At 44.1% G+C, this 72,089-nt stretch overlaps 1 protein-coding gene across 1 annotated transcript; it reads left to right on the top strand.

Moving 5' to 3' along the window:
* The first annotated feature begins 35,052 nt into the window (after positions 1-35,052).
* ZNF469 (zinc finger protein 469) lies at positions 35,053-66,691 on the top strand. Its single transcript, XM_020989186.2, has 2 exons — positions 35,053-35,121; positions 52,073-66,691. The coding sequence occupies exon 2, from the start codon at positions 52,288-52,290 to the stop codon at positions 65,164-65,166; it is 12,879 nt and encodes a 4,292-aa protein (XP_020844845.2). The 5' UTR covers positions 35,053-35,121; positions 52,073-52,287; the 3' UTR covers positions 65,167-66,691.
* Positions 66,692-72,089: the final 5,398 nt, after the last annotated feature.

The raw sequence follows: 72,089 nt of genomic DNA, 5'->3' as shown, positions 1-72,089 counted from the left end.
ATCAATTTTTAAACTGTGACTATTTGCAAGGTACTACACTAGGCACAGAGAGGACAGCCCTTCTTCTCATGAGGCTTCCTATCTGGCAGGAGGAAATGGATGTTGGGGGGGGGGCGGTGAGGAGGAAAAGTACATGTATAACTATACTACTAAGAAAAACAGGGTAAGTGCAAGGGAGAGGACCACAAAATAGCTATTGCGGTAATTTAGGGAAGAGGTGATTAGGGCTTGTGCTAGGGTGAAGGCAGCAGAAATGGAAGGGACCAGACAGAGATACTTAGGGCTCAGCAGCTACTTACCCAGTCTTAATGAGAATCTCTCAACTGCCTCCTTCATGGGATGGGGGTTATGAGAATCAAGGAAGATGGTGGACAGAAGGTACTTTCTAGTTAGAAAGCACTATTCAAATACAGACTATTACTGGCATATGTTAGTTTATATAGATTCACATGTGACTTACGTAGTTTAGTATAATCAAATGGTGCTGTGATCTCTTTGATTCCAGAGTTCCCTTCAGTCCATCCATGCCTACCCAACCTGGATTTCTTTGGGGTTTTTTGTTGTCATTTTGTCATTTGGTTGTGTCTGACTCTACATGACCATGGGGTTTTCTTGGCAAGGATATTGGAATGGTCCCCATTTAATAGATGAGGAACTGAAACATAGAGGGATTAAGTGACTTGCTCAGGGTCACACAACTGGTAAGTGTCTGAGGCCAGATTTGAACTCAGATCTTCCTGACTCTGGCTGTCTACTCTTAGCCATGCTCTCCCGGCAGTTTAGCACATGGCGTCCACCCCACATATGGCAGGCTTCTCTCATATTTTCCCAACATCTTGCAAACACCATTGGAGTATTCTGGCTAGCCGCTTCTTATCCTTCACTGTTGCTCTGGGATTGTCTTCTCTTTGGGTCCTTCCTTCACTCCTGCTTTTCTTCGGAGCTCCTCATTGGCTATATGGTGCAGCCTGGTCAGGCCCGCCAGGCTCCTTGCTCTTGGCCTCTGAGTAGTGCCCATCTTTAAGTCAGCCTAGTTTTAGGTCAGTGTGTATATTATTATATTAATAATATTCATATTTTCATCAGATCAGATGAGATAATATACAAAAGGCACTTTGTAAAACTTCAAGCACTGTATAAATATTTACCATTATTATTCATCATCATCATCATCATCATCATCATTATCATTATTATTATTATTATTATTATTATTATTATTGAGAAGGGAAGATCAGTAGAAAGTCTAACCCTCCCAGGGAAACTTCCAGAAGTAGCCCTAAACTCTTCTATGTTAGAATGGAAGAGGGTGATAGATTTAGAGGCAAAGGGAACTTAGAGGTCCGCTAGCCCAATGCATTTATTTTACAGCTGAAGAAACTGAGCCTTAGAGAGTCAAGTCTTGCGATGAGAAACTCAGCTGTCCTGGGCCAGCCTTATTACAGGAGGGACCCTGTGCCTCAGAGATAGATCACCAGGCACTGCCCTACCCCCAAGGGAGGCCATTTAAAGACCCTCAGAGGATGGACCATTCTCAGACTCCTATGGCCAGCCTTCCTTTGCAGGGATGGAGTGCTGTGGGAAGGAACTCCCCATCCCATAAAATCTTAAAGAGACACAAGGGAGTTGCAGGATTGTGGAGGAAAGGTCTGGCCCTCTTAGCACTCACTAAGGGGAAGGGAGGAGGAGGGAATCCTTCAGCGGTAGTCTTGATTCTTGTGATTAGAGTTGCTGTTCTTCCAGCCACCCAGTAAGAAAAGAGAGAAAATCTCTCGGCCCTAGGAAGCCACCATTGCTACCCTCCTGCCAGTCATGTCCCAGGGTCTCTGGGACCAGAAAGATTCTCCCCGTCTCTGAACACTGCTGGGTCACCAGCCTAAATGTGATGTCAAGGCTGGTTCGCCGCCATGCACGTCCTGATCCTGACGTCACAGTTACAGGACTAGAGAGGACTTTCAAGATTACCTAAAGAAAAAAAATCTCACTTTATAGACCAGGATGCCAAGTGATACCAAGAGCTTCAGTCACACAGCAACACAGTGGCAAAGACAGAATGAGAACCTGGATATCCTGCCCTCAGTCTCTTTCCACCATACCCCACTGCCCCCACAATCTCTTGTCCCCCAAACAATTTGAAAGGTTTATTTCTTTGCTTTTTGTTTTGTCCTGTTTTGAAATAGAGCTGAGTGGCACAGGCAGCCCTCTCCCATTCTTCCTTCTTCATGGGCATGTGGCTTTTGGCAGCCCGGGAGCCCGGGCCCTCAACAGGAGGGTCGATCAAGAATCCAGTGGCTTGACAGACACACAGGGTGAGCTGGAGGAAGCCAATCTAATAAATAACATCTTTAAGAAAGGAATGCATTGAGTAAATAGACAGTAAATTAAGAGGCCAGACAGGAGCACTGTTTAAAAAAAAAAAAGAAAAAGCAACCCTCTCTGACTGCATGCTGTGAAATCCAGCAGCCTTCCTTATTTTCCAGCAATGACGTCATTTCTGATTTTTTTTCCAAAAAGAATCTTTAAATGTCTGAATCCCAGCTGTAGTTCACTGAGAGTAGAGGGTGTCTGGGAGTAGCCCGAGGCTGTCCTTTCTGTCTGTCCAAGGCCATCGAGAGCAATGTGTTGATGGGGGACAGAAGTTCTGGGTGACCTTGGCATTAATCCTGAGGCTGCTACTCATTGATTGGGTGAGCTGAGGTGGGGCTTTTGGCTTCTCTAGTTCTAGGTTCCCTACCCTTGAAAATGACAGGGTTCGCTTGACTCATCTCAGCTTGGACATCGAGTCCTGTGCACTCATTTGGCAAATGACATAGCTGAATCCCAGAAAGGCTGGAGTGATTTGCTGAGGGTCACACTGCTAATAAGTATTTTAGGTGGGATTCAACCGGAAGACTTTCTTATTCCACCGTACCATGCTGCCTGTGTCCTGGAGGCAGCTTTAACCAGAGCCAGTTGTTAAATTTCCAGTGTGAGCATACAAACCTTGGAAAACAGCAAATGCTGCAAATCAGGGGCTGGATTTACTGTTTTCTTGATTGTCTAGACTTAAGAAAGTGATGGAGAAAATATTAATAATGCTGATTAACCTTAAAAGTATGTTGTGCATTCTTTTCTCCCCCAGAAAGCCAGTTGTTAAACATTTATCAGCATTCTGCTGCCAGGGAATGTTCTGTTCTCTTTCTATCCCCCAGCACTTAATTTAGTGACTAGCACAAAATAAGTATTTAATAAAGGCTTGTTGAATGATTATTGGACATTAGATGGTTCTATTAGAAGAGGAAGAGCGATTTAGGCTTTTTTCCTGGTCTGATAGGTAGTAATGAATGTGCCATTCCCTGTCTGGTTGGATTAGATAACCCCCTGTGATCTCGTAGCTGGCGGACTCTGTGTGGATCTGGGTTCCAAATCCAACTCTGCTATTTACTACCTGGTGATCTTGGACAAGTCCTCTGCATCTCAGTTACTACCTCTGTAATACAAGGAGGGGGAAGGAGGAGAAATAGACTAAGAACAGCATATAGCAAGCCAGGAAGACCCAAGTTCAAGTCCTGCCGTTGATTTGAACCAGTCATGTGACCCTGGGCAAGGGGCATTCCTCAGCGCCTCAGTCAATTCTGTGACGGAAAACTCCTCAGAGAATTTCCTAGACCAATTATCAGATCACAGGTTTTATCCCTATCCTACAGATTAAACCATCTATCAGATTTCTCCTTGCTCCAGATTCTATGACTAAGGTGCTGATTCTCTAAGTGTCTTAAGCATAGCTCTGAAAGATTATGAAGTCATGTGTAGTGTGGAAAGTAACCAGAGGAGGGTAGACACAGGCAGGCTGAGGATTCTCCTTGCCTCTTTCTCCAACCAATTGTTGTCTTCCCTCCCAGGTGGACAGAACACCGAGTGATGGATTCACTGTGGCAGGTGAACCCTGGGCTGTAACCACCCGAAGCAGAGTGCTCTTTGGAGAAAGAGGGAGTGGGGAGTGGAAGCCCTTGTGACCTCCCTTAGGGCGGGGTGACCTTATGGCCCTGATGCAGGGGCAGGGAAGAATTAGATTCTGAACATTCTCCCAAAAAGCCCAAGCCACATTCTAGGCAGCCAAAAGACAGGCCAGAATGAGTCCTTGTGGACTCCTAAATCTGGCATTTACAGGCAAAGACATCTTCAGGAATGCTTTTAAAACAGGAATGTGGACGACAAGGAAGCTATGCACAACCACACACCGACAGCCTTCTCAAACCCTGGGCCTCTAAACTCAGCTATTTCAGGGGTTATCTCCAAAGGCTATTTCTCCGGAAACTGCTGGGGCCCCACACTGGCTCGTTCTAGTCCAAGTAGATGGAAGGGTACCAGATGTCAAGAGCCAGAGGGCATCTGCAGCCTCCAGGATCAGTTGAAGCCTGAGTATCTGTCTTATCAACTTTCACTAGCCCTCAAAAGAATGAAATCTAGTTTCCCATAATGCTGAGTAATTTGGTAAAGTTTGTCTTCCATGCCTTAACCTCCCCTTTCCAATCTCTTCCCCTGCCTCCCATGGTTGTAAACTCAGGACAGTAATTCCTGTATTTCCTACTTCACAAGATAGTTATGAGTGAGACACAAATGAAATAATATATGTAAAGCACTTTACAAACCAAAATACTATAAAAGGTCAGGAAATTTAATTCAGTTCAACAGGCTTTTTAGGTGCCATGTGCTGTGCTAGAAGCTACATAGGATATAGGATATAAAACCAAAAATGAAATAATGCCTGTCTTCAAAGGACTTGCATTTTACTGGGGGGTAGAGGCACAGTTTACACCTAAGTAAATATATACATATATATGTATATATATGTATGCATGTATATACATACACATACACATACATATACACACATATATACACATATATTATACACATATGATGATTGGGGGTGGGAAGAATGTTGGTTATCAGAAAAGATGTTTTAATGGAAATAGCACTTGAGTTAAGTTTTGGAGAAAGCAAGGGTCTCTAGAAGGCAGAAGTGAGCAGGGAATGCATTCCAAACAATGAGAGGACCACTGGTCCCCTAACCACTGGTTAGGCTTAGAGGCTGGAAATGGAGATGGAATATTATGCATATGGTATAGTGCAAGGTTTGGTAAATTATGGTTCCTGGATCTGTTATACAGCAGACCAGTTTGAATGGAACAGAGTGTATACACAGGGAGGTAATATAAACTAAAACTAGAAAAGTAGATGCAGGCCAAATTGTAAGGGCTTTAAATGACAGGTTGAAGATTGTATGGTTTTTATTATAGGGACAATAGAGATCCATTGAAGATTTTTTGGGAGGAGAGGGTGACATGATCAGGTCCATGTTTTAAGAATATTGCCTTGGCACCCTATCAAGGATGGATTATTGTTATGGTGCCTTCCTTTCCTCATTCAGGCATCCAGATTCTCTATCCATGGTCCTAAGATCCTAGAACACACCTTTAGGTCATCTAGTCTCTAAGGCAAATGAAGAAATGAGGAAGTTGATACCCAGAGAAGTTAAATAACTTGCCCAAGGTCACACCAGTAAGTAGCATTGGTTTCCTGACCCTAATTCCTGAGCTCTTTCCGCTACAGCATGAGTCTTCAAAACCTCCTCTCAGGAAACAATCCAGTTTCAGTCATTTCACTTATATCTGAGCCCGAGAAACCTGGGCAGGCATCCCATAGTCTAGATGTACCTGGGCACTGTCCATCCCTGCAAACCTATGAGAAATAAACTATGGTATAAATAGGAGCCCTGTACTTGGTATCAGGAGCCCTAGATTTTAGGCTTGGCTTTGCCACTCACTAGCTATGTGACATCAGACAAACAACTTGGCCCCTCTGCCCTCAACTTCCTCCCCTATAACTTGATTGGATTAGATTAACTGGGAGTCATGGAATCTAGGTTCAATCCGCAGCTCTCTCCTATAGCATCTGTGTGACCTTGGGCAGGTCATTTAATGAATCTCCCTGTGCCTCATTTTTCTCATATGTCAAATAAGGGGGCTGGAATAGATGGCCTCTGTATTACTTTTCAATTCTAGATCATGATCATTGGTAATCTATGACTCCATGGTCTCAAAGGTTAGTGAAATCTTATGTTTCAAACCAAACTGGTTGGGTTGCCTAAATAATCCCCACTATGGTATTCCCCAAAAAACCGTTAGTACAATGAAAAGAGCTCAGACTGAAAATTCAGGAGACCTGGGTAATGGTCCCAATAGGCACTAACTAGCTCTGTGCTCTCAGGCATGCCCCCTGTAGATGGAAGCTTCATTCCCCTCTCTGCACCTTGGTTTTCTTCTCTTTATAATGTCTACATCATCTTTCCAGATCAGTTGCTGTGTTCATATTCCAGGTCAATTCACATTCTAGGATTCCTCAATGAAATTTGGTCCTCAAAGACATCCTTTTCTACATGCCACCTGGGATCACACTAGCCAGCCAAGCTTGGAATACGTAGGTGGGGGGGGGGAGAAAAGCATCAGCCAGTGGTAATGACCAGTCAGTCCCCTATGGTAAATTCCATCTCTTCTCTGGGAAGGAAGGAAGGAAGGAAGGAAGGAAGGAAGGAAGGAAGGAAGGAAGGAAGGAAGGAAGGAAGGAAGGAAGGAAGGAAGGAAGGAAGGAAGGAAGGAAGGAAAGGAAGGAAGGAAGGAAGAGAAGGAAGGAAGGAAGGAAGGAAGGAAGGAAGGAAGGAAGGAAGGAAGGAAGGAAGGAAAGGAAGGAAGAAGGAAGGAAGAAGGAAGGAAGGAAGGAAGGAAGGAAGGAAGAGAAGAAGGAAGGAAGAAGAAGGAAGGAAGGAAGGAAGGAAGGAAGGAAGGAAGAAGGAAGGAAGGAAGGAAGGAAAGGAAAGAAGGAAGGAAGGAAGAGAAGGAAGGAAGGAAGGAAGGAAGGAAGGAAGGAAGGAAGGAAGGAGGGGGAAGGAAGGAAGAGAAGGAAGGAGGAAGGGAGGGAGAAAGAGAGAAAGCAAAGAATATGGTAACTAAGGAAGAAGAGAGGGAGGGATAAGAGAAAAGGAAAGAAAAAAGAAAGGAAAGGAGAAAAGAAAAGAAGAAAAATGTTTTGAACCTTCATATAGGCAGGCAGTGCTACTCCAGAGGATGCATAGAGGATTCAGGCAGCTTTGGCACCCTCTTCAGGAAGTCTGTGTGATGGCAACCAAATTTCCGAGCTGTGGGAGAGACGTGAGGAGAAAATGGGTACCTATCTGAGGAAGAAATACCGCTCAAGCCAAAGAACTGCAGACCTGGAGCCCTAAAACCCTTTTCTTCAGCAATAATGTGGTGTCTTCTTTAGTTCTCTCCTTAAGGTTTGCCAAACACTTTTTATCCAAGTCACAACCCTGTGAGGTAGGCAGGACTGGTGTTATTTACCCCATTTTACAGATGAGGATACTGAGCATCTGAGAGGTTAAGTGGTATCATCACACAGATACTAAGTATTGGAAGTGGGATTTGTACTTGGTCCGGGACACCTTCCACCATACCACCAGGACCACACTAAAAACCAGCAGGGTAGAGCAGGAGGCTTTAGATTTGGAATTAATGTGGCATAGTGGACAGGGAGCTGGACTTGAAGTGAAGAAGGCCTGGGCTTAAATTCTGCCTTGGATATTGGCTGTAAGATCCTGAGCAAGTCATGAGCCTCAGTATTCCTCATCTGTAAAATGAACGGATTAGTTGGGCTAAATAGCCAATAAGCTTCCGTTCTAGTGCTAAATTTCTGCTCCTATGCCTTGAATTTGAATATTAACTCCACCATGTACCAACTATGTTGACATTGGCTAAATCACATCCAAAGCTTTCTCAGCCAAGGGTCAGTCCTACTCACATTGCCTATAGTGATGAATTATTGTGAGAAAAGCTTTTTTGTAAAACTCCACTCCAATTTATGCTACTATTATTTTGTTATTTGTTGCAAAATAGAGAAAATAATATTTGTTGGATCTGCTGAGTTGAGGGGTTGTGTTAAATGGTCCCTAAGAACTTCCTTCTACCTCAAAAATACAATCTATAGGGAAAGAAAGGGAAGACCCTTTCTTTCAAGTTCTGTATTCCTATGACTCCACATGTAAAGTGCATGTTCTAGGCTGTAATCTAGGTTTGCTTATGACCATGAAGTACACAGGGGTACAACCTGTGGGCATACCCCTCCTGCAATTGCTTTAATAATTCAGATGTCAACAGATGCTCAGCAGAATAATGAGGAAGGTACGAATATGAATACATCCTTCACTAGGGTGGTAGAGTACAAGAAACACTGGACTTAGGGATAAAGTCTGGTTCTACTACATATTACATATGTGACCTTGGACATGTTATTTCCTCTCTTAGGGTCTCAGTTTCCTCTTCTGTAAAATGAGGGGGTTGGACTAGATCTAAGGTCCCTTCTAACTTTAAATCTATGACCCAGCAATCTGACTGTTCTATTTGGTCTTTTCTTTTTAATCCTCTTTTCCTTAAGAGATGAAATTATAATCACTTTTAATTGAAAAGGGAGCCCTGATAATATTCTGAAATGGATTTTGGCAAGAGAATAATTAACAGAGCAATTAATCCCCAGAGGAGAGACTCATTAATCTTGTCTTTCAGGAGACAGCTCATTTAAAAACACACACACACACACACACACACACACACACACACACACACACAATTATGAGGAAAGTTGGGAGCTTAAAAACAGCTAATCAAGCCAGAATGTCCACTTGTAGGCTTTGAATGACCTTATCCATGATTCCTGGCTCTGCCAGTACCTCACTTGGTGACCTTGGGTAAATCACTCTTCTTCTCTGATGCTTGGGTTCCTCCTGCATAAAATGCAAGATTCCTGGTGTTTTAAGGCAGGAATGTACCTTAGACATCCTCTAGTCCCACCCCCTCCATCTCCAGAGGAGGAGAGTGAAACCTTAAGCAGGGAATTATTTGTCCATCTGGGGAAGGAATACCACCCAAGCCAGTGCCATACAGTAGCTCATGAATAGAAGAGTTGGATTTTGGACCCAACTTTTCTGAGCCCAAAGCCACTGCTTTTTCCATTCCTGCCAAGCCTAGCACACTAGGGTCATTAGGTGAACTCCCAAGGCCACTCCAGCTCTGACATCCTATGATCCTGTGGACACTGTGTCTGGGAGCCTCCAAAAGAAAGGCCTATATCTTTGATAACCCATCCTCCCCCCCAAACCTCACCCATCTGGGACACTTGGAGGAGTCTCTTGCCAAGGTATTTGCAACCTCCCAGGGCAGAGGAATCTGTGCATGGAAAAAGGCACAACAGAGCCATTGTCCCCTCCCACCGGAGTCCAAGTGGAGCTGAGCCCTGCTGTCTGCACTCCCCAGTGCTGAAAGGAAGCTCTCACCATGGGGAAGGAGGGAGGAGCCGTCAAAAAGGACACTAGGAGCCAAGAGCCAGGTTGATCAGGACGTGGTCCCGAAGGGGAGGCTTAAGGACAATCTCTGCTCATCCTGCTTCTCTCTCAAGCACAGTTGCCAACTTGGAGCTCCTTTGTCTTGCTGGCAACTCACCACAAGGTTGACTCGGCATCTTAGAAGCAAACACAGGTTTGGAAAATATTTGTTATTTTCCTAACTGCCTCTTAAACTTCAGTGACATTCTCATCACTTGGGCAGTCTCCCATTGAAGTCACACCCAAAGCCAACCCTACATAGTCTCCAAAATCAGATGGGATCTGGCGCCTTCAGGCTGGTATGGCTGGAGACAGCCCTGTCACCTCATGGATGAGGAAACTGAGGCCTAAAACCCTGCAACTGATTATCATTAGATAATTATCATTAGAACTAGGGCTTGAACCCATCTCCCTACTTTCAGGAGTCCAGTACATTGCTTCTCTGTACTAAGAAATCTCAGGTAGAGTCCCTTGCCCAGAGAAGTTGAGACAGAAACCTAGAAGCTGAGAGCTGGAAAGAATCTTTGAGGTTATCTACCAAACTCCCAACCCATTTAGATAACTTGCCCTAGGTCATAGAAAACAAGACTTTCTCAGGGCTAGTGACTGGGTTGAAAGAACCCTGAACTGGGACCCTAGGATTCAGAGTCAGGACACCTGCACGTAGATGATGTTAAACAGCCAGGCAGAAACAGAAATAGTGTCAACCATTTCCAAATATCTGAGTAACCAGCTCTTCCTTCCCTCTGGATGTTCACCACCATGGCGCCCTGGCCAAAAGCGGTCACGTTCCTAGACCTAGCTGCACCTGTACATCAGAAAGGTCTGGTGGATCATACCCACCATATGCTGAGTGAGCCTAGGCAAGTAACCCTCCTTGCTCCCCCTTCCAATCCCCCTAAAAGCAAAAGATGACATTACCTCTGAGATTTGATCTGCTGCTATAATGCTTTCCACGTGAGAAATTCCTTCCTTTTCTATTCTCCAATGATCTCCAGTCTGACTTCAATGTACACTTCTAGTCCAGTATCCAATGTCGTGCGCTGTATATTTCATCCCAGTGGGGCCATTCATCACTCCTGGAATATATTCTATGCTTTTCCTGTTCCTAGCATGGAGGGTATTGCCTCTCTTTTCATCTACTCTGCCTGTTGAAATTCTATCTATCCTTCAAGGCCCAATGTAAATACTGCCACCTCTTCCATGAAGCCTTCCCTGATCCTCTTTGCCCAGTGATCTCTTCTTCCTCTGTTGACTCTTGCAGTGTTTTATTTATACCATCTTTATTCATCTATTATAGTCTATTTTGTGTTATAGTTATTAGTATGCATATCCCACTTCCCCTACTAGACTGTAAACTCTCAGAGGGCAAGGACACTGTCTTGTTGATCTTTGTATTTCTCCCAGCACCTAGAAGAGAGTCCTAAGTAATAAAAACTTCTCGAATGGATTATAATATGAATGAATGAATGATTTAGGGCACTCAGTGAAATAGCAAATTGGGAAAACTAAGGGATCAGATTCTCTCAAGCCAGTAGTTACTACAGAAGGTTGGGCACAGAATCACACAGAATTTCAAAGTTTGGAAGGGATCCCAGCAGCCATTTAGTCCAACATATATCTGAAAAAATGGTCAACAAGTGGTCACCTAGCTTTTGCTTGGAGACCTCCAATGAGAGGGGAGGCCCCATACCCTCCTGCAGTAGATATGAGTCAAGGTAGATAATCGAAACATTCAACAGCACCCAGGGACCCCTCACAATAGCAGTATTGTACAGTGAATATGGCAGTCATGAGGAAGGCCAGGGGATGGCAGAATTAGAGCTGCTTCTTTGGCCAAAATGGTAGCTGGCCAATTTGGAGCAAAATTCTTTGATGGCTAAAGAATGCTTTGATTTGTGGTATTTCCTTACACCATTAAAAGGGTGTACACATGTGCGTGAATACATGCCCTGACCAAAGCAGAGGAGACAGCATGCCCTATGCCTCACTGTTTACATAGGCAATGCTCTGGGAATTGGCTGCACACTCACTTTCTCTCTCTACACCAGGTATATGTAATTATGCCTAAGGGGTCCTGTCTAGAGCAACTCAGCAATGTCAAGCCCTGGCAGCTGGAACGGAGTGAGCTCCATGGAAAACCAACAGGTCTATGTTGATTGCTACAAGAAAGTTAGAAAGCTTTTGGGAGGAAGTGTCAAAAACTAGAACTTTTTGTCTGATGCTGAGTGAAGTGAGTAGAACCAGAAGAATGTTCTACACAATAACAGCCACGTTGTACAATGACTAATATTGATAGACTTAACTCTTCTCAGCAATATAAGGATATAAGACATCTCCAAAGGCCTCATGATGGAAAATGCTATCTACATCCAAAGAACTATGGACTTGGAATGCAGATCAAAGTGTACTATCTGCTACTATTTTTTCTTCTGTTGTGTTTTGTTTCCTCTTTCCAGTGGTTCCTCCTATTGGTTCTAATTCTTCCTTACAACATCACTAATGTGAAAATATGTTTAATGGGAATGTATATGTATAGCCTATATCAGATTGTGCACCATCTTGGGAAAGAAGGTGGAGAGGGAGGGGGAGAAAAATTTTTAAACTCAAAAGCTTATGGAAGTGATGGTTGATAAATCAAAATAAATTAATTTTAAAAAGCTAGAACTTTTCATGGAAACACAGTCTCCTGAGATAGAGTGGGGCAGGGATATACCAAGAAGCAATGGAGTGGGCTTCCCTTGGGCAGATGGGACATGTTTTCCTGAAATAACATATCTGGCAACTTCCCCCCATGAGCTATTGATGGAGTCTCTGGGAAGCCAGATTGGCAGAGAAGAAATGGGGTCCACCATCTGACTACTGAATTCAACCAGAAGCTCTGTAGCCTGCAACAGAGTGGTTTTCCAAGGGATGGGAACCCTGGTAACTCTGGGGCTTGCCATGCTTCAGGATTCCCGCCCCTCACCTAAAAGAAAGAAAAGAGAATGTTTAATGGACAGAAGGAAAAAGTCTAATGCTTTCACAGAAATGCCAAAAAATGGGAAAGGTCAAAAATTAATTCAAAGTGTCTTGAACAATTAGCCACATCCTCAGCTTCCAACTGGCCTGAGATCCATAGAATGCCAAAATTGCTTAGAGTTGATAGAGACTTTATAGACTAGGCATTCCAACAAGCTCGTTTTACAGAGCTTTTGGCTCCTCCTGGCCATTACCTGACTAAGACCTAAAGGAGAAAAATGACTTGCCCAAGGTCCCAAAGCTAGTTAAGAGTGAGGCTGAGGGGCAGCTAAGTGGCACAATGGATAGAGCACTGGCCCTGGATTCAGGAGGACCTGAGTTCTGGGCAAGTCACTTAATCCCACTGCCTAGCCAAAAAAAAAAAAAAAGAGTGAGGCTGAGAAAAGGACCCAGATCTTTCAGCTCAGCTCAGCTCAGTGGTGTTTCTGCTATACTACATGGCAAGAGAAATTTAGAGGAACTCTTAAGTGGATGGGGCTAAAAGGACACTAACCTGGGAGATGAAGGGGGAGAAGACCTGACTGCCACACACCGGCAGTAAGATACCTTGGGAAAGTCACTTCCTTTCTCTGTACCTCAATTTCATCATCTGTAAAATGAAGAGGTATTGGACTCAATGATCCCTTTCAGTTGAGATCCCTCTGAGCCTATGATCAAATGATGTTGGAGATTTCTTCTAGCTCCTAGGAAACCTAGTGACCCACAGAAAAGCAAGAGGACTCCAAACCAGCAGAGCAGAGGATGGGAAGAGGTTGAGAGTGGGGATGCTACCTAGTTTTCATAGCTCAGTGCTTAAGAGACTAGCATTAGGACAAGGAGGGCAAAGGAGAGTTGGAGGGAATTTTTTACAAATGGAATCAAAGCATGAGCCAGAAATTATTATTTTTTTATAAAAGAAAAAGAAATTTAGTGACAGACACTTAGAAATGAAGATACAAGCAATGAGGCAGGGAAATTTACCAGCATAGCAACAGAATAGCAGAATAGAAACCTTGTGTGTTTTCCCCACTCATTGAAGACTCGAATCTGCGAAGTTCTGAATTGAATGACCAGGAAACTTACATTTATGGGAAATCACTATTTTCCCCAAATACTGAACACACTGTCCTAGAGGTCCAGTTGGAGTGTCCTTCCTAGAGGCAGGGGGCTAGAACAGGTGACCGTTTAAGATCTAGACTATTTTTTGACATGCAGCTGGGAAATAAGATATAGAGGCAATGGGATGTAGAAATGTATCCTGCCCTACAGGAAAATTGAAGGGGAAAAGGATAAGAGAAAGGGGGGAGATAGAAGGGAGGGCCGATTAAGGGAAGGGGTATTCAGAATGCACACCATCTTGGGGTGAGGGAGGGATGAGATGGGGAAAAAATTTGGAACTCAAAATCTTGTGGAAGTGAATGTTGAAATCTAAAAATAAATTGATTAATAAAATCTGAAAAACAAAAGTAAAGTGCAAAAAAAATAAATATCTAGACTATTCCTTGAGAGAAGATAACCACACAGAACACAGGAAGTCCTTCCCCTGCCCCTCTTTCCCTTGGGATTAGTTTGAGCACGCCTAAACTGAGCAAACCCCACCTATAACTTGGCTGATGGAATTCTCCAGGTACCAATTTTCAATGTCCTGTCTGGAGCTTTCCTTTCTGTGAGTGTTTGGGCAGCGGCTTATTTCCATTGTGCCCTTTGTGAGACGGTGACCCTGACTCGCCCCATGACTTGGTTGTGAGCTGGCTTGGGTGGCCGTTTTCTCAGTCAGTGTCCCAAGGCACCCTCTCTGTATGGACTGCATCAGCTCTTTCTATTCTGCCCTCCTGTTTCCCCCAAGTATGTGAGGGATAATAACAAAATGAGACTGTTTATGAGAAAGAGGAAGAACATATTTATTCCCATAAGAATAGCAATGCCCTCAACTGCCCAGCATTATCAGAGAATGGACCAATTCATTCTGTTTAAGTGAACTTCCAAGGTAACTGCATTAGCACCAAGCATCCTAGTTCTAACTATTTTAGAAGGAAATCTCTCTTAAATGTATTGTATGCTTTCCTGCCTTCTTAGGGGATATTGAACCTATTTAACCTTTTTATTACATAGGGTCATCATGAACATCCGTTCCTATAATGTTCATACACAAGGGCTGATGAGCTAGTATGGGACTGTCTGGCCCTACACTAAATACCTGCAGACTGCTATTTGAGGTTTCATGTCTGCCTTTTCTAGTTTTTTTCTCTCTTGTCAGGCTGTCACATATCTGCTATCATTGTGCTTGTTTGTAACAGCCCTTTTCCTCATGTAGGTTTTGCTATTTCTTTTCTTTTTTTTTTCTTTTGGAAATAGTATTTTATTTTTTCCAATTACATGTAAAGACAGTTTTTTCAACAATCATTTTTTATAAAATTTTGAATTCCAAATTTTTTTCTCCTTCCCACTTTCCAATCCTTTCCTTCCTAAGATGACAAGCAATCTGATATAGGTTATACATATGCAATCATGTAAACATATTTTCACACTAGTCATGTTGTGAAAGAAGAAACAGAACAAAAGGGAAGTGCTACCAAAAAAAAGTGCAAATAGTATGCTTTGATCTGCATTCAAACTCCATAGTTCTTTCTGTGGATGTGGATAGTATTTTCCATCATCAATCTTTTGGAATTGTCTTGGATCATTGTATTGCTCAGAAGAGGTAAGTCAATCATAGTTAATCATCACTCAGTGTTGCTGTTACTGTGTACAATGTTCTCCTGGTTCTGCTCACTTCACTCAGCATCAGTTCATGTAAGTCTTTCCAGATTTTTCTAAAATCTACATGCTCATCATTTCTAATAGCACAATAGTATTCCACTACATTTATATACCACAACTTGTTCAGTCATTATGTGGATTTATTTTATATCCTGGCAACTTTGCTATAGTTATTAATTATTTCAAGTAGCTTTTTAGTTGATTCTCTAGGATTCTTTTCTTTTTAAATATAAATTTATTTATTTTTTAGTTTTCAACATTTACTTCCACAAGATTTTGAGTTCCAAATTTTCACCTCATCTCACCCTTCCCCCCACCCCAAGATGGCATGCATTCTGAATATCCCTTCCCCTAGTCTGCCCTCTCTTCTATCTCTCCACCCCTTCTCTTGTCTCCTTCCCCTTCTATTTTCTTTTAGGGCGGGATAGACTTATGTACCCCATTTCCTATGTTTCTTATTTCACAGTTGCATATGAAAAAAATTTTTTGAACATATGTTTTTAAAACTTTGGGTTCCAAATTTTCTCCCTTCCTCCTTCCCCACCCACCCTCACTGAAAAGGCAAGCAACTCAATATAGGTTATATATGTGCAGTTATGCAAAACACTTCCATAGTAGACATGTTGTGAAAAACTAACTCTATTTCCCTTAATCCTACCCCCCACCACCCCTCCCCAATTTATTCTATTCTTTCTTTTGACCTTGTCCCTCCTCAGAAGTATTTGCTTCTGATTACCCCCTTTCCCAATCTGTCCTCCTCTCTATTATCCCCCGCTCTCTTGTCCCCTTTTCCCCCCTATTTTCCTGTAGGGTAAGACAGATTTCCATACCCAATTGAATGTGTATGTTATTCCCTCAGTAAGCTGAATCCTATGAGAATAAGATTCACTCATTCCCTCTCATCTTCACCCATTTCCCCCTCCACTATAAGAGCCTTTTCTTTTCTGTTTTTTTTTTGTGAGATAATTTACCCCATTCTACCTCTCCCTTTCTTCTTCTCCTAGTATAATCCTCTCTTATCCCTTCATTTTATTCTCCAGATATGACCCCTTCATCTTCAACTCATCCTGTGCCATCTATCTATCTATCTATCTATCTATCTATCTATCTATCTACATATAATTTTTTTTCCCTCTAACTACCGTAATACTGACAAAGGTCTCATGAGTTATAAATATCATCTTTCCATGCAGGAATGTAAACAGTTCAACCTTAATAAGTCTCTTATGATTTCCCTTTCCTGTTTACCTCTTCATGTTCCACTTGAGTCCTGTATTTGAAAGTCAAATTTTCTATTCAGCTCTGGTCTTTTCATCAAGAATACTTGAAAGTCCTCTATTTCACTGAATGACCATTTTTCCCCCTGAAGGATTATACTCATTTTTCTTCTCTCATTGCTAAAGCTAACATTTCTAGTGCAATATTAAATAATAGTGGTGATAACGGACATCTTTGTTTCACCCCAATCTCATTGGGAAGGCTTCTAACTTATGCCCATTACAGATAATGCTTGCTGATGGTGTTAGATGGATACTACTTATCATTTTAAGGAAAGCTCCGTTTACTCCTATGCTCTCTAGTGTTTTTATAGGAATGGGTGTACTGTATTTTGTCAAAAGCTTTTTCTATTGAGATAATCATATGATTTCTGTTGGTTTAGTTATTGATATGGTCAATTATGCTAATAGTTTTCCTAATATTGAACCAGCCCTGTATAAATCCCACCTGGTCATAATGTATTATCCTGGTGATAAATTGCTATAATGTCTTTGCTAATATTTTATTTAAAGTTTTTACATCTATATTTACTAGGGAAATTGGTCTATAATTTTCTTTCTCTGTTTTGGCTCTTCCTGATTTAGGTATCAGCACCATATCTGTGTCACAAAATGAATTTGGTAGGACTCCTTCACCTATTTTTACAAATAGTTTATATAGTATTGGGGTGAATTTGAATTGTTCTTTATTTTTTTTTCCTTTTTAGGCAATTGGGGTTAAGTGACTTGGCCAGGGTCACATAGCTAGTAAGTGTCAAGTGTTTGGTCTCAGGCCAGATTTGAACTCAGGTCTTCCTGACTTCAGGGCCGGTGCTCTACCCACTGTGCCACCTAGCTGCCCCTGATTAATTGTTCTTTAAATGTTTGGTAGAATTCACTTGTAAATCCATCTGGCCCTGGAGATGTTTTCTTAGGGAATTCATTGATGGCTTGTTCAATTCCTTTTTCTAAAATGCAGTTATTTAAGTATTTTATTTCCTCTTCTCTGTTAATCAGGGCAATTTAAATTTTTTGTAAATATTCATCCATTTTACTTAGATTGTTAGATTTATTGGCACATAGTTGGACAAAATAGCTCCTCTTCATTAGGGTGAATTCACTCTTTTCATTCTTGATGCTGGTAATTTGGCTTTCTTCTTTCTTTTTTTTAAATCAAATTAACCAAAGTTTTATGTATTTTATTGTGTTTTTTTTTCATAAAACCAGCTCTTAGTTTTATATATTAGTTCAATAGGTTTTTTTTACTTTCAATTTTATTAATCTCTCCTTTTGATTTTCAGAATTTCTAATTTGGTGTTTAATTAGTGGGGTTTAATTTGTTCTTTTTCTAGCTTTTTTAATTGCATACTCAATTCATTGATCTGTTTTTTCTTTATTTTATTTACATAAGCATTTAGAGATATAAAATTTCCCCAAAGTACTGCTTTGGCTGCATCCCATAAATTTTGGTATGTTGTCTCATTATTGTCATTCTCCTTGATATAATTATTGATTGTTTCTATGATTTGTTGTTTCACACATTCATTCTTTAGGATTAGATTATTTAATTTCCAATTAATTGTTAATGTATCTTTCCGTGGCCTTTTATTACGTGTAATTTTTATTGCATCAGGATCTGAAAAGGATGCATTTAATATTGCTACCTTTCTGTATTTGAATGTGAGGTTTTTATGCCCTAATACATGGCCAATTTTTGTGTAGGTGCCGTATACTGCTGAGAAAAAGGTATATTCCTTTCTATTCCCATTCAATTTTCTCCAGAGGTCTACCATAACTAACTTTTCTAAAATTCTATTCACCTCCCTAACTTCTTTATTGTTTATTTTGTGGTTAGATTTAATCTAGTTCTGAGAGGAGGAGGCTGAGGTCCCCACTAGTAGAGTTTTCTGTCTCTCTCTTCCTGTAACTCAGTTAATTTCTCCAAGATTTTGGATGCCATGCCCATGTGGTGCATATATGTTTAGGATAGATATTACTTTATTGTCTATGGTACCTTTTAGCAAGATGTAGTTTCCTTCCTTGTCTGTTTTAATTGGATCTATTTTTGCTTTTGCTTTGTCTGAGATCAGGATTGCTACCCCTGCTTTTTTATTTTTTAAGTCCAGCTGAATCATAATATATTCTACTCCAGCCTCTTCCCTTTACTGTATGTGTGTCTCTCTGCTTCAAATGTGTTTCTTGTAAACAACATATTGTAGGATTCTGGTTTTTTAATTCACTCTGCCATCCACTTCCATTTTATGGAAGAGTTTATCCCATTCACATTCAGTTATTATGATTACTGTGTATTTCTCTCTATCATATTTTCCCCATTTATACTTTCTCTGTCCTTTCACCTTGTACCTCCTGTGTTTTGCTTCTGACCACCACCTCCCTCAATCTGTCTTCCCTTCTATCACCCCTCCCTTTTCTTTTCTTCCCCCCCCACTTCCCTGTAGGATAAGATAGATTTCTTTACCCAAATAAGTGTGTATGTTATTCCCTCTTTGAGCCAAATCCAATGAGACTAAGGTTGAAACAATGCTTACCCCCTCCTTTCTTTCCCTCTACTGTAATAGTCTTTCATGAATCTTCATGTGACATAATTTACCCCATTCTGCCTCCCCCTTTCATCTTCTCCCAGTACAATCCTTTTTCACCCCTTAACAATTTTTATCATCTCATCAAAATCAACTTATACCCACACTCTATGTCTAAGTATTCTCCTTCTAACTACCCTAATAGAGATACAGTTCTTAAGATTTACATATTTCATTTTCCCATGTAGGGATGTAAACAGTTTAACCTTATAGAATACCATGGGGTTTTTTTTCTTTCCTGTTTACCTTTTTATGCTTCACTTGAGTCTTGTATTTGAAGATTAAATTTTCTGATCGGCTCTGGTCTTTTCACCAGGAAAGTTTGAAAGTTCCCTATTTCATTGAATATCCATCTTTTATCCTGGAAGATTATGCTCAATTTCACTGGGTAATTGATTCTTGGTTGTAATCCAAGTTCCCACATTCCAAGCCCCCAGTCTTTTAATGTGGAAACTGCTAAGTCCTATGCAATTCTGACTGTGGCTCCTTGATATTTGAATTGTTTCTTTCCGGCAGCATGTAGTATTTTCTCCTTGACCTAATAGTTCTGGAATTTGACTATGATATTCCTTAGAGTTTTCATTTTGGATTTTCTTTCAGGAGGTAATCAGTGGACTCTTTCAATGACTATTTTACCTTCTGGTTCTAGGATATCAGGGCAGTTTTCCTTGACAATTTCTTGAAAGATGCTGCCCAGGCTCTTTTTTATTTTTAACCATGGCTTCAGGTAGTTCAATAATTCTTAAATTATCTCTCCTGGATCTATTTTCCATATCAATTGTTTTTCCAATGAGGTATTTTACATTTTCTTCTATTTTTTCATTTTTTTAAAATTTTGTTTGGCTGATTCTTGATGTGTCTTAGAGTCATTAGCTTCTACTTGCCTAATTCTAATTTGTAAAGAATAATTTTCTTTAGTTTTTCTAACTCCTTTTCCATTTGACCAATTCTACTTTTAAAGGAGTTGTTTTTTTCAGTCACTTTTTTTCTTTCTTTTCCAAGCTGTTGACTCTTTTCTCATAATTTTCCCAAATGCTTTTCATTTCTTCTTCTGCTTCTCTTACTTGATTTTTAAAAATCCTTTTCAAGCTCTTCCAAGAGGACTTTTTGGGCTTGAGACCAATTCATATTCCCCTTTGAGGCTTCACACATAGAAATTATTGTCCTCTCCTGAGTTTGTGTTAGGATCTTCCCTGTTGCCATAGTAGCTTTCTATGGTCAGGGCTCTTTTTTGGGTTTTGTTCATTTTTTTAAAGTTGAACTCTGCTCTTAGAGTACAGGGGGCACTGTCCCGAGCTGACTTTCTGTTCTGGAGCCTTGGTGACTGGTGGCTTGCCCACTGTGCTAGAATAGCCCAGCCTAGTCAAGTTTATTGTGCCCTGGGTTCCACGGCTGGCAATTTACCTGCTGCATTGGGGCTGGAGGCCTCACTGCTGGCCTGCTGAGCCAGAACCATAGGGCCTCAAATAGTGACCTGTACTGGGGCTAGGAGACTCCCGCTGGCTTTCCCAGACACCACCTACACTGGACTGTGCTCCCCTTTTAACCCAAGTGAGACAAACCTTTCCTGAAGTCCTCCTAAGTTATCTCAGGCTAGAAAATTTTTTCACTGTGTCTTTTTGTGGATTCTGTCACTCCAGAATTCTTTTAGAGGCTTGATTTTAGTGTTGTTTCTGAGGGAAACTGGGGAGAGCTCAGGAAATTCCTGACTTCCTTCCACCATCTAAGCTCTACCCCTCCCCACCTCCCAGTTTTGCTGTTTCTAATCTTCTTTGGGAGGGAAATTCAGATCTCTGAGCTTGGTGCAACTATACATTGTAATAGATAACTGACATCAATATAGTGCTATAATATTAATAATAACTAGTGCTTTACAAATATTATCTCATTTAATCCTCACAATCACCCCGGGAGGCAGGTACTATATCCCCACTTTACAGATGAGGAAACTAAGGCAGACAGAGGTTAAATGACTTGTCCGGGATCACATAGCTAATAAGTGTATGAGGCTGGATTTGAACTCAGGTCTCCCTAACTCCAGGTCCAATTCAGAAGACACCTGTATTCTAAGTCCACCTTACTAGACCTATAAGGTATGTTACTCCACCTATCTAAGCCTAAATGGTAATAATAATAAGCACTTTACATGAGTATTTGAGAGTGTCAGATAAGGCAATTCATTCTTTAAACAGACACTTGTTAAGCACCTTCTGGGTATCAGGTTCCACAAGAGGCTCTGAGGATTCAGAAGCAAAAAGGAAACAGTCCTTCCCTTAAGGAGATTACATTCTGCTAAGCTCTATAAAATTGTCAGCTAGTATTGAATGACTTGCCTGGCTCATACAGCTAGTCAGAGGCAGATTTCAAACCTAGGATTCTCTTGACAGCAGGTTCAACCAATAATCTTTCCACTATGCCATAGTCTGAATGATAACTTAAAAAAAACTTTGTTGAGTACCTGAGGAGCTCTCCAATGACCTTTAACTCTAGGATAACTCTACTTGCCGCTGCTTCAGAGACTGGTTTTGCCCCTTTCCGATTCAAAGCTGTGTTTCAGATAGGTGAGGCTGTCAGATAGCAGAGTTCCAGACAATCAGTCTGCCAGTCAATCAGTCAACAATTGTTTAAGCACTTCCTATATGCCAGGCACTGTGCTGAGTACTAGGGATAAAGTCCCTGCCTTCATGGACCTTACATTCTAATGGGGGAGACAGCATACAAATAACTAGGTTTATACAAGATGCTGTTGTTTGCTGCTCAGTCATTTAAATCATGTCCACCTCCCAATGACCCCAGTTGAGATTTTCTTGGCAATGATACTGGAGTGGTTTGCCATTTCCTTCTCCAGCTCATTTGACAGATGAGAAAACTGAGGCAAACAGGGTGAAGTGACTTGCCCAGGGTCACACAGCTAGTATGTGTCTGAGGCTGGATTTAAAATCAGATCCTCCATCTGGGCCGGTGATCTATCCACTGCATCCCCTACCTTCCCTATACATGATAGATAGAGTAAATGGAAATGGGGGAGTAAAGGAAAGAGACCTCAAAAGGCTTTTGGCAGAAGGCAAGATTTGAACTAAAGAAAGCCAGGGAAGCCAGGAGGTAGAGGTGAGGGGGTAGAGCGTCATAGAGATGAAAAACAGCCAGAGAAAAATGCCAGAGATGGGAAACATAATGTCACGTGAGAGGATCAGCAGCTAGGCAGGTCATTTGAGCTGGAGCATGGTGTACGTAAAGGAGAGTAAAGTGCAGAGACTGGGCAGTCAGAGGAGGCCAGGTTCTACAGGGCTTTTGATGCCAAATGCAGCAGTTTACGGTTGATCATAGAGGTAATAGTGAGCCAGTAGAGCTTATCAAGTAAAACAGTGACAGGGTCATATTTGTACTTTAGGAAAATTACTTTGGCCTCTGAGTGGGGGATGGATTGGAGTAGGGAGATACTTGAGGCAGGGAGACCAGTTAGAGCTCTTTGTTGCACTAGTCCAGGCTAGAGGTGAGGAGGAAAGCTAGGTGAGTAGAGAGAAAGGGATGTATAAGAGGTGCCGTGAAGGTAGAAACAAGAAGACCTGACAACAAATTGTGTGTATGGAATGAATGCAAGTGAGGGGGATCATTTAGTAACTTTGAAGAGAACAGTTTTAGTTGAATGTTGAGGTCAGAAGCCAAACTACAGAGTGTTTAGCAGTGAGAGGAGATGAAATAGAGACACTGATCGTAGATGGTTTTCTCAAGGAGTTTAGCCATGAAAGGGAAAAGAGATGCCTACAAGATGATAACTAGCAGGAATGGTGGAATAAAGTGAGGGTTTTTTAAGGATGGGAGAAACTGTAGGCAGCAAGAAAGGAGCCAATAGACAGGGAAAAGGTTGAAGAAAGAATGTGGGGATGATAATATTAGGGGCAATGTCCTGGAGTGGATAGAATGGAATGGGAACCCTTGTGCATGTAGAGGGGCTGCCTTGGCAAGTCAATGAGAAGCACCACATCTTCATATGAGAAGGAGTGAAGGGGATAGGGGGAGATGTCTGAGAGATACGAGATGAAGGAGAGGAGAGACAAAGGAGATGTATACCTACATTGTTTTAATTATTATTTTATTATTTTGATATATAAATAGATTATTTCATTATATATTATTTAATCATAATACTATTCTTTTATTAAAATATTGTTTTTTGTCATTATACCTATCTGGACGTAGAACAGGACACTAGGAGGAAGGATACTAATTGGGATTTCTTTGCAAGCTGTCAGATGAGTTTTGGGTCTGCCACCTGGCCCTGACTATGAATATGAGGTCCTTACTGTTCCCTCCCTTCCACTCAGGCCCCTCCCTGTTATTTTCTAAGACATTACTTTCATCTGAGAGGCTTGCTTGACCCAACCCCACCCCCCACCTACCCTCTTTTTCTCCCTCCCTCCCTCCCTGCCTCTGCTGGGTCCTTTATCTTCCTTCTGTTAAATGATCTCAAATATGCGATTTGATAAAGACAAACACCTCACAGCTGAGTCCCTCCTAATGCCAGACTCCACTTTTTCCCAAAGTAATTTAGATTAATGCAGTTGATAATTTGGGTTGTATTCTTAAATGTACCCTCCTGGCAGGATCTCAGATATAATTTTACCTCAGAAGATTTATCTGAGCACTTAGGTAACAGATAGTTTCTTAGCAAACGACAGCATTTGAAAGCAGAATGAAAGGTTAATATTTCTTAAATAATCATCAAAATGAGTCTTCCTAGAGCCCCTCTGGTACCACAGCTACTAAGCCATCAGCTTGTTTCTCTCATGATTCTTCACATTTTTAGGGGATTCTGAGTATGTGTGAATTCCCCCCCCCTTTAAATACTGGTGTGATGGCACTGGGGGCAGCAGAACCATTAGGAACAGAAGAGTCACCCTAAACTTTGCTGCCAGGATGGAGCACCCTAGTAACACAGATGGACATTGGAGTTTTGGCTGCCCTAGTCTCTAGATCTATAAACATGATCTGGGGCCTGAAATCAGAAGTATGAGCCCAGTTTATATTGGGCACAGGGGAAGGGAGTATGCTTTGAAGTTTCCTATGACATAGCACAGGTATTATCCCCATTTTACAAAGGAGCACACTGAGGTTCTGAGAGGTCATAAGATCCTCAATTTAGAGGTAGAAAGGACCTCAGAAATCATCTAGTCCAACTTTTTCATTTTAAAAATAAGGAAACTGTGGGGCAGCTAGGAGGCTCAGTGGATAGAGCTCTGGCCTTGGAGTCAGGAGGACCAGAGTGCAAATCCAGCCTCAGATATCTGACACTTAACTAGCTGTGTGACCCTAGCCAAGTCACTTAACCCCAATTGCCTCACCCCCCCCAAAAAAAATGAGGAAACTGAGACCAGAGAGTTTACCTGACTGGAGGTACCATGTAGTGGATAAAGTTCTGGCCTTGGAGTCAGGAAGCACAGAGTTTGAATTCTGCCTCAGACACTTACCAGTTATGTGGCCCTAGACAAGTCACTTATTCCTCTCAGTCTATTTTCCTCATCTGCAAAACAGGAACAACAATGCCATCTACTCTACTGGGTTATTATGAGGATCAAATGAGATAAGACTTATAAAGTACTTTAAAACTTGAAAGGTCTATACAAATGTTAACCAAGAGTTGCTATTGTTGCTGTTGTTATTTTATTATTATTAGGGCAGCTAGGTGGCACAATGGATAGAACACTGGGCCTGGAGTTAGGAAGACTCTTCTTCCTGAGTTCAAAGCCGGCCTCAGACTCTCACTAGCTGTGTGACCCTGGGCAAGTCACTTCACCCTGTTTGCCTCAGTTTCCTCATCCGTCAAATGAGCTGGAGAAGGAAATGGCAAACCCCTCCAGTATCTCTGCCAAGAAAACCCCAAATGGGGTCACAGAGAGTTGGACATGACTGAAAAACAACTGAACCGATTATTATTATTATTGCTTAAGGTCACAGAGATAATAAATAGCATAGATATAGTTTAACTCCACATCCTCTGCCTCCAGAACCAGGACTCTTAGGACCTGGGCTAGAGCAATGGGCAGTGCTCAGTCAATCAGTTGATAAGTATTTATCAGGAACTTACTATATGCCAAGCACTGGGGGAATACAAAGGCGAAATCAAAAGAGTACCTGCCCTCCAGGAGTTCCCATTCTAATTAGAGAGCCAACATGAACATATAGACATGTGTGAAACACCCCATGGGTGGGATGCCCCCATGCTGGGCAGGCAGCTGGAGCTCAGGCATTTGTTTACAGAACAGCTATATTCATCCTTCTCCCCTTAGCTTGCAGGGTGAGCTCTGCCCAAAGGTTGCCATCAGAGCCACAACCATCAGGTGCTCAGTGCCAACTCAGTGGGGAGAGAAGATTGGGTATTCAAAACCCTCCACAATTTGGCTGCAGCCTATCTGCCCAGGTTAATGACACAGCCCTCCCCCTCAAGCACTAGCAGCTTCAGCCAAACCAGCCTGCTTTCTGCTGCTGCTGCCCGTCCACAGCAGTCCATCTCCAGCCTGCCCTCCTTTTGGGCTATCCTCTATCACTGGCTGGCTCTCTCCTCATTTCCGTCTCTCAGAAATTCTCACTCTCTTTACGGCTCAGCTCAAGTATCTTTCCTGTTCTCTCCATTTCTTGGTACCCTTCCAATAACTTTGATTTACATATATATCCTGTATTTTCTTCTAGGTGAACAGGTTGTATCCACCCAATAGAATGTAAGCCTTTGGAGGGCAGGAGGTGCTCCATTTTTTGTCTTTTATTCCCAGCACTAGGTACATAATAATGCTTAATAGTGCAGCACTTATCATACTGCCTGGCACATAGTAGGCATGTAATAAATGTTTATTGGTTGACTGATTGATTGTAGAGGTGGGAAATGGCCTAAGGAGTCAGTGAGATTCCCCAGTAGGCGTCCGTCACGAAAGCAACAGTGTCAACACTGGAGCACTGGTTACCAGACCTTTTTTTGTCAGTGATACAGTATTATTCTTTGCAGCAAAGAACTGAGCCATGCTGTGAGAGAGTCAAGAAATTTGCTATTGCAAGTGTAAATTCTGTACGATTCTGCTTGAGCCACACTAATATGCAGAAGCACACACTTGGAGAACCACTGGATGGGCTGATTGCATTAATATTTTCACCTAGGGCTAGGTTGTATGTGACAAGAGCAGGGAGAGGGGGAAAGGTAGGGTTTGGGAATGTGGCAAGACAATTCAGCCACAGTAGCTAGGGATATGAACATTTTCCTCAAGAGTGCATCGGTGTGCCCTCACCTAGGGGGCATCAGTCAGAGGAGTTGTGGTGTCTGTATCACCAGGATGAGTATGTATATCCCTATACGCAGGAACCCACAGTTATGTCCCTAAGGGGAGAGGTGGCTTTGATGAAATCTGTGCCTAGTATCAGTGGAGGCTACCTTCCAAAAAAATATTATCTGAAGTACTCCCCTGTCCTCTGGGTGTACCTGGTCCTATAGTTCTGGACCTGGCAGAGAACATGAGATCCTAACAGTCAGAGGTCAAAGAATCATGCATGTCTTAGAAGCCTCTGAACCCCAGAAGTCAAAAGTTAAGGGAGACATCAGTCAGAGATTATGGGACTCTTGCAACAAAAAGTGACAAAACCGTTGCAGTCAGACGTCATTGGACCCTGACATTCAGTTCCTTCAACCCAGGGTCACCTACTGAGGCACCCTACCCAGGACCATCCAATTTAGCTATTGCTAGCACCTTCCTTCCCTCTCCCTCATCTTAATTCCAGGACCTTCCCCCTGTCTCTGTCATCCAAATTTTGTTGGGAGTCACTTGCCTCATTCAATTTATTGATTGACTTGTTAAGCACTTATTATGTGCCAAGCACTGTGGTAGCCACGGGGGCACAAAGACAAAAGTGAAACAGTCTCAAAGATTAATATAAACTCCCTCAAGGTGTTTACATTCTTTTAGAAGAAACAGCATATAAACAGATCCACAATTTACAAAGGTAGTTGGAGGGTGGGGAGGGGAAAGGCACAAATCCCCCAAATCCTCTGGCTTTCTGACAGTAAAGGCTGAATTACATGAATGTGTTAGATAACTAAGGTCTCACCACTCCCATGGAAAAGATGCTTTAACCTAAGTAAGACATCCTGCCTCCAGAAAGTCCATAAAGAATAACCCTAATGATAAAAATGGCAGGCTAAGATAGGGAGATATTTCTGAGTTGGGGAGCCTTTGGGACACCCCTCAAATATAGGCAGCTTGGTATAATGAAAAGAGCATTGGATTGGGAGTACAAAGACATGGATTCTAGTCTGAATGTTGACATTATCTTACTACATGACTTTGGACAAGTCTGGGCCTCAGTTTCCTCTCCTATAAAAAGAAGAAATTAGACTAGATGATTGCTTCTGGCTCTAAAGTTATATAATTCTATGGAATCCTATTGAATAAGCCATGAGTTGCACCTAGCATCTTTCCTCCACTCCCTTAGAAATCACATCACCTCCTATCAGTGCCCTGAGTTCCAGTCCCTGTTATTTCCCACTTAGAATGGCCCTACTGTGATCAGCTTGATGTGCCTTATATGCTCACTATAGGCTTCCTATGTCAGGATTCTAGTACTCTGTATCCTAGCTGATTTAAGAAGTACAAGACACTCAAAACAAGACTTGTGCTGTGTGCAGCCTTATGGGCTCAAGCCAGCCAGGAAGGAAGAGTTTCCTAACAATGATGCTTGTAGGACCCCTGTCTCTGGAAATTTTGAGTACAGGATTGGTTCTTATCTGTCTGGGAGGGTTTGCAACAATGCATCCTGGATATGATGGGGAGGAGAGGGGAACTAAAAGACTTCTCAGGGACCCTCTGTTGACCCATGTCTCTAATAATTAACAAAGCAAGCTGGCATGAGCGTGAACCACGAGGCGATTTCTTCAAGCCAGCTGGCCCCTGGATGGGTGAAGACACCAGTTCCCCAAGCCAGCATTTTTCAGCTCAGCCATTTTAGATATGTCTTTGCAGTGTGGGCTTTTTTTTCCTTGAAACGTCCAATAATCGACTATAGCAAGCCACTGCTTGCCTGCCAGATTTCAATCTCTTCCCAAATGATACAGTCCTCTCAGCATGGAAATATCTATCACATTCTGCTCATCTCCCTTTAAGAACAGCCTGGCAGATTGTAGAATTGCAGGGCTGGAGGGGACTCAGAGAGGTCATCTCATCCATCCTTCTTGCAGGACCACTCAAACATCCCAAACAGATAAGAAAGTGTGTTAAGGTTTAAGGCATTCCCCTCCCCACCAGACAGCAGTGCAGTCTGCAAGCCTCTCATGTCAGTGTAGAACCCTGTTACATGGTAAGCAGAGGAAGCTCTGAGGCCAAGGAAGGAGGAGGCAGATCTGTGGTGGAGGGCAGGTCTGTGTCTCAGAGAGGAATCTTTATGTCGGATGATCCACAGGGTCAAGAGGACCCAAGTTCAAATCCCGCCTCAGATGCTTACTAGCTGTGTGACCCTGAGCAAATCTCTTAACTCTGTTTGCCTCACTTTCCTCATCTGTAAAATGAGCTGGAGAAGAAAATGGCAAAACACTCCAGTTTCTAACCAATAAAACCCTAAATAAGGTCACAAAGAGTTGAACATGACTGAAACAATTCGACAACATGGGTCACTTAAGATTCAGAATTGTCATTAGCCTAGTGAGGGGGGTTGACCCATCTCAAATGTCACCCACCTCTTGATCTTCCCACTCAGAAATCTTTCCTTCCTCAGAACTTCCCCAAGGACTCAATTTAGTCTTCTCTCAAGGATTCTATTATAGAGGCAGGCAGGTGGCATATGCAATAGTGGGCGGCACTTAGAGTGAGAAAGAACTGAGTTCAAATCCTCCCCCAGATGCTTCCTTTAGTTGTGTGGCCCTGAGCAAGTATTTAACCCCAGTTCCTTCATCTAAAAAATTGGGAATAACAATAGCATCTTCTTCATATAATTATGATGAGCATCAAATGAAATAATATGTGTTTCTGTCCACTGGGCCACCTCGCTGACCTAAGGTGACATAGCTATTGTAGTAAGGAGCAGGGCTAGAATTGACCCTAGTGCTCTTGGGGGCAAGATTTCAAATACAGTGGTGCTCTTTTGGGTAGGATTTCAAAAGGCAAAGATGAGTGGAGAGGGTTCAAGGAAAAGCATCTCAAGTTTAGGAAATGTTGAGAAAAGATTTGGAGGAGGGAAGCTATGAATGCATCCAGAAATGCATGGTCTGCTTTGGCTGGGACATGGGGTATACGAAGGGATGCCCAAGGTATGTTGAGGCAGAGTGTGGAGCCTATGTTAAGAGCCAGCCTAAGGAATGTGGAATTTTACAGGCAATGGGGAGTCATCAAAGGCTTTTGAGGTGAGGAAATGAGATGATGCATATGGTGTCTTTGAAAGACTAATCCAACAGAATGGATCAGAGAAGGGGCTTGCTCAAAGCAGGAAAACCAGTTAGGAGATTTCTACAATAGCATAGTTGTAAGATTGTCAGCAATGGGAATAGAAATGAGGGGCAAGATTTAGTAACATTAACAATTCAACATTCATAAGCTATGAGCAAGGCCCTTATCTAAAATGCTCTAGCGCCTCCTTGTGGCCTAGGCTCTCAAAGACAATGTCAACAGAGCTCAGGTTCTGATTCATGCCACCATGATGGAAATGATCCAAGTTGGGCCCAGACCATGTGTGTGTGTCATCTGAGGACAGTGCAGAGAGATTTATCACCAGAGAATTGGCTAACATAACAATTCATGAACACTCATCTAGTAAGTCATCTACATACATGGGGAGAGTGGCTAGACTGAGGAAATTGCAAACGTTTGAAATGTTAGTCCTGTGTTTGGCCACAGGAATTAAAAGATGAAAAACAAACAAATAGAAATTCTGCTCTCAGAGAGATAACAATAATTATTATTAGCCAATCCATCCTTCACGCAGCCATCACAAAATGCAAGTCTGACCATGTCACCCCCTACTCAGTAAGCTCCAGTAGCTCCCTATTACATTCAGGAGCAAATAGAAACTTCTGTGTTTGGCATCTGAAGTTCATAACTGAGTACTTTCTACCTTTCCAGTCTTCTCATGCTTTATGCCTTTCCATATACTCTATGGTTCAGAGAGACTGACCTTCTAGCTACTCCTCCCCGAGAACACACCATCTCCTGACTCTGTGTTTTTTCACTGACTGCCCCGATGCCTGGAATTCTCTCCCTCTTCACCTCCACCTCCCAGATTCTCTGGCTTTTGTCAAGACTCAACTCAGAATCCACCTTCTGCAAAAGGGCTTTTTCAGTCTCCCTTCCCCCTCCTCACATAGGTATGTACACATGTATGTATGTATGTATATATATACACAAACATGAACACATCATATATTTATATACATGTATACATATGTATATATACATATGCATATATATATTCTTAGATGTGTCTAGTTGTTTGCATATTGTCTCCCTTACTAGAACGTGAGATCCTTGAAGTCAAGGACTAGTTTTTACCTTTTTTTGCATATCCTCAGTGTTGAGCACAGTGACTGGCATATAATAAGTGCTTAATAAATGCTTATTGACTGCCTGACTAGGATCCAAAGGTCACATTGAACCCATAGATGAAGAAGGTATCTACAAATGCTTTGGTCTTCTCCAGCCATGACACTTCATACATAAGGATATCAGGGGGAAGACTGTAGCTGAATATGTTGAGAGTTATTGGCATCCTGAAATAAAAGCTGAATGGGAAGAACATATATAAAGCAATTAACACAAATGCAACACTAGTCTTAATGTACAACCCTAGAGCTGTAAAACTGACTATAGCAGATTTGAAAAGTATCCTAATAAAAACCCAAACAATATTGACAAATCACAAAGCGCATCTTGTTTTGACAGCTATTCTAGAAAGGTGAATGCGTCCTCACCAAAAGAAGGAAGAGAATGGAAAGGTATCTTTAGCACACATGATAAACTAGTCAAAAACCTACATAAATGATTTTGGAACAAGCAGACATCACTTCACCAAGCAATGGAACAAGCTGATGATAGATATGTACCATTTGACTTGTTGAATATAACCAAAAGTGCTTTACCTCCAGACGGAGCCAATGAAATAGGTAAGATCCAGGACTGGAATCCAAAGGCCCTTGGTGGGTAACAGCTGCATGAACTCAGCTAAATGCGTTGACAACTAAAGTGTCAAACAAATGCCGCGTGTTGCAGATTTGTTTGTGGAAATGGAGGCGGAATTATAGCAGTTCAGCATTAGGCAATTACCACCAGAAATTACAGAAGGGTTATCGTTCTAGACTTCTTGATCCATGTAAGTTAGGAAATCATAGAAATAATGTAGCACATCACTGCAGGCTATAAAAATTGGGTACCTGCCAAATACCTATCAAGACAAGACATGACCTGTGGTGGTTAGAAGTATCATGCAGCTGTCATCCACCAAGGGCCTATCAGAAACTTGATGTTTTTCATGGACTGACAGATGACAGATCGCCATACTCCAAGGAGAAGCCAGCAAGATATTCTAGGAAATTGAAGCAATAAACTGTACTGGAACTAGATTATTAAAACAGGGGAAAGGGAAACATTGAAAAGTGGAAAAGCTCTGGAATCCAAAGACTTGGGTTCAAATCCCACTCCTGACAATTATATACAATTAGTATGACCTTGGGTAAGTCACTTGGCCTCATCTGTAAAATGAGGGGGTTGAACTAGATGGCATCTAACATCCAGCTCTATATCTATATGTTGCCCTGGGCAAAACATTGACCCACAAATCACCTGGACATGACATTGACCCATAAAAACTTAAAACAACTTTTTAAATAGATGTCACAAAAAACAAATACTCCTAATCTTCAAGCTCAATAAAACAAAAGTGCTTTCAAAATATGGCAGCCTAGTGAAGGAGATCAAAATCATGTGGAAACCAGATGGAGTGTGTGTCATCTCTATGGTGCTGCTTCCTATGAGAACTCTCATAGATGCTTTCAGTGAGCCTACAGAGGATATGCTTGCTCATCTCTCCTCACCAATACTTTTATTCAGCCACAAAAAAAGCAGTGATTTTATCCACCAGTATACTAGTCCACAGAACACTAAATATAAAAGAATAATACCAGGATGTCAATTTGACCCAGAGCTGCTTCTATCTGAATCCCATCCAAAAAAGATGAAAAGAATGAAATACTAATTATTATTATTATTATTATTATTATTATTATTTAAGGAGCAGCTAGGTAGCACAATGTATGGAGTGCCAGACTTGGAGTCAGGAATTCATTTCCGGTGTTCGAATCTGGCCTCAGATACTTACTAACTGTGTGACCCCAAGTAGGTCACTTAAAACCCTCTTTGCCTTGGTTTCCTCATCTGTAAAAGGAAGGAAATGGCAAACCACTCCAGTATGTTTGCCAAGAAAGCTCCAAATGGGGTGAGGAGTCAGACGTGACTGAAAGTGAATGAACAACAACAAATAATTCAAAAGGAACATTTTAAATAAATGTCAACATACCAAATCCTCATAATCTCCAAGCTCTACGGGATGGAAAGCTTTCAAACTGTAAGATCTAGTGAAGGAAATCAAAACCACATAGGAACAGACAGATCATCTCCATCTTCTTGCTGGCTACTAGAGTTATCCCAAAGATGTTTTTACAGAGCCTGCAGAAAATGAGTTTATTCCTCAATATTTTTGTTCTAATATTAAAAAGGCTATTTGATCCACTTGGGCACTATTTTATAGAACATCAAATATAAAAGAAAACAATAGCGGGATATTGGCTCATCCTAGTGGGCAGAAATCCAGCCTAGCTAAAACAACGAGGCATCACGAGGGACAGACAGGAGGTAGATTGTGCAAGGCAGGTCAAAACATTTTGCCACCTTCACCATCACTTCCGTTGGCCCTCGATAGAGATAGCTCAGCACCCAGAGTCCAAGAACCCTGGGAATTACAGTGCCCCTCAAACCTTGCGGAGAAGGTCCCTTACAGCTGCTACTACAGATGCCGCAGCCTCCCTCCCCACACGAGCCACAATCCCTGAAAGTCCAACAAAGCGAGTTCTCACTTGGCGCTGTCAAATGGGTCAACATCAGAAACAGACGTGGTTTTTATCCATGGAAAGGAAGACTCGTCAACGTCTGTTTTGCTTCTGCCTCCTGAGGATCATGGGACCTTTCCATCAGGCTTAAAGTTGAAACTTTCCATTTATGTTGTCTCCCCCATTAGAACGTGCGCTCCTTGGGAGCAGAGACTATCTTTTGTTTGTCTGGATATGTTAGCATGATGCCTGGCACATAATAAACATTTAATAAACACTTACTGATTGACGGCCTTAAAATCTGCAAATGCTCTACATGTTATCTCATCAAACCTTCCAGCTACCTTGAGAAGTAGGGTACACAGGTATTATCCCCAGGATGCAGAAAGGAAACTGAGGCTGAGAGAGTAGAATTGGAACCCAATTCTTCCTGACTCCAGGCCCATCATTCTTTCTCCAAGCCATACCTCCCTTCCCATTGGAGGAGAGAACAAGTATAGAAATAAATGTGACCCACGGGAGCGGGGGATAAATACCCACCGTTTAATGTAGGAGGTACTTTAAGCTCCTCATCAGAGACCCCACTTTTCCCAGAACCCAAAGGCATTATAGCTCTTGATCACAGTTTTATGTTAACCTAGGAATAAGGGTGGTTTTGTGAAAGGGGACCAGTTACTGTTTCCTAAAAGAAAAGGCAAAGGGAGAAAATGAGAGGGCCTTTCTCCCTTGGGAGCTCCCCAAAGTTACCTGTAGATTAGGTGTAACTGATCTCCAAGAACTTCAAAGTGGAAAAGCAAAGCTGCTGAAACCTATACAAGTGTGGGGGAATGGGGACTTTTCCAAGTTCTCTTTTAGGTAGCTAGGTGGAGAAGCAAGAATATGAGAACGTTGTGGCCCGTACCCTTCCCTCCCCTCTCCTGTCCCCCACCCCCTCACACCACACACACACACACACACACACACACACCACCTGATGTCTCTCCCTCCCCAAGGGCTAGAACACCAAAATGCAAGAGGGTGTGGCAAGGGACTTAAAAGGACCCAGGTGGGGAGGGGATAGCCAAGCAGGGAGACACTGGAGGGGGAGCTTGTAGCTGGAAAGTAGGGAGAGATAAGATTGAAGAAGAAGCCTGAAGCCAGAGGATGGAAAGCCTCGAATGCCAGGCTAAATATTCCAGGGATACATCTTCCCCTACAAGGATTCTGAAGGGATGGGAGAGAAGACTTTCCAAACTTGTGGTTCTATGGCAAGGAAGAATAGATTTTGGGGAAGGACTCCATGAATTCTGCTTTGTACCTATTCAGGTCACTCAGATGCAGAACCTCCTTGGTCTTCATAACCTGGGTACCCAAGAGATCCCTGAAGTCAGAAATTAGATGATTTCAGTAAGGACAGAGGCTGGGGCCAGGAGACTGGAGCCTACTGTCAGCTACAGGTTGTAGGATAAGTGAGGTTGCCTGCTAAATGATTAACAAAATCTGGTGGTGGCAGCATGATATGACAGAAGGGACATTGCTTGGACTGGGAGAACTGGATTCAAATTCTGCCTGTGTAACTCACCTGCATGGGGCAAGTCACTGCCCCTTCCCTGAAGCAGTTTCCTCATCTCTAAGATGAGGGCTTGGATCAGGTAATTTGTAGAGGCCCTTTCAACTGAAAAAAATTCTATCATCCCCCTCAGTTGGATCAGAATGCCTTGGGCCATCTCAATTTTCACCAGGAAAGTCAAAATGGGAGTGACAGCTCCCCCAGACCATACAGAATGCAGACTGTAAAACAGGAACTAGAATCACTGAGTCTTTCTTTGCTGTATGGGCAATAGACTGGCCCCCTCCACGCTGCCCGGAGAGAGTACTCCTCCCATTCCCTCCCACCCTGTTCAGCCCCCTCCTCCATGTTCACTGTCCGTGATATGCACTGATCAGAAGCAAGATTCTTAGCATTTTTTCCATTTTCTTTGCAGCCAAGAAATTCACATTTTGCAGGAAGTGAAACTGAGACCCAGCTGAGGAACAACCCAATTTCTGCAGGTAGGTTGAGCCAGCCCGCTGGAATTTGAGGGTTGTCTGTGGAAGTTGGCAAGGCTCACTAACCTTCTGCCCAGAGATGTCCCTTAAAGAATTGTGAGCTGGGGACTCAGGAAGAGAGGAAAGAGGAACGTTAGGGAGGGTGGAACTTCACCCTCCCTTTGGCCTCCCGACACACTGTAGCCTCCTTCCTCAGCCACCCTCCTCAGCTTCCTGGGCTGCCTCTCTGGCCTAAGCTAATTGGAGCTGCCAGCTGACTCCCTGAGAGAATGCTTTACACTTAGTCTCTGCTCATCAACAGGAGGCCCAACCATTCACACAGTCCAAGCTTTGAGGAGGGGCCAGCTCGTGGAGCAAAGTGATTTTTTCACAGCCCAGCCAAAGGCTTCAATTCTGAGACTTCTGTTTAACCTGCCCAAATGTTATCCTGAATCTCAGTTCTGAAGCAGCTGGCTAAATTAGCTTTCTGTACACTCGCCCCAGTCATAATGGACCAGTTTGTTTCACTGAAAAACCCCTCTGGGCAGAGCTGGTTGAAAACCAACAAACAAGATTCCTTTTTCCAAGATCCTTCCTTTTTCTCCCCCCCTTTAAAGTGTGCTCTCTGTAGTCTGATTCTTTCTCTGAGGACCCTACCTGCTATTGCCCTTCTCGGATGAGGGGAGACTGCTGGCCCCTTTCATTGCCCCTTAGCAGTCTTTGAGAGACATCGGAGGAGCCCACCCCTTCTGCTTATCTCCCCTTTTCTTTGTTGCTTTCCCCTTCCCGCTGCCTCATTAGGGGGTTCATTTACATGAAAACAGGCTATTTAGTTCCCGGAGAGTTGGCCTTCTCTACTCATGGGTCTCTCCTGAGGTCACCATCCTTTGCTTTTGCAGGGAGAGCTGCAAAAACCTATCTTGGGCATCACCGATGTTATTAGTGACCATGCCAGGCAAGATAAGGGTCGTTCAGCCAGGGGCAGCAGGGTGAAAAAAAAAACCCAACTTCTGCAGGGATGAGGAAGGAATTTTCCCCTAGTGGGAAGCCTCACACAATTAGCCACTTGTGTACTTGGGTTGTTTTTTTGCCTGTCCTTTGAAATATGAGGCCTGGGCCACTGCTGGAAGCAGGATGTCTGGTCCAAGATGCTGAATGGAAGACACTAGATCGGATGGGCCAGTTCCTCATGCTGGTGGAGCCAAGTGGGCAGTGCAAAGCCAGGTGTGAGTCAGGGCTGCTCATACAACCAGATCTCAGTGAGTTTGCAATGGGAATTTTCCATGGGGACAGGAGGAAAGGCCCCCACCGTCACCGCAGCAATAATCTGATTGGGGCATGGAGTAACTGTCTCCTAAAGGCAAATTTCAGCGGAGATTTTTTTGACGGTTTTCCCCCAGCATGTTTTGGTAGCTTTGGGGTGGATGTTCATTTGTTTTTTGGCTTGATATCACCTTTCATTTGGAGTACTAGAGAGTGGAGGATGGGTAATGGAAACAACATGGAAAATGGAGAGGGGAAAAGGAGGCAGCCAGGTGGTACAGTGGGTAGAGCAGCAGCCATGGAGTTAGGAGGACTTGAGTTCAAATCTGGCCTCCGACACTTCCCGCTTACTAGCTATATGACCCTGGGCAAGTCATTTAACTCTGATTGCCTCACAAAAAAAAAAAAGAAAGAAAATGGAGGGGGTAGAATATTCACCCTCCCTCCCCATTTGGTAGCTTCACTCTATGTCATTTCTCAGCCCCTGAGTGGTTTATAGGCTAGAGCTTCCCACAGGAAAGAGATTCCATGCAGGTACATGGACCAGGACATGAGAAGTCACAGAGTGCTCTCTAATGGGAGTCTAACCACAGGCAAGTCATCATCCCTTCAGGTGGGCCAAAGCCACTTCCCAGGGACATCAGCATCTGAAGGAAATGGGTACATTGAACAGCGAAAAACTAGGAGTTTCTTATAGACATTTCTACAGTCTCTTCCAGCTCCAAATCCTATGACTGCAAGACCACAAATCTCTCCTTATTTCAACTCCGTGACTTGGAAATCACTCATGCCTATGGTCTTTGAACCTTTCAAGCTTCCTCAAGACAGGGACTCAATGTTCTCTCACTTTTTTCTCATACAAAGGGAGGCCTGGAATGGTGTAAAGGGCACTGGACTTGGGCTTCTACTAATAGCAAAATCTCCCATTCATATCATGCAAAAGGCTTTCCCTACTTCAACCCCATGAGATAGATAGCATACAAGTTAATTTTATACATGAAGAAATTGAGACAAAAAGACTTGAAGCAGTTTGCTCTCAAGTTAATTTTATACATGAAGAAATTGAGACAAAAAGACTTGAAACAGTTTGCTCTCGATCACACTGGTAGTAGGTATTTAAAGTAAAATATGAACCCAGGTCTGCTGCTACATTCTCTCCACTATGCTATATATTAATTATAGAATCATGGACTTTTTAGAACTAGAAAAGGACTTTAGAGTAGTGATATCAAACTCAAATAGAAACAGATCCCTGCATCCTCATGTTGACTTAGAAAACCACAAATTAGCATTATCTATGTTGTATTGTTTTTTTTTCCAATTTATTTCCTTAAACATTTCCCAATTACATTTTAATCTGATTCTCTGGCAATCTTTAGCCAGAGTTTGACACCTCTGCCTGTCACCCATCCTCACATTCAACCTTCTTAGCATAATCTACAGAGACACCTAGGCTCAGGGTGGGAAATGACTTGCATAAGGTCACACAGCTAATTTACACAGGGCAGACATTCAGACCTAGATCTTACGAAGCCAATTCGTTTCCCTTGCAATATGCTATAATAATAGCTAGCACTTATATACCATTTTAAAGTTTGTAAAGCACTTCACAAATATCTCATTTGCTCCCCATAACATCCCTGAGAGGTAGATGCTAATATTAGAGATTTTACAAAGGGAGAAACTGAGGCTGAGAGATTGAGATTTCCCCAAGGTTACATAGCTAGCAAATGCCTGGATTTGAACTCAGGTCTTCCCGACTCCAGCACCACCGAGCTGATGAGCTCCCCTACTTGCTAGCTAGGGAATTCATGGACACCTGAAACAAACAAATGGCATCCAAGAATCTTTTAGCTAATCATTTCAATCTGCTTTTCAGAATCAGATGATGGGCTTTGTGACCTTGAACAAGTCACTTCTCTCAGAACTCAAATCTGATAATTCACATGTCTTCAGGTCTGATTTTCCTGCTCTGGAAAATGAAAGGGTCAAACCAACTGCTCCCCAAGGTCCAAGGTTGACCTTCTGTGTTCTAAGGTTCCTTCCAGTCCCAACATTTTGTTCCATGGCCTCTGAATAACTAGCTTACTAACTCTTAATCATGTCTAGTTCCATTGGGGAGAAAAAAACCTAGAAGAATATGCATTAGACTGTGACTTCCGGAGGGAAGGAACTATGTTTTTGCCTTTCTTTGTAACCCCTTCCCCCCTCAGCATCAAGCATAGTGCGTGGCACATAGTAGGTGCTTAATAAATGTATGTTAGCTGACCAGCTCTAAGACCCAGAAACAAAGATCACCAGGTCCAAACCTTCTAGGATTTGGAGAGAGAGAAGAGACCTCTTTCTCTTCTACTTCTGTTAACACTGACACCCCTGAGAGAGTCTTACAGCTGGTAGCACCAAGGCCTGGAGTCAGGAAGATCTGAGTTCAAATCCAACCTGAGATTTGTGACCTTGGGCAAGTCACTTAACTTTTGTCAGCTAATAATAATACCTGAGACAGTATTTGAATTCAGGTCTTCTTGACTCCAAGTCTGACATGGTGCACTTTGCCACCTCTCAAGGGCTTTCTTTATTCCAGCAGGTCTGCTGTTCCACCTTCTACAGGAAGCCTTCTCCAACCCCTCTTAATTCCAGTGCCTTCCCTCTGTTAATTATTTCCCATTTGTCCTGAATACAGCTTGCTTTGTATAGATTTGTTTGCGTGTCATCTCTCCTATCAGATTGTAAGCTCCTTGAGGGCAGGGCTACTTTTTTTTGCCTCTTTTTATATCCCTAGTGCTTAGCACAGTGGCTGGCACATAGCAGGAGTTTAATCTATGTTTACTGATTGATTGATTGAACAACAAAGATGGAAACAGTGATAAGACTGCAACTGCATAAGGAAGATGGGCAACAATAGCTTGTTCCATTACCAGAGTGGCCAATTATCTTTTCAGAGAATCCCAGAAGGTTAAAGCTAGAAGGGACCTTAGACATGATTCTCCTTCAGCCTCCCCATTCTATAGGTAAAGAAACTGAGGTACAGATGAGAGTGACTTGCCCAAGGCCACTCTCCAAGTCAGTAGCACAGCTGAAATTTGAACCCAGATCTCCCATCCAACTCTTGGCTCTGGGCTCTTTCTCCCACACTGTTCTGCACCTGTTTCCTTGTCTACGCACAAATGAGCTCATGCAGAGGAAGGGGTGCCATTTTCCTGAGTCTTTTCACACATGCCCTTTGAGTTCTTCTTCCTGACTGCTAAACCTCTGACTCTGAGTCACCCGTCAGGAGGCTGGGTAGCTATTTCCTCTGAACAGAGCAATAGTGCAACAGTCTACACGGCTTTTGCAGTGGGAGTGCTGCAGTGTTTCCTACCCGAGTGGTGAGAGAGGCTGACCTAAAAAAAAAGGGCTTCTTTATGTGGCCTAATGAGTATGGCTGTGATAATGTAGCTGCCTTTGGCCTGGCTTATTTTATTTTGGCAAAGAAGCCCTTCCCATTTAAGCAGCGGTAAACAGGCCTTACAGTTGAGGCTTCAGTCAGCATAAATGACTCGTTGTTGTCCAAGGGCAACCCATGAATGCCAAAGAGCTGTGTATGTGTTCATTTTGGCTGGAGAGACAGAGGCTGGTATCAGTCGGAGGCTCGTTTCATTGAGCAGAGTTGTGAAACCACGGAGGAATCCTAGAATGTCAGCCCAAACTGGCCAGCGGATTGGAGAAGCAGCCAGATAAACGGGCAGATCAAACCTCAGCTGCACCCCATTTTTCAAATGCAGCCCAAGAGAAATGAGACACTGCCCAGGACGCCTGGAGGGACCCTGCCCTGTGATTTCCCCAATGTGTAGATAGAGCTAGATCTGGAAAGGACCTGAAAGGTCACCCAGCTTAACCTCCTCATTTTGCAGAGAAGGAAACTGAGGTCCATAGACACAAGGCAGCTAAATGATAAAGTAGAAAGAGCTCTGGGCCTGGAGTCAGGAAGACCCAAGTTCAAATCTGGCCTCAGACACTGTATGACCCTGGGCAAGTCATTTAATTTCTGTCTGCCTCAGTTTCCTCATCTGTAAAAAATGGGAATAATAATAGCACCTACATCCCAGGGTAGTTGTGAGAATCAAATGAGATAATATATGGAAAGTGCTTAGTAATCCTTAAAGTGCCACTTAAATGCTCATTATTATTATTATGACTACAGAAAGTGCCTTAAGATAATAGGTAAGTGTAGATTCCAAATACAAGGACAGCCTGGTAGGTTAGAAAGTGTACTCACTGTATTAAGTCACAAGGCACGAGTTTGAGTCTTAGACCCTGAGCAAGCAGCAGTAAGCTAAGTAGTAAGTGGTAAGCAAGCAATTGAATTTGGGCCCAATTTTATTAAGACTCAGCTGCTGGGGGCAGCGAGGTGGTACAGTGGTTAGAGTGCCAACCCTGGAGTCAGGAGGACCTGAGTTCAAATCTGGCCTCAGACACTTACTAGCTGTGTGACCCTGGGCAAGTCACTTCACCCTGATTGCCAAAAAAAAAAAAAGACCCAGCACTGCTTATAAATACTCTTAGTTCTTATTTACTGATGCTGGAATACATGGAACAGGAGTGATTTGAAGCCAGATCCTGGCAGCCTGTGTGACAGAATATGGAGCAATTGTTGAGAGTGCAAAGAATGGACTGGAGTGAATGGTGCAGTTTTAGTGACTGAACTGCTCTGGGATGCTGGTGGTATGAGGCAGTCAACATTTACTAAGTACTCACTGTATTCCAAACACCAGACCAAACACTGGGGTCACAAAGGCCTTCGAGGAGCTCACATTCTCATGGGAGGACAACATGAAAATAACTATGTTCATACAAGAGAGATGCCATGTAAGAGGAAGGAAATCTCAGAGGGAGGCACTGGCTGGGAAGGGGGGGCCTGGGAAAGACCTCCTAAAGAAGGTCAGATTTGAGCTGAGCCTTGACGGTTAGTAACCGGGGGATATAGGAAGCAGAGATAGATGAGGAGGGAGAGCAAGCCAGGCATGGCGGACAGCCAGTGCAAAGCCATGCTGACAATCAAGAGTCATGGACTTTTTTGTACAAGAAGACGTAATAGTCGGATCACAGGGCACTTGGGGGAGAGCAAAGTATAAGAAGGCTGGAAAGTCAGGAGGGGGTAGGTTACAAAGTTCTTTACGCATCAAACAATGCATTTTATATCTGATCCCATGGGTAATAGGGAGCCATTAGAGGTTATTGAGAGAGTGACATGGTGAAACATGAACTTGAGGAAGATCGCTTTGGCAGATGATCGGAGGGTGGATTGGAGTGTGGAGAGACTGAAGGCCAGGACACCAACCAGAAGATGGATGTGACTGTGCGGCAGCTGAGGGCAGTGTGTGACAGTGCACATTGTGACAGAGAGGGATTCGTTTTGTATCTATTTCTCCATCTCTATCTCATCTCATATACAACGTAAGGGCCTTAAAGACTGAGACTGTTTCATTTTTGCCTTTGTATTTCCTGATTCTTAGTACAGTGCCTGGCATACAGTAGGCACTTGATAAATGCCTGTGGATTAATTAATTTACTGTATCCCTTGGCAATTTGAGGAACCTCATTTGGAAGTTCAGATTGTCTCCACCCCATTCACCCACCCTTCCCTCTATCCATCCCTCCCTGCCTCAATCCATCCCCCTCTGTCTCTATCCATCCATCCCTTCCCCCATCCATCCATCCATCCAAGAAATGTTTTTTAAGAAGTTGTTGGCTATAGGGCCCTACGCTTAGGGCTAGAGAAAACACAGGGTTTGTTTAGAACAAAGCCCCTGCCTTTATGGAGCTTCCTGTCTACTTAGGGAGATGAGACAGAAACACCAATAACCGTAATCCCGAATGGCTCATGATAAGTGCATTTGAGAAGCAGGACCTCAAACGCTGCGTAGGGGAGCTATTAAAGAGCTAGAGACCAACTCAGTCAGTAACCATAGACTTGGAGTCTGTGTACTTAGAACAAATATAGTCCAGCAGTTAATGGCTCGAGATCTCCAGCTAACGGCTTCAAGTGATGGCTCTAGAGTTCAAAATGTCTGCACTGCACACAGTGGTAGTTCTTATGTGCTGTGAAAGCACAACAGAAATGCTAGGGAAACGGAGTCTTCTTTTTCATGATGGCTTTGGAGGTGGGGGGGGAGAAACTATTTGGGCTCTGATTCCCATTGGAGCCAGAGTGGTTCTACCCAAGGCAGTATTTCTCCAGACCAGCCTAGTACTCACGCTGCCAGGGACCTCTTCCCCACACATAGACCTGGCAGGTGTCAATGTTTGGCCAGCTGTTGATACTATGATATTACTGTTCTGTCATTCGAGCTGGCTTTGAAGGGAGGGGGGATGAGCCAGTGGCTGTTTTCAGAGAAAACTGCTTCATCTACAGGATGGCCACCCACCTGTAGTGAAAGGGGGCAGCAGGTAGGGCTCCCTCCTCCTCCATGCTGCCACTAGGAGTCCTGGGTGAGGCTTGAAAGGCTGATACAGCTCATTCATATAGTGATTCAAGGTTTTCAGACTCCTTTCCTCATAATGCAAGAGGCAGCCTTGGCATAGTGGCTACGGGACCGGCCTTAGAGCCCCAAAGATCTGAGTTCAAGTCTGGCCTCTGGCACATACTAGCTGTTGTGCCCCTGGACAAGCCACTAGGCCTCTCCATGCACCAGGAACTCAAAGTGCTGAGTACTCATAGAGGGAGTTCCCTCACTCATGAGGTCTCTCTGCCAATGAAATCAGACATCCAGGCCTTATCCTTTCCTCATGCCAAGGTTATGCAAATGTTATCATGACCATTTTTCAGACAAGAAAACTGAGGCTTAGATTGCATGACCTCGGATCATAAGATTTAGACGTGCTAGGGGCCTCAGAGATCATCTCATCCAACTCTTTCATTTTATAGATATAGAGAACTGAGTCTCAGAGAGAGAAGATGATAACCCTGAGGTCACGCAAGTCATAAGTGGCAAAACTGGGGTTTGAGCCCAGGTCATCTGACCATAGATCTGATGTTCTTTCCACTCTACCAGAGGTCACACAGCTAGCAGAAGGGTTGGATGCTTGAGATAAGAAGTTTCTGATTGTCCCCAGAGCTGTTTTAAACCCGGGTAGTCCCTGCAAAGCTTGAGAGATTCAGTCTCAGGAAATCAACCAAGGAATCACAAGATTAAGGTTATATAACCAACTTGTTGGGTCAAGCTTCTGCTAACTCACTAAGGAATAGTTACAGGAGGGGAGAGATGGTAAGGATCAGAGGACAGTGGAACTGCATCAAAGCCCACTGAGCTGGACCTTTACAGAATCCTCCCCAGAATTAAATGGCATTGCCTCACACCTACCACCTGTGAGGATGGGCTGGGCCAATAATATTCTCCCCATTTTACAGATGAGAAAATTGAGTCTCAGAGAAGCTCTGACTTGCCCACATTTTACCTAGCTAAGAGCCTGGGACTGAAACCTAGGCCTTCTGTCTCCAAGTCTAGTGTCCCTCCTAAAACAGCAGGCCATCTCTCTCCAGTAATCTCCAAGCTCTAATGCTCTGAACCTCTAAACACTACAATTATATGAAGAAACTAGGAGCGTAGGTCCCAAGGCAGAATTAGTATCAGCTCCCACAGCCTTAATGGGATCCATGTTTACAAAGGTCGGGGCTCACACTTTTCCAGGTGGTGAATTTAGAAACGACAATGATAATACTCAGGGATCTATAGTCTTTGAAGGTTAACAGAAGAAGGTTGACTTCTTTACATTGACTCCAAGAGGCAGATGGTTGAACTATGACTATGCCCATTTTACAGATTTTGGGCTCACAGATTTAGATTTGGAAGGGACCTTCAAGTTCATTTAATCCAACCCCTTTATTTGGCAGAAAAGGAGGATGGTACCTAGAAAAGTTAAGTGACTTGCCCAATGTCACACAAGCACTGTGTAGCAGACAGAATTTTAACTCAAATCCTCTGACTCCAAATCCAGTATGTTTTCCACTATACCATCCACTCAGATTCACAGAGGCAAACTGACTTGCTCACATCAAGCAAGTGGTGCCTGAATTTGAACCCAGTTCTTACAATTCCAACTCCAATGCTCTTTTCCCTACTCCATCCACACTGTGTCTCCTCTAATTGATATGGGCAAGAAGAGGGAAGAGGCAAGAAAGGGAAATGATGGAAACTCTCTGGTGGCTGCAGAGAAGATAATGACAGAATGATATGACCTGAAAGACTATCTAGATCTACATTCCCCAGTGTGCCTCCTTCTTTTCAGAAATGAATTAGTTTCCCCAAATTGTTTTTTTTTCCTCAATTTTTTTTAGCCTTTGTTATAGAGGATGGGCAGTTACATGGTGCTGCAGTGGATAGAGCACTGGGTTTGGAATCAGGAAGACTCGTTTTTCTGAGTTCAAATCCAGCCTCAGACACTTACTAGCTGTGTGATCCTGGGCAAGTCATTTCACCCTGTTTGCCTCAGTTTCCTCATCTGAAAAATGAGAAGGAAATGGCAAACCACTCCAGTATCTTTGCCAAGAAAACCTCAAATGGGGTCACAAAGAGTCAGAAATAATGAAAAACATGGCTGACTGAATAAAGGATAGTTCTCTGAGCAAGAGGAAAAGGATGGTGGTATTGAGAAATGAAGTCTAACAGTATAAAAATATTCTATAACTATAGTACCCCATCTCTGAAAAGAAGGAGGGGAAGTTCATTCTTATATCTCTGAGCCAAACTCTGTCACTATAATTATACCACACTCAGCTTCCATTTGTTGTAGTCTTCTTCCCATTTGACCATTGTTATGGTCATCATGTGTATATTGGCTTCCTGCCTCTACTTACTTCACTCTGCATCAGTCTATGCCAGTCTTCCCATGCCTCCCTGTATTCATATATATCAAATATGAAAACTTATATAAAGCACTTTGTAACCCATCAAATGCTTTAGAAATGCTATTATTACAATTCACAAATAATCCATTATTTTTTTATAACACAGTCCTATTCTGTTATATTCACATAGAGCAATTTGGTTAGCTGCTCTGCCTCCAATGGCCTCACCCCGTACTTTAGAGAGTGCTGATATGAGTCAGAAGACATGAGCCTTGAGTCTTGGCTCCACCTGTAACTAGCCATGTGGTCAGCATGAGCCTTCTCTAAGCATTAATTTTCACACACATAAAATGGAAACCATTCTTGAACTATGCACCTCACTCGTCTGTTTGGAGGAGAGCATTTTGTAAACCATAATATGCTAAAGAAAAGAGTTATTAAGGCTCTTGTGCCCCGGTGAGGCAATATGTAGAAAGGTGTTTTGTAAACACTAAAGCCCCATCTGATCCATGTAAGGACAGTAAGATTGAAATCTGTAAGGGACCTTAGTTCAAGCCCTTCATTTTACAGGTGGGGAAACGAAAGCCCAGAGAGAGGAAGCATATGTGTGTGATTACTCAGGATGTAAATAAGTGGCAGTCAGGATTTGAGCCCAGGGCCTCTGATTCCAAACCCGTTGGCCTTTCTTGTATAAAGGACGATAAAGATTAGTTGTTAGGGGACATCCAAAGAATGGAGGGGAAGCATGGGGGGAGAGCACTGCTGGAGGTCTGTAAATGGAAGATGAAAGTACAGGAGGCAGGGTCTACAGAGCTGAAGTTAAGACTTCCCCATTTGTGGCTGCTAAAGGCCGGCCCTCTGATGGAACAGGAAGCTGAGCTCTTCCTCCATTCCAACACCACCACCAAAAGGATGAGGAGGCTGCTGCAGGGCGTTAGACACAAGCGGCTTCTGGAACCCACGATAGCCCCACTCCTTCCTAGCCACATGCTGGGTAGAGGAAGAAGCCCCTCTACTGGTCAGCAAGTGGAATAGAATGGAAACTGGGAGACAAACAGAGCCTTGGAATGGGAAAGCTGGGAGAAACCTTCAATGGCAATCCCTTTCTTTCCCTGTGCTTGATGGTATGGACCATGCCAGGACAACCGGATGGAGCCCTGCAGCACAAAGGCCCTTTGTCCATGGCAGGTCAGAGGAGGCCTAGGCTGTTAATGCCAGAAGAGAGTTTAGAGAATATCTGCCCTCAATTGGCAGGTGAGGAAAGGGAGGCTGGAGGGGGGAAGTCATTTGCTCAAGGTCAGACAGCTGGAGCTAGAAACAATGTGGCCCCTTCTACTAGGCTAGTCACCCACCAGCACTCATTCATTCGATACGCATTTATTAAGCACTTGAGTGACAGGTACTGAGTTCAGGTACAGATGCCAGGTACTGAGGTTACAAAGACAAAAATGAAATGTTTCCTGCCCTTGAGGAACTTCCATTCAATTAAAGAAGCTTATACATGCATACATGCATGTATGCATGTATGTACATATGTATGTATCTCTAGGTATAGATGGGAGAATTTGACTATAGCCTCATTAGGCTTGTAGGTCTCTCCCTTAACAGAGGCCCTTAACCTGTTTTGTGTCTTGGACCCCTTGGGCAGTCTATGAACCCCCTCTCAGAACAGTGATTTATATGCATAAAATAAAATGCATAGCATTATGAAGGAAATCAATTATATTAAAATTCAATTATCAAAATATTTAAAAACAAGTTCATAGGCCCCTGAAATCTGTCTTCTAATGCCTTGGAAATTCAAGGACTCCAGATAAAGAATTCCTGCTCTATCACTTTGGGGCAGAAGGTTTTGTCTACTCTTTTTTTTGTTGGACATTTAAAAGATCCTGCAGTTAGAGCCATAACTAGGAATTCTTGCACCTAAAATAAATTAATTTGGGGGAGGGGTGGGGCAGTATTCTAAAGTAGGAGTCACCAAACTTATTGATCTTCTGACCCTCTGAGTGAAATATTTTGGAAAACATACCCTCAATTTATTAAAAGACTGAAATGCACCAGTGAACTCACTAATTTGGAAGCTTTTGCCAGTGACACAGTTTACAACCCTCCTATGCCTGCCCATCTTCTAAGACTCTTGTCCATGCCCCACCCCCATAAGTACATCATAAGGGACCCATCCAATAAGCTGAGGCCTTCCTTATTTTCTCCTGATAGCAAGAGGGTAGCACTGGAACCCTCCACTCAGACCACACAACCAGCCTTTCTTTTCTTCCAATTGCCTTGATTTATTCTTACTCTTTTTTTTCTTCAGAGTTCTTCATTGGTTATATAGGACTAACCCCACGTAGTGAATATGAGCAAACTGAGACTCTAAATTGGAGGGAAGGAAGGAAGGAGGGAGGAAAGGAAGAAAGGAAGGAAGGAGGGAAAGAAGGGAGGGAGGGTAATTGAAATAAGAAAGGAAGGGAGAAAGAGAAGAAAAGGAAAGAAAGAAGGAAGGAAAAGAAGAAAAGGCAGAAGGAAGGAAACATTTATTAAGCACCTACTGTATGCCAGGCACTATGCTGAGCACTTTATAAATTTTATCTCACTTGATCCTCACAGCATCCCTGGGAGGCTATTATTATCATCCCTATTTTACAGATGGGAAAAATATGGCAGACAGAGTTTAAATGACTTGTCTAAGGTCACATAGCTAGGACATATCTGAGGGTAGATTTGAACTCATGCCTTCCTGACTCTAGGCCTACTATACTACCTAGCTGTTTGCAACAATCTGGCCCAAGAAACTATAATGTGTGAGCCCATTCACTTCTCTGCTTTTTGATACCTTTGTTGTTTCTTTTTTAACTGAGCTGGGGCTAAGACTTGGCAAGGTAAGAAGACACTTTGTGTGCAGCGCACAGCTGGGCACTTTATGATATAAATGTTTATAAATATCAATACACCAGTAGGTAGTAATGATCATCACATGAAAAAATCTATCAGAAAACTTAAAAGGGCGATTGATGAGTCAATTCCATACTCCCCTCCTCCACAAAAAAGCTAAAACCGTCTTAACTGACACCACCCATCCCTCCCCTAAAAACTGACAGAATAGGCAGAAATTTTAAGCAGTTTCCTCAGGTGGAAAAAAATATCTTACCAGTAAGAAATACTTTGTCAATTTAACTGAAGAAGAAGGAATGGGACTCAGCAGTGAACAAAATGTAGCTGAAGAATGGGCTGAAGTAGAGTGGGATTCCATCAGGAACGCCAGAAGCTGGAGCAGGCAGTGTCACTGCCATCCTTCAAGGGCTAACCCAAATGCTACTGTTGAGCTTAGGAGAGTCACTTAACCCCTGTGATCCTGGGTTTCCTCATCTGAAAAATGAGGGAGTGGTGCTTAGTTACCTCTGAGGTTCCTTCTACTATCAATCTATTCAATGATGTAGCAGGAGAGTCTGTGAACTCGGGGGGCAGGGGGAGATTCACTATTTTGATAACTGCATTGCAATGTAACATATTTATATATAATATAATATATATAATATAACCTATTATATTGCAATAGGTTTCCAAATGCCTATATGTGTATGTTTGTATATATGCATACATATGTATGCCTATATATACAATATATATGCCTATATTTTGTCTTCGTGTATGTATATGCATACACATATGCACATGCCTATACATACATACATATATATAAATACACACACGTGCACAGGAGTTTGCATTTGTAATCCTAGATATCTTATTTGATGCCCTTAGAAACATGATTATGAGAAAGGGTCCCTAGACCCCACCAGACTGTGGCCAGAGGGGCCCAGGATGTAAAGAGAGTTAAGAATCCCTGATCTAGCACTTCCTTCATGAAACCTTTACCCCAGCAAAAGAGATCCTTCCTTCTAACTCAATTCAGTTCAACAAATCAAGTAATTATCAAATATAAAAGTGAGATGCCCCCTTTCCTCAGAGTGCTTTCATTCTACTTACTAAAAATAAATACCTATACATCATTGACAGTGGAATTCTCCAGGAATGATTCCCTCCCCCAATCTTGCATCTGTTCAACATTTCCTCCCCTAAACTCCCAGGATTTAGCAAAGTGTATTAGATATATATGTAAACATGATACATATTTATTGAATCAAATTAAAGACATAAAAGAAAATAAATATATTTTTTAAAAGTACCAGAGAAAATAAATACTCATTGAAAAAATATATTTTTAAATACCTGCGTTAAGTTGCCCAACTTTTAAGAAGCAAGGTTGAAAAGGGTACAGATGAGAAAAATGAAGCAGGCAGAAATGAAGTAACTTGGTCATTTAGTGGACATTTGTTGGGCCTTGATGGGGTTGGGGGGAGCAGTGATGGTGGCTTGCTGGCTCCACTATCTAGCCATGGGATAGTGACGTCCAGGATGGTCCAAGTTGCCTCCCCTCCTTTGCACCCTACATTCTGCTGCTGCCCTCACTAGCCTTGCCTTATATTGTTGGCTGAATTCTACTCTTTTTGCCCCGGAGCCAAGAGGGCAACCTACAGCCTTGGCCTGGGCTTGGTAGGAGCACTAACCCCAGACACAGTCATGGCTTCTCTTTTATTTTAAATTTGTGTGTGTGTGTGTGTGTGTGTGTGTGTGTGTTTTCTGGTGCAATAGGGGAAATACTGAGAGTTCTCATGAAGTGTTTCTATCCAGGAGTGGAAGGGGGTAGAGAAAAAAATGTTGGGTTGTTGTCATGAGGGTTGGTTATGTTCCATCTTTTCACCATCTGATTGGCATACTTCTATGGATGGTCTCACCTCAGGAGGTATGAGCACCTGATTTTGGAAACTATTGGTCTTCAGTGGGAATGAACTTGAAAAAAAGGACATGTGGCTGTTGAGTGATAGGTCTAAGGAAGGTCTGAAAGTGGCATTAGGGACCAAAGGATGCCCGTGGTCCTTGTTGTGTAAGAGAGGGTTAGAGGATCTAGCCAAGTCTTGGAGAGGGTCCCAAATAATGTTGGTGTTTTTAGGGGGAAGGTAGGCATCAGTGAACACAAGAGGATGAAAGGAAGGAGTGAATGTGTGTGTATGTATGTATGTATGTATGAGAGAGAGAGAAAGAGAGAGAGAGAGAGAGAGAGAGAGAGAGAGAGAGAGAGAGAGAGAGAGAAGAGAGGAGAAAATTCTAAGATGAAGGGAGTTTTTTAATAATGAATGAAGGTTCTAGAGAGCATAGTGAGAAGGGCAGAGGAGGGAATGGATGGGACTAAAGCTGAGTCTACAGGTGGGGGGAGATCCTTCCTCACCACTAACCCCTCAGCTGATCCTCAGGTGGGTACCCAAACCAGGCAGCAAATTGGGGACAATAAGTTCCAAGGAAGGCAAGCTCTAGGAAAGTCTTGACAGCCATTAGGTCTGAAGGGGTGACAACTAGGACCCAGGTGAGGGATTTAGCTTCTCCCTAAGGTGTGTATCAGGGTAGAGCTGGGAAAGTATCCTTCCTCCATGTCCCACTAAAGGAAAGAAGCCAGATATTAGCTCCCAGTCTAAAGTTGCAAGCACCTGTGGCTCACGCGCACACGTGCACACACACACACACACACACACACACACACACACACACACACACACCACAGCACACTACACCACACCACCATGCTAGTTTTGCCTCTAGCTTCTATGTTCAGAGTAAGATGTCTAGAGACTGGGTCCAGGAGGCAGCATGGTGTGGTGGGATGTGCACTCAGTGGAAGTCAGGAGACCCATGTTTTCTAGACCTCCAACTCTGCCATCGAGCAGCTATGTGACTTTGACCCAATCATTCAGCAAATCCACAGAATGAAGATGCTGGTCAATATCCAGTGTGCCTCATAGGCCTTCTCAAAGAATTAAATGAAGTAGTGAGTGTGAACTGGCTTTGAAAAGTTAAAAGAATTATAGAAATGTGAAAGATTATAGCTAGTAAGTCTTCACATTTAATGGAGAATTGGTTTGCTACAGTCAAAGTAATAATAGGCAGCATTATATATGGAGCTTTAAGGTTTGCAAAGCACTTTACATATGTGAGCTCACTGAGTCCTTGTAAACATCTTGTGAGATGGGTACTCTTATTGTTCCCCACTTTAACTGAGCCTCACAGAGGCTTTGACTTGCCTATAATCACACAGCTAGTAAATGTCTGAGGCAAGATTTCACTCAGGTCTTCCTGATTTCAAGTCCAGAATTCTATCCACCGTACCACTTAGGTACTTCTAAAAAGTGCCCTGAATCTGAATTTAAGTTACATGAGTTCAGATCTTGTCTCTAATACCACCTGTATGACCTTAAACAAATAAGTCACTTAATCTTCCTTTCTTCATCTACAAAATGGCAGTGTGGAACTAAATGGTCTCTGAGGTCCTTTCTAGGTATCTCTGATCTCAAGTGGTAGATTGTAAGGGTTGGAAAGGACCTTGGACAGCAACTAGTCCAATACCTTTTGGGGTCCAACTAGATTAAGTGACTTACAAAGGGTAACAGAGCTGGGACTATCGCACCTCCCAGTCCACTGGCTTGGCTGGCTTTCATTGAATAGATACATAGTGGGATATAAACAGCTGGGTGATGCCTGGATAGAGCACTGGGCCTGGAGTCAGGAAGACCTGAACTCAAACCCAGCCGCAGACATTTTTACTAGCTGTGTGAACTCGGGCAAGTTACTTAATGCCCCCCCCCACAACCTCAGTTACCTTATCTGTAAAATGGCAATAATAATCATATCACTTCCCTCCCAGGATTGTTGTTAAGGATCAAATGAAAAAAACAAATGTAAAGGGTTATAGAAATGCTCACTCCTCTGTGTCCCCATCTAGCCAACCTGCTTGTTTCTGTATTTCCCGTGCTAACTGGTGCTATCCTCTTGTTTCAGGCTCTGTCTGGAAGTATGAGAACAGCCTTTGTCACAATTGCCAGCCCATGTTTTTGGAATGATAAGGATGTAAGCAGGGACAGCTCCCAGTTACTCTTGGTCAGGAACCTCCTCTGAGATACTTGAAACTGAGGGACCATGCCTGGAGAGAGAGAATCCATTCCTGAGGATCCCAGGGCTGCCATTCCCTTCTAGCCCTGCTCCTCCCCAGTACCATGAAGGGAGAGACACAGCATGTCTATTCCATCAAGGATCCTGAGCCCAGCTCCAAAGAGCAAGACAAGGACTTTGAATGCCATGGTAATTTGGAAGGAGGGGAGCTCAACAGTCCCCAGTCTGATGGACTGCCCAAGGCCACCTCCCCCTTTAGCATCAAGGACAAAGAGCCTCACGGCCAAAGGGAGGCTGTGATCAGGCCACAGCAGGCTGGGAAGATTGACTTCAAGTCACTTCACAATAGGCCAAAATTGCTAAGTAATGGCCCATGGAGTGCTGGGAAGGGGACCGACCAGTCTCCCCCAGGGAAGAGCAGGGTCCGGGATAAAACCCGACGGTCTGGGAAAGGGGAACGAGGCCATCAGCAGCTCTACAGGCTCACCATCGCCAACTCCCGAGCCAACCCCACCATTGGCATCGCTTACCCACAACAGAAAGTCACCCCGCCAAAAAAGGTAGAGGCCAGCAAGAGACCTGCGTCTGGAAGCTACCGGTTCAACGTCCCCAGCGTCCCAGAGCGTGAGGCCGAGCTCCAGCAAGAAGACGTCGGCTTCAACAGGTACTTCCAGGAGGCTCCCTCCAGCCTTACCTCCACCAACTATACCTCACAGGCCCCAACCACCACACCCCCACATCACAACAGGAAGGACCAGCAGCAAGCAGGCCCTCCGCAGGACAGCCCCAGCCTGGGCAGGCCGCCACACTATTTGGAGTTCCAGGTCAACAGGGCTGACTCCTGGCCTTCCCCTGAGAAGAGCTTCCCAGGTGCTAACTATGAGGTCACCCCTGCCAAGCCATGCCCCTTCCCCGAGGGCAGCAAATCCAGCGCCCACTGTTTTGTGCCATTTCAATATCCATTCCAGGTGTCCGAGCCTTTTCCTGTCGAAGCTACCAGCCGAGAGTATGTGGGTGCTTCCCTGGCAGCTCACCACGGGGCATTTGTCTTCCACTCTTCTTCAAGGGACTGGCAGGAAGACCCCTTGAGCAAGGGTTCCTTTGACAGTTTGTCCCAAGAAGGCCGGGCCTATTCGCTCCCTTTGCAGTCGGCTCCATTTCTGCATCCACAGACTCAAGGAGCTCAGCTTCCATCACCTCTGCCCTGCTACAAGGGGCATGGAGACCCTCCCCCTGACGTGAATGGTGCTATCTCTTCCTCTGGTGCTAACGACCAAAACCCAACTCCATTCTTAGAAGGCCAAGGCATTTTCTCAACAAGTTTACATGGTAGCATGCCCAAAGCTGTCACAAAGAGGCAATCCTCAGCAAAACACAGCGACCCAAGCCCAAGGATGCCAACGCCAAGTAACGCTCTTAGAAGGAACATACCACAGAACTCACTCCCCCAAGTGCACTTTCCGAACAAAGTCTTTGGAGGTTCCCCAGCCAACGGCATGAGCCCAGCATCCATGCCTTTGGATAAGGATGGTTCCACGGTAACCGAGGGTCACTCCAAGGTGGCCCAGCCATGGGATGGAGGCAATAAGACGTTTACTTCGATAGACCCAAATTCAGCACTTTATTCCACCACTGCTGCTGCTGCTGCTGCTGCTGCTGCTCCTCCCAGAGTTGGGAACCAGTTCTCTTTTGAATGCCAGACTAGTTCTGAGCAGAGGCCCCACGTTCAAAAGGGTGACCGGGTAACATGGCAGCAGATTCATCTCACCTCTGCCCTGCCCAATCCAAACAGAATTGAACCCTCAAGACAGTTGAACAGCCAAAAGCTTCCCTTCCCTCCAGGCATACCTGAATGGCAAGGAGTGGGCAAGATGCCAAAGACAGCCCACCTGTCCAGCCCTCCAGGCTATCCTGGGAAGATTCGAGGGGCAGGGGAAAAGATCACAGCCCAGAGAAGTGAACCCATCCAACTGAACGGGGGCCCTCCGAGTGCTTATCCCTATGAAGGGGTGAAGGAAGCCAGCTCTCCTTCCTGTGATGCCAGGACCAAACCCTTGTTCTTTGGGATAAGCCAGCCTCAGGCCTCATCCAGAAGAGCTTCCAAGCTGTCCTTGGCCCTGCCCCCACAAGGCCTAGCAGCAACTTCTCCAGTCAAATCCCCTCTGCCCTCGCCTGTTCCCAATCCCACGAGCAATAGCACTTGTTCCTCTCTGTCACCCCTGTCTACCAGTCCTGTTAATCACAGCTCAGAAGAGAACCAGCTCGCGGTCCCACTTGCCCCTTCCTCCTATTTCCAGCCCCCCATTCACCCAAAGGAGAGCAAGAAGACTTTCCACTCTCCAGATCCATCGAGTGACCTGGCCCTTCCTTACCAACCTGAGACCATGAAGGCGTTTCATTTCCCTGCAGATGCACCAAAGGATGAGAACCTCTTTAAATGCCTACAGGAGAGTCAGTTTCCCAGAGTAGTTGCTGATGTCAGCAAAGGAGGTCTGGATAGCTTTGAAGGCGAGCTGCCCCCTTACTCCTCCCATCACCTCCTAGCTAACTCAATCAGCAGTGCTAGCCTAGACCAACTGGACGTGCTGCTGACCTGCAAGCAATGTGACCAGAACTACAGTAACCTCACCTCCTTCCTGGAACACCGGCAGTATTGCGGCTTACACTCAGCATTCCTGGCCGAGATGCGAGATGGCTCGAGACTGGCCGAGGGCCGAAAGCGCCCCCCCGACCCTCTGCGGGCTCCCCAGCCTGGGTCCGGGCTCATGGCGCCCAAGGGACCTTCTGATCCCCACTCACATTTGCTCACCCCCAACAAGTCTGCGGACTTCATGTTAGACGGGGAGGGCAAGGGAGAAAGCAAAGAGGACCCCTTAAAAGGAAACTTCTTTACAAATTCCTTGTCTCTCATGGCTTCTGACTTGGAGATAGAGGACGCCAAGCTGGATAGCCTGATCACAGAGGCACTGAATGGCCTCGAGTACCAATCGGACAACCCAGAGATTGACAGCAGCTTTATCGATGTTTTCACTGATGAGGAGCTCTCAGCCACCAAAGGTCTGGGCAGCAGCCAGCCTTACAAGACCAAGGAAGGAGTAGGAGCTGAGAGTAAGCCCAAGCATGTGGCCCCAGATGGGGGGCAGGGCCCTCCACCCCCAACAGCCAGTCACTGTGAAGAAGGCTACCTGACCAGGCGCAGGAGCCAAAGCAGACTTGCTGAGCAACCACCTCCTGAGAAAGAACAGACAAGCAAAACAAGGGAACGGGGCAGGGGGAAGAGAGTCAGTCTGTACAGGAAAGAGCTGACTCCCAGTGATCCCCTGGAGAAAGGAAGGAATAACAAGGTGGCGAAAGGAAGCAGAGGGAGGCCAAGGAGGAAGTTCAACAAGACAGCCTCTATCCCAACCCCCACGATGAGGCCCAGCTCAAGGGAACTAAGAAAACAACCCCGAAGAAGAAGCCCTGATTCAGACCTCGATGGCCAAGGCCAGGATGGAACAGCTAACACACATCCTGGGCCCAGGAGTCCTAAGCGGCACAGGTTCTCGAAGAAGGAAGGGAAGAGGAGGAAAGCCCGAAATGGTACCTGGAGCAAAGAGCTTATTCATAAAATTGTACAGCAGAAAAATAAGCCCCATAAACTACAGGTCAAGAACAGCCGAATCATGCAGTTCTCCCTGGTGACCCCAAAGCCTGTGCCCATGGCCAAGAGCGGGCAGTTTGGGGAATATGATTACATCTCTGATTCCGATGAGGAAGGAAGAGGATGTTCCCTGGGTGCACCTAGGAAAAGACAGCTGGGAAATTCCAGCATCAATGGCAGGCCCAGACACAACTTTTTAAGACCAAGCAGAGGAGACAAGGAACCAGGCCAGAAAGAGGGAAGAAAGAGATGTCAAGATTCCCAGGGGGATCCAAGTAATGAAGCAGGGAATAAGAAAGAGAGTTTGTCCCTGAGCCCAGAGAAGGTTTGTCAGCCTTCCCCTGGTGATGATCAAAGTGTCAATCCAGCCAGCCAGATAGAGAAGCAGTCCCAATGCACTGAGAAGGGAAATGCTGACAATGAAAAGGAAAGAGTTTGTGAGATAAGGAGCCCGAGTGACTCTGACCACACTTTCTCTCTTCCAACGGGACTGCCACAGCTTCCTAACCAGGAGGAAATTCCACCAGAAAATGACCCATTGCTAGAAGACTTTTCCAAGAAGAGCAAGAGATCTGGCTTGGCCAAAACATTTTCAGCTAGAACCAAGCTCTTACCAAGTAGCAAGTCCAGTTTTTCACTGACCAATTATGTAAATGAAAATGGAAGTACTCTGACTGAAGAAAAAACAACAGAGAGCAAAGAAGGCATAACCTCCAAGCCCAGCCAGATTGGCAGCAATGAAAAGGCAGCCTCCAAGTCCAAGATGGGAGAAACCCATGTTGACATGGTGTCACAGGAAGTCTCTGAAAGTCCATTTCTATCCACTTTGCAAGAAACCCCCCATAATATTGAGCCTCCATTTTCCCCTTTCAGTGAGGACACTCTGAAGTACCAAACTGCAGAGTTAATTAATCCATCCCAGGTTTCAAACTCCATGGATATCAGCTATACAGAAGCCAGCATGGAATACTTAAAGAACCATGGCCCCAGTGCAGACCCTAAAGACTTTGCCATACCCACTGGCTGTTATAATGGGGATCCCATCAGGATTATGCTTTCTAGCAAAGGGGGTAATTCTTATGAGAGCACCACTAATGAAACATCCCCTGGGCAAAAGGATCTAGCGAGTCATTATGACAGGAACCTGTATTCAAAATCTTTAGTCCTGGGGTCATCCCAAGTAGAGAACATGTACCTGGACCAGGATGGCACCAGCTCCAATGCCTTTGAGCCCAGGCCCTCCAAGATTCCACCCTACACAACAGAATCCGAATCAGGCAAAGTCTCGCCCCCACTGAGTTTTGATTCATCATCTATGTTCAGTGGCCTCCCCGTGGCAGGATTTGATACTCCTCTCTATGGCAGCATGTCCCCTAGCAAGGTCAGCTACATTCCTTTTGCCTGCGAGAGCACCTCCCCAAGCAAACCCACTGAGCTTGAGCAACAGTACCCACCATTTCTCCATGAAAAGGACTGGACCCTGGAAGAAGTGTCTCCAGTCCTGTCTGATGACATGGGCCGTTTTCATGACCTTTCAGTGGAAAAATCATTAGATAAGAAATTCCCTGATGAAGAAACCGCAACTCCCAGCCGAATCCCCTTGCCAGGAAAGATAGGAGACTATAACGTACCATTTATGAATAACATGTCAGAGGATGAGCTGGAAATCAAGAGACTGGTCACAGAATTGGAAAGTGAGCTTCAAACCAGCAAACTCGATGATGCAGCCCCTGGGGTCCTGCAATCTCCTGAGCACTTTATTGCTTTGGATGCACCTGAAACAACAAAACAGTTCCCACCTTCACCTCTAGGGCAAGAACCTGAGCATGAGAAGCATTTGTTCTTAGCCCATGAGCTCACCAGTCTTGAGGGCACAAATCTTATAGCACCCAAGAGTCACAGTGGACCAGATCCAGGTGAGGAGAAAGAAGAAGTGGCCAGCATGGATGGAGACTATGGAAGTCATCAGGGAAGCTGGTCATGTGCCATATCATTTGACCCACTGACAAGCATGAGCCCAAATGCACAGGAAGATGAAGTCACTATAGATCCCTTTGGCTCCCCATTGACCTGTGACCAGTTTCAGCTCGAGCTCCAGGAAGCTGATATTTCAAAGCAGACCAGCTGCTCTGAGATAGAAAATGACTCCCTCATTAGTGCTGACCCCTCCTTTCCCAATGTGTCTGAAAAATTAGAGCTCTTAGCTTCTGAAGAGAGCTTGACAAAGAGCAGCCCCATCAGAGAATCGATGAGTTCTAAAAATAGGGAGGCTAGCAAAATGACTAAAAAAGATCCTCTGCAGCTTCTCCCAAGAAAAACTAAAGATGTGTTTCCAGAACCATATGAGATGGCTCGAACACTCAGTGAGTCGCATGAGCTGGAAGCATTTGGCAATGCAGTAACCCATTTGAAATCTGAAATGGGTTTTCAGGATGATAGAGTTCCAGTTCTGGATACCACCTCATCTTCTGACACCTCAGAGGAAAATGCCTTCAAGAAGGCAAATAGGGCAGAAAATCCTAAGAGCGCAGTCATCTCCCATCAAAGTGAAGAGGAGCCTGTATTGGAGGGGAATGAGGAAGCTGTGGCTTCAGTCTCTTATCCACAGATGCCAATCTGTGAGAAGACTGGCAACAAGAAAGCCTCATTATTTGAGGTGCTGAGTTTGGGCAAAGACCCAGTTTGTGGTGGTGAGACAACACCAGCATCCCTGGGTTCAACGGCAAATCCCCTACAAGAGCTCCAGCTCTTCGTAGCGAGGACAGTCCAAAATAATGAGGAAGAAAAAATGCCCTCTTGCCTCACAGAGCTACTCTCTGCCAGTCTCCAGCTGCCAAACACCAGCCCTTCTGATCTGAAAGGGGAAAGGCAGGATGATGAGCACATGTCTTGTGGCCATGACGATGATGGAGTCATGGAAGGTGGCCAAACAACACCTCTTGCTGCCACAGTTGGAATTCAGCTGTTCCCAGACACAGGTGGAAATCTGGGTTCACTCAGTGAAACAGAACCATTCCCTGCAAATCAATTCAAAGTGGGGAGCCCCGAGGCACAAAACCATGTAACCCAGCCACACCAGAGCCCAGAGCCAGGTGACCTTCATATCTGCCCAGATGGTGTCAAGGAAGATACCAATCCCTTCCCATTCAGTGACACATCTGACTCCCCAGGGGCCAAATTGCCAAAAAGGGAAGATCAGCACAACAGAGAGCTAGAACAAGACCACAACATAGAAACCGGGACATTTAAAAAGCACCAACTATCCCCATTAAGCCCTATCTCTCTTGAAAAAGAGGAATTGGGTGACGCAATCACAGAAACACGAGGCAATGACAGTGCTTGGGGGAAGGAGGAGAAGCAGTTATCCTCTGCTGAGAAAAGCAAAAGAACCCTTGAGAAATTTCCTGATAGGCTGACAGTACTGCCTCTTTATCCCCCAAGCCCCAAGCATCTCTTGGAGAAGGACCACTGGAAAAACCAAGCAATTTCAGTATCGTTTGCAGAAGAAGCCAGTGTCCCTCCAAGGCAGCACCTTCAGACCCCTCCCTCAGGGGAGGACTCAGCCCTTGGTCTTCCTTTGCAGGCAACGGCTTCTGGCCAGGAATGTCTGCGGGGTGATGGAGCTGAAAGCCTTCTGACTACTAGGGATACTCAAGCTGAAAAAGATGAATACAACATCCTGCTACACAACCCAGAGAGGAAATCAACTCCTTTGTCTTTGGAGAAAAGCATCTACGATGCTGAGAAAAGTCTAAAGTGTTGCCCTGCACAGAGCCCAGTAGCAAAGCACACTGGTGAAGAAGTTCATTCAACTCAGCCAATATTTCAGGACCAGAATATCAGTGGCAATGGCAGATGCTGCCTAGAGATGGACATTTTAAATAACCAAGCGGAGCCTAGAGAAGAGGAACCAAGGAGCTCTCCCACTCTCTTTGACCTCAGCCATGCTACATCATCTCCCCTGGCAGAAGATGCCTCCCAGAAAGCACCAACATGTGAATCCACCATTTCCTATATTCCACACTTGGGCCAGAATGATGTTGTCAGAAGGACTCCCACAAAATGCACCTGCATAGAGTTGACATGCCCCCACCACACAGAAAACCAACCAAGATCCCTCCCAGATGCGACTCTCAATATCCACTCCCAAGAGGAAAGCAAAGCTTACCTAGAGGGTCCCAAGGACTATATGATTAGCAGGGAAGCTAAAGTAGAGCAAGACCCAAGTTCTCAACAAGAAAGAGAAGCTAGAAACAATGACGAGATCTATTCTGTAGCTATGGACCCTAAACTTGCAAAGATGCCCGATGCCAACATTGGGGACCCAGAGGATGTCCACATTTTGGCAGCAACAGAGATGAGCTCCTTTAATTCTGCCTCTCCAAGTGTGGACTCAAGAAAGGACAATTTAAGAAGCAATCCTTCTCACAGCCACAGAAATGATCTGCCAGAATCTTCCATTGGTGATGTGCAAAACCATGTGGACGCCATCCAGGAAAAGAGTAGATTTAAAAAGAAGCCATCCCCTTTGAGGAATGGCCAGTGGAAAAGAAGTCCCCCACAGTCAAATGAGCTACAAGTCACATGTGATGTCTGCTCCTTGTCCTTTAAATCCAAACCTGGCTTGATGAGACACAAAGCTGTGAAACATAGGATAAAGAACAATGGCCCCTCATTGCCAAATAAAACAACCAGATCGAACTCTGCTCCTTTGGAAAAAGAACCAAAAACACCAAGACACTACTCTAAGACAAGCCTAAGGGCCATGACAGTGAAAGAGAAGGCATGTGACTCCCTAATCAATAGCAGCCCTACTCCTGGACTACCTCTGGAAAATGAGCCCAACACCCAAGAACATGAGGAGGTCAGTCCAGGGCTTAGCGGCCTCAGGGTTGCAGCTCCTCCACTGACCCATGAACTCCTTCATTCAGACTTGGAGAATGGAAAAGCAAAGATGCAACCTCAGACCTTGGAGCCTGGGAAATCAGACAAGTCACATAGGAGGAAACCCAGTCCTAAAAAATTAGACAGGAGGCGAAAAGGTAGGAAGTGCCAAAGCAAAGAACCTGCAGACTTAAACAGTGATTCAGAAGGGAAATTAATCAGAGGAGTGAGAAAAAAGCAAGTGAAAAGATTCCCAAGGAAAAATGCATGCATTGAGGCTTCTGACTTGGAGAAGAATATCCCAGAAGTTTCTCCTGATGTGAGTTTAGATAGACCTGACTCAAGTTCATCATCTACCATTGCCAATTATCCTGGGCAGTCAAATAGTTCCCTCTTACCACCAGGAAAGGACTGGTCTCATTCAGTCCAGTCATCTCTCAGTGCCAGACCAGTCCATGAGGCTTTCAAGGATTTGGATGAAATGGGCAGTCAGATACTATTCACAGAAGAGACACTTGGCCAGAAGACCATCAACGATTTAATGAATGGGCAGAGGATGGAGAGCCCATCTACAAGAGATCAGGTTTCAGAGGAATCCTGGGAAAACAATTTCCTGAGGCCTGGAGAGGAAGGACTGTGCAGTGTTTACAATGAGATGCATGAAGCTGCTCGTGGTATAAATGTAGAGGAATATGTAATGGAAAGAAGGAAGTTAGAAGAAGGCACATTGGAAACGCATGATTTGCCCTTGAAGCAGGCACCCTTAAGTCCTGCTAAGCCAGAGCTGCCTTTAGGAGCTTCAGATCCAGAAAAAAGAAAAACCGTAACAACGAATAGTCTACCCCAGGTCTTCTCAGAGGATGCTGTGATAGACTCAGAAGCCCAGGATGGGAAGAGGGAAGAGCAGAGCAAAGAGTCCTTTGCCAAAGATCAAGCCAAAGTGGACCTCCAGCACTTATTTGATGATGATGCCACATTTTCTCTTCTCTTCCCAAGGGACGATCACTTCTCCCGGAGGAAGTGCACCCGTGTTTATGGGAAAGGGCCCAAGAAACCCAAACCAGTTGTAGAGACCAGCAGCCAGATGGTGGGGTCCACAGAAATGTTCTCCATCCGCCTGCCATCTGATCTCAGTGACACCGATTCTTTCTGTGTCACCCAGGAAGACCCCTGTAATTATGAGTCCATGTCTTTCCACGATGCCTTCACGTTGGACATGTGTCATGGGAATGACGCCTGGTCTCTGAGTCCTGGCTTAGGGGCTCATAAGCCAGACAATGAAACAGACAGTGACAACAAGATGGACCTCAACCTGGATGATGATGAAATGTTGACTTATCTCTGCCCAAACAATCGGTTGGAAGCCATCCCCAGCTTGCACATATCACCAGCTGTCTGGAATGACCTGGAAGTCCTGGATCATTGTAATGAAATGTCCTTCAAGTCACCTTTGGAAGCTAAAAATGAGTATTCTTTGGGAGAAGCAAGTCCTGAGCCCCCAGAGCTGGAGGTAGAAACCTATGCTGGCCATATCCACAGGAACTCAGGCTCCCCCGAACTTCACCCCATTGACATTGAGCTGCTGAGCACAAAGTTTGAAATGAGAGACATGCATTTCTTTAGCACTTGTGAAGACTGTTCAGGCCAGTCTGACCCAAGCACTTTAGATTTTAAGAAGAAGGTGAATGAACACATCCAGCCTAACAAACAAAAAGAAGAGGAAGGGAGAAGGGGAAGAAGTCGGAGTGACATGACCATGAAGACCAGAGGAAAGCACTACAAATGTAAAGTATGCTTCCAGTGGTTCCTCACCCTGGGGGAGTTGGACTTTCATAAGCTCACACACAACCCATCCCCTCCCCCAACATGCTACATGTGTGTCCAGCGGAAATTCAGCTCCAGGGAACAATTGAAGGAGCATTTAAAAGGGAAACATGCCAAGAACAAGGTAGGCCTTTGGGCCTGTGGCATGTGCCTAAAGGAGATCTCGGATGTCTGGATGTACAATGAACACCTACGAGAGCATGCTGCAAAGTTTGCTCGGAAAGGTCAGGTTCAGAAATGCATGACAGGGTTGCCCACCTGCTTTGGAGAGGACAACGCAGTTACACAGTTCCTGAACACCATCATGAATCGGAAGCCCAGGCCCTCTCGAGGCAAGCGCTCTGCTAGTAAAGGGAGCAAAGACCCCAAAGTGCAAGAGCCCAAAGGAAGTCAAGACATCATGGAAGGCAGTGGCAAGAACAAGCCCTTGGCTCCAACCAACAGTCCTGCCAACAGCAGCTTCCCCACCACAACCACTGCTCCATTCAGTTCTTCCAAAGTAGGGTCTCCTGATCCTGGACCCAGTGGGGAGCAACCTTCCAAAGTAGTCCCTATGCACCCCCAGTGTAAAGACCCTTCTAGGGATTGTCACCACTGCGGAAAGCAGTTCCCTAAGCCCTTCAAACTCCAGCGCCACCTGGTGGTGCACAGCCTTGAAAAGATCTACATGTGTACCCGATGTCCCAAGTTCTACAAGGAGACCCGTGAGCTCCGTGGTCACCTGAGCCAGGAGCATGGTGTGAAGGAAAAGCCAGAAATCAAGCACACCACACTATATGCATGTGAGCTCTGTGCTGATGTAATGCATGTCATCAAAAAGTCCTTCATCTGCAGCACATGCAATTACACTTTCTCAAAGAAGGAACAGTATGAACGGCACATGGAGAAGCACCTGGCAGAAGGGAACCGGACTTTCAAATTCAGGGGGGTGATGAGACCAGGTGCTGGGGCCAGGGAGGGAAAGGAGAGGAAGAAAAAGGAGGTCAATTCCCAAGCGAGCATGCCACCCAACAAAAAGAGAAAGGTGGCACTTCCCAACAGCCTTCCAGGGCCAGACGCAGACGGGACACCAGGCCCACTAGATCACAATGTTGGCAACGATACTGCCTTGGGTGACAAGTCTCCCCCAATTCTGCACAAGCCCTTCTTAGAAGAAGCACCCAGCTCCTCAGCAAGACTATCCAGTGAAGAAAAACCCAAGGACTTGATGGGCTGCTTCTCTGCCCACTTGGACAAAATGGAAGGCTGTCCTCTTGAGCTTCTGCAGTTACCTCCACCATGCTTATCCCCTCTCTCAGATACCCCAGAAGAATGCAAGGAGAGTAATAGTATGGCACTACTATGTGTAGAGGAGCCAAAAGATGATCACCCTCCAAGGAGCCCTGCTCCTTTTCTAGAAACAAGCAAGCTGGAACAAGACTTGCCTCTACTTCCTATTGGGAGGAGCCAAGAAGTTGAAGAAAATTTAACATTTCACCTGACTCCAGTGCAAAGCAGACACACAAATACTCAAAATAAACCAGTGGTGAATGCTGACAAGGAGACGCTTGACTATCCCAGCTCCCCAGAACATACAACAACTGAGAGCACTTTGGTCAGGACAGGGAAGAAAATCCCCACATCACACAGCAACAAGACGGAGGCTTCATGGCCCAAAGAACCCCAGAAGGTCCCAGGCAGTGGCCTCAGTGGAACCACAATGTCCCAGAAAGAAAGTTCCTCCAAACTTGGCTCTACTAAGATTCCCCATCCTGCACAGCCCCTCAAGGATCGTACAGCATCACCAATTCTAAATAGAGCCACCAAGGACTCAGCCCCCCACCAGAAAACAACCGTGAACCATGTCCCCAAAGAGGCAGCCTCCAGCACACCCTGTGCTGAGGATGCACCAAGGCCCACCACCCTGAAAGCCAAGCCCAACCAGAGTCCTCGATCTAAGGACAATGTTGGGAGCAATGTCAAAGAAGGAGGTGGTAGTCAACCAAAGCCCACCAGCGCCCATCTCAAAAGTGAGACAGCAATGATCTCAACTAATCCAGACCACAAAGATCTTGGCATATCCCCTGACAAGCCAGCTTTGAGCATCTCCACCAAAGCATTCTCCAAGAGACAAAAAGAACACAGGGGCCTGGGGCACAAAGGAAACTTAGGCTCCAGAGAGAACATCAAGGGTGATGGGAAGAAGAAAGCTCCAGAGATGGGTAGGGGTGAAGGCCCAAGGGACTTTAAAAAAACAGAGTGGACAAGTAATAATAGCTCCATACCATCCTCTAGGAGGCGTGGGACTCAGGACAACAGAGTCTCCAAACCCAGACCTTCAGGGACAAGCAGCCAGCTCAAGAAAACTGTGCCTGACCCTTACAATCAGAGGAAAATAGAAACTCACCACCACAAAAGGAATGCCAAATGCAAGAAAGGGATCTTGGAGAAATCTTTCCGGGAGGTGGTACCCAAAGGAACCCCCTCATCCCTCCACAGCTCTCTAAAGAGGAGTAGAACTGTCCAAGGTGCTAAACCTGCTGAAACTCACAAGTATAGAACAGTTGAATCCCAGAACAATCTTCTAAGCCAACTGTTTGGCCAAAAATTAACTAGCTTTAAAATTCCTTTAAGAAGAGATACTTCTGAGTAATTTATGAAAGTGACTTGTGCTGATCCTCAGCTGCCATCGCAGGGTTGGTGAGGGGAAAAAATGATCAAAGCATTACATTCATTTGTGTAGCATGGTTTCTCCGTCTAGCTTAAATGAACTTGCACTGCTATCTCTGTGAAATAGTTTGCTTTGTGTCTACTAATCTTTTTTTTTAATTCACCTGATTTATCATGCAAATGCCGGGACTTTGATGTCTCCAATGATTTTCATGAACTAAAATTGTAATCGCTTTGGGCAGCCTGAATTGTCAAGAGCAATTCCTTTCTTGCAGAAGTCCTGAGGTTACAAGGGTATAGGCCAAGCTCGGCTCCCTTGGAGACTGTGTCTGTGTTATCTTTACACAAAGTACTTAAAGAGATGAACTTCATTCCATGTGCGTCTTATTCATAAGGTGCAGTACACTGTAGAAAGCAAACGTTCAAACGATTTTGCACAAATTAGCCTGTACAAGTCATCTAATTAGAAACTGACAAAGCAGTATGTTTTTATTATTGTTGTTATTATTATTGTTATTAAAACAACACCCCGCCCTGTAAATGAAATTGGAGGGAGGGTGCAGAGCTTTCTGTTTCAAACAGTCATTCCCAAGGGATTCCTTCCCTGCATAGCAAGTTATCCTAATCTAGCCTTGACATTGTGTGGGCCCTCTCATTTCAGACAGCGGTACCATTATTTGACCACTGTAAATGCTGCCAATGGATAGGAAATGCCAGTTGACTAAAACTGCACCTTGAAATTTGTGACGAACTTTTTTCCATGTGGAAAATGGAGAGAACTGGGCTTGCTGGCCACCACTGCTGGTGCTTTCTCCACAGTCCCTGAAAGCACCAGTTTGAACCTCTCTCACTGTATAGAGTTAGCAGCTCTAAGCATCAGCTCTCTGACTATGCAGTTCCTGGTACTGTTGTCATTTTTTAAATGTGAATACAGGCTTCCTTGATTAAAAAAAAGAGAAAGTGGTGGGGAGGAGGTGGGGTCCAAGAGTGACTAGTGGGTCACAACTTTGGCCTGCTTCAAAGGGAAATGAGAGAGACCAATGAGATTGCAGATAATGTCCCGTTGTACTGGTCTCTCCACCATATCACAATCACTTAAGGTTCTGTCATATTTTGCAGAGACTCTGCAGTCTGAAAGAAAAGCTCAGGTGCAAAGCAGCCCATGAAAGAAATGACTAGACCTAGGACTGCTTTTCCTGAGCTCCCAGATCAAGGAGGTGTATTTATGCACTGACACAATACAGAGTAGTTGGCACCTGGCCTTTTTAAAGATTTAAAAAGAGAAGGGGAAAACAAAAGAAGCTTTATTCTGTTCATGTGTATCTTTAAGATTCATTGTAATGTATTAAAAAAAATTTACCTTGGGTGCAATGTCTATGTCAAAAGTTTTTATTTTGATATTTTGTCAAACAGAGCAAACTGAGCAAAAGTTGCCTTTTATGATGTTGTATGTGTGCTATCAGAAGTGCCTGTTTAATATTGTTAAATAAAGTATGAGATGGAACTAGGAGGTTGTCCTGGAAAACACACCCACCCCACCCCCAAAACACAAGATCTAGAGCTCACAACTTGCAAATATATGCCAACATTTTCACAGAAACTCCCCCATTTGCTTAGGGTTTTTTTTTTTTGAGCTGTTCTTCTCATCATTCCCCATCCTCCCTCCATCCCTTGTCCGGGCTAGTCAGAGAAATTGTTATCTCCCGAGAGATAAACATTTTAAGATACTGGTGGAAACTTAAACAATTCTTATCTTTTTATAAGGAATCTAGTGAAATTAAAACCTTGTTTTTAAACTACCCCCATCCCAGACCCTAGAAACCATCTTGCCCATGTGGTGGCACCAATACCCATGTGACAAGCACAACAAGGAAAAGCTGATGAGTTTTCAGTGGGCTAGTAATACTCATCAGTGACATTCACTCATTATCAGCCCAAAATTCACTGTGGCCAATAATTCCACCTTCCTCTTTTGCTAGACCTTTTGCCCAAGTTCAGAGATGGCCCATGACAAAACTGAAAACTAAACAATGTTTATGTTTGGCATTCACTCTTCTTTTTCTACCCCCTGCCAAATCCTCAGTACCCATAGTCCTCAGGCTTTACCTTCCCAGTCCAGATACCCTCCCTGAAAAATTGCCCAATATTGAAATCAAATTCTTTCCTCTTTTTCACCATTGCCCTTCACTTCAACAAATGCATACTCCTCCTCCTCCTAGAGGAGCTATTCAATTAATATCTTATTGAATCAAAACTTCCCCACCTAGAGACCCCTTCTCTCAGGACCTGGATACCTGCTTTGCAGGGTAATGCCTACTATGTCCATACTGGTGTCAATAGTTGGTAATGGACCAATACATTGTCCCTCTCATCCCAGACAAATTTCCATCTTACCAGGAGCCTCCTAGAATCACAATACCACAATGGAAAGGCATGAGTCCTATTAGTGGGAATTTCAACATGGCAAATTGGAGGGATAGTGGCAGTTAAGAGAAGATATTTTTGACCTGTGAGTTCCCATCCCTAAAACCAAAGAAGAAGCTTCCATGTGTAGTCTCCATGTAGTATTTGCCTATAAGTAAGAGCAGCCTTTTGCAGAGCTGGTAAGAAACAATCAGGATGAGCTGCTGATTCCTCTAGTTTTCCTACTCTCTCTTTCCTGGATGGAGATGGGGATTATTATTGTGGGAATGGATGTGGTAATCACAATGAGTTGATCTGTCCAAGACACTGGAGTGTGGTCAAAGAAGGAGACCTGTCAGATTTCTCCAGGTAACTTGAGAAGCAATTGTCTGGTCCTGGGCCCTGGTCTAAATCAAAGCCCTCTACTTAGAGCTGGGGATCCTAAACTGAGATCCATGATGGTTTTTTAATAATTATTTTTAGAATTTTCAAAATAACTGGTCTCCCATGTAATATTATAATTTCATTTTCCCCAATTATAAACATGATTCTGAGCACTTATTATGTGCTCAGCCCTGGGGAACTAAATAGAAAAAGTGGGACAACTGCTGCTCCCAGAGAGCTTATACACTACTTGGAGCAGAAAAGACTTAAAGTCCAGGAGCAGAACAGATAGACCCAGAAATCCTAAGGATGAAGCAATGGGACAGACTGCAGGGCATAGACCCAGGTACCATATAAATATATGCCATTATTATCAATATAAATTGGCACACCTCCAGTCTCTCAACCCTGCCTATAAACAAATGGACTGGGCCAACTCACAGAGGCCAAATTTCCAGCATAACCTCCTGGTCTAAACCACTCTGCTCTGGTCTACCTTTGGAACAAGGGTACCAATGTCTCTCATCCTAAGCCCCTGACATACACAGTCACTCCCAGTCCTGGCTCTTAAATGGCATATCACGCTCTAAGTGCCTCACCCTGCACCTCACCTGGCTCCATTCACAAAGTTCCGATGGCAGAAACAGGTGAAAAGAGCTTGAGGGCCCATGGAAAGAGAAAGGTAATAGCATTGCTCGTATTACCCAGTTAGGGCTTCTGTTGAGGACCAAAGCCAAAGGTTAGGTCCCTCCCCGCTTTGAGGGCAAAGCCTCTTACCTTGTTTCTGTCTAAGAGTTCCAGCCACTGCCATGAAAGAGAGAGGGTGAGGCTGTCAGGAAGAGAGCTTCCAGGAAGGCAATCAGGAAATGAAAACTAGGCAACTCCTGTGGGCAGATTCAGTAGCAGCCAAAAAAGAATTTTATTTCACCCTGAAGGAAAAGAAGAGAAATAAAATTCAGTATAACAAACATGTATTAAGTGCACTTCTCTAAGGCTTTGTGTTAGGTGCTACAGGAGCTATAGAAATAAGTAACAAATCCTCCAAGTCACTGCCATCACAGACCTTATGATCAAATGGGGTAGAGTGGGAGCATAAGAAATATATGCAAGTGATAACAACGATCATAAGATTTTAAGGTTTATGAAGTACTTTATATATGATATTTAGTCCTCACAACAAACTTGTGAAATAGGTGTTATTATTATTCCATTTTGTAGATGAGAAAATTGAGGCTGAGAAGTGATTGCCCAAAGTCACATACTATTGTGAGGGCGGGAACACAGAGTCAAAAGAGTGATAGTGACCAGAGGCAGTCGACTTACCTGAAGGGTTATAGCCCCAGTAAGCAGGCAAAGGAGCTAGGGAGGGAGCAGGCCAGTTGGTCAGACAGCTGGTGCTTTGCAGGAAAGGAAAAAGCAGGAAATACCAGACTTTCCCCCAATGTCCTCAATCACAAGGGTAGATATTTCACAAGCTAAAAGATAGAAAGCCAATGCTAGTTTCCTGTATGCAAAGTAACATGGACCTCAGTTTCCTCATCAGTCAAATGAGAATAGTCTAAAGTCCCTGCTGGTTCTAATATTCTATGATTCTATGTATGTTCCTGTGACTAAAACTTTTTCCTTCATTTAGGGTATCTGAAATTTCCACAATTCCTCAGTCCCTGTGGCTAAGGCATTGGACACTCCTTTCTTAAAAATGGAAACCTATGAAGCTACTGTCAGCCATTCACATCTTAGCTAAAATGAGCTGTATCAGAGATTTTAGAGGTCTGGAGTTTGACCCCTCCTCCATTTCAAAGATCATAGGCTCACAGATTTGGAGCCTGAAGGGACCCTAAAGGCCATTCAGTCTAACTCCCTCATTTTACAGATGAAGAAACTGAAGAGGCCCAAAGAAGTTACATTATTTGCCCATGATCATGCAACCAGCGAGAGTCCTCAGTCAAGTCTGAGGATTTGAAGTCAGCTCTCTCTGGCTTCAAACCCAACCCTCTTTCCACTGTACCACGTAGGCAGTCTTTCACTACCCATCCACCTCCCTTTCTATGCCCCCTCCCCTACCTAGGCCTCAGCACCCTTCTGCCCACAGCTACCCCAAGCTCCCTGTTGAAGCACCCTACCCAGGCCTGCCTTCACCCACATTCCAATATGTCCCCTCTCTCCTCCCTCCAGCCAAACCTTCCATTCCTATAACTACAAAAAAATACAATCTGATTATCTCATTAGACATTTCACATTCATAAGTGGCCCAAAACGTATCCCTCCCTGAGGACTTTGCATTTTGAAAGAGCTTATTAACTGCAATTAATCTCTGGTTGGCAGTGTAAAGAGAGCAGGTATGATAACCTGGCACCACCAACCCCCCATCTAGCAGAACAAGGGTTCTTAGCACCCTGCTTCTCAGATTGTTACCTAGAAAGTCCACAAAGAAATGGACCACAACACGGGTAAGTCTTAATGAGGAGAAAGAGCAGGAGAAAGATCTGAAGTGAGGGCTGCCTCTTGGGGAGTGATGACCTTGCCCAGATGTCTGAGAATAGTAGCTCTGGGTGAGGTGAGAGCACTGGCTTTCTAAGTGGTCTAGGATTGCAGGGGCAGGGTGCACAGTGGGCAAGGAGAGGGATAAAGCTGGTAGAAAAAAAGGAAATGAAGTCGAATGAACAATTTCTCAGAAGCCAGACTCTAGTAGTAGAAGGTCATCTGTTGTTTCAGTTTTCTAAAAAGGGAAGTGGATAGAAACTGCAAACTGTAAGCTTGAATTCAATTATTGGCAAAATTCGGTAGCCTATTTTTAAAGGAATGGTTAGTGACCATCTGGAAAAGGAAGCAGTAATAGCAGGGAACCAGCATAGCTGCAGCAAGAACAGGTTCTATCACTTCCAGCTTTGATGAGATTTGAGCTTGAACTGCTCTCCCCAAAGTTCCCAAGAATCTTCTGATTGTCAAATCTGTGGATCATCTTCTGAATACTCCCTGTTCTCCAGCTCATCACAAGGCTGCTCTCTTAGGTCTCCTACTACACGGCTTCTTGACCTTTTCCTTTGCCCTGGATCCCTCTGGAAGTCTGGGAAAGCCTATGAATCTCTTCTCAACAATTGTTCTTTATGCATAAAATAACACATGTGCAATTACAAAGGAAACTGATCGTATTGACCTGCTAGGTATCACTGTATATGTTCGTGTATGTGTGTGAGTAGGCACAGGGGCAGCTAGGTGATACAGTAGATAGAGTGCTGGACCCAGAGTCTAGCCTCAGACACTTACGAGCTATGTGACCCTGGGCAAGGGTCACTTAACCCTGTTTGCCTCAGTTTCCTCATGGGTCAAATGAGCTGGAGAAGGATACCTCTCCAGTACCTTTGCCAAGAAACCCCAAATGGGGTCAGGAATAATCAGACAGGACTGAAATGATTCAACAACAGCATATTCAAGGAACTGTGTTAAGCGCTGGGGATACAAATGAGAGGACATCCCTGCCCTCAGTGGACTTACATTCTAGTAGAAGATAACACATGTAGAGGAATAATATGTAGAAAGGGATGTTTTGATCTGGAAAGGTTTCAGGAATAGCGAGTGGAATAATAGGGCTTGACACATCCTTTCCAGAAGCAATGGTAGTGTTCCTGGGACAGTAGTGGAGAGGATGGGGTATACATACTGGCACAGAAGAAAGATGGCTCTAGGGAATGCACAGTCAAGACCCAGGGATGGCCAGGGTTGGTGGGGGGTGCCTCACCAATCAGGACACACAACCCCAGAGAGGTAATTCCAACAGCAACACCCACTGCCACAAGAATGTTTATCTAAAGTGTCAATGACACAAAGCTAGGAGATATAACTAACATGTCAGAAAAGCTATGGCAGGCTAGAATGTTCCTAAAGTTCTTAAGATGAAACTTAGTGGGGGAAAATGTAAATTCTTACACCTGAGTTCAAAAAATCAATTTCTCAAATACAAAGCGAAAAGATGTGGCTAGACAGCAATTTATCTTAAAAAATCTGAGGTTTTCAGAGGGACTATAAGCTCATTATAAATTAATAATATGATATGAGTACCAAAAAACCTATTGTGATCTTAAGCTCCTGTATTCTGCCCCAATTAGACACTATGCTTGG

The sequence above is a fragment of the Phascolarctos cinereus genome, unplaced genomic scaffold (genome assembly GCF_003287225.1).
Source record: "Phascolarctos cinereus isolate Bilbo 61053 unplaced genomic scaffold, phaCin_HiC Scaffold_2;HRSCAF=192, whole genome shotgun sequence".
Classification (NCBI taxonomy): Eukaryota; Metazoa; Chordata; class Mammalia; order Diprotodontia; family Phascolarctidae; genus Phascolarctos; species Phascolarctos cinereus.
The sequence above is the reverse complement of the archived record's forward strand: the minus strand, read 5'-3'. Positions and strand labels throughout refer to the sequence as shown.

What these genes read in the sequence shown, in the direction of transcription:
- ZNF469 (XM_020989186.2), top strand. Translation starts at nt 52,288, where the DNA reads ATGAAGGGAGAGACACAGCATGTCTATTCCATCAAGGATCCTGAGCCC.